The sequence below is a fragment of the Leptodactylus fuscus genome, chromosome 1, assembly GCF_031893055.1.
Source record: "Leptodactylus fuscus isolate aLepFus1 chromosome 1, aLepFus1.hap2, whole genome shotgun sequence".
NCBI classification, from domain to species: domain Eukaryota; kingdom Metazoa; phylum Chordata; class Amphibia; order Anura; family Leptodactylidae; genus Leptodactylus; species Leptodactylus fuscus.
The window spans coordinates 208,628,171-208,699,952 of NC_134265.1; the positions used below are offsets into that span (position 1 = coordinate 208,628,171).

General features: G+C 43.2%; 1 protein-coding gene across 1 annotated transcript; it reads left to right on the forward strand.

Moving 5' to 3' along the window:
* The first annotated feature begins 5,767 nt into the window (after window positions 1–5,767).
* On the forward strand, window positions 5,768–31,016 carry PLPPR3 (phospholipid phosphatase related 3). Its single transcript, XM_075283146.1, has 9 exons — window positions 5,768–6,045; window positions 15,664–15,790; window positions 21,366–21,551; window positions 21,641–21,770; window positions 24,396–24,591; window positions 26,468–26,525; window positions 27,096–27,269; window positions 29,063–29,242; window positions 29,765–31,016. Exons 2-9 carry the CDS (start codon window positions 15,710–15,712, stop codon window positions 30,872–30,874), a joined length of 2,115 nt encoding a protein of 704 aa, XP_075139247.1. The 5' UTR covers window positions 5,768–6,045; window positions 15,664–15,709; the 3' UTR covers window positions 30,875–31,016.
* The last annotated feature ends 40,766 nt before the right edge of the window (window positions 31,017–71,782 follow it).

A 71,782-nucleotide genomic window follows, 5' to 3' on the forward strand; every position in this document is an offset into this window, starting at 1 on the left:
CGTTCCCCCTGTGCACAGAAAGCACTTGAAGAGGGGCCACATGGTGGCTCAGTGGTTAGCACTGCAGCGCTGGAGTCCTGGTGTTCAAATCCCGCCATGGGCAAAAAACCATCTGCAAGGAGTTTGTATGTTCTCCCCGTGTTTGCATGGATTTCCATCCCATATTCCAAAAAAAGACATACTTACTGATAGGGAAAAATGTACATTGTGAGCTCTATGTGGGGCTCACAATCTACATTTAAAAAAAAAAAAAAAAAAGCACTTGAAGTGTCCACTGTGCTCACCGAAGATGCTCCAGTGGAGCCTCTGTCTTTTTGTGGCCTCTTAGGGGTAGGTCACATGGAGTAAACTGGCGTATATTTTGGTGTGTAATTTTACACATGTAAAATAAGACTCCCATTGACTTCAATTAAAAAAACACATCAAAATACACATCAAAATACACATCAAAATACACGTGTAAAATGTCATTGAAGTCTGGGAGTCTTTTAAAATTACACGCCGAAATACACGCCAGTTTACTCCTTACTCCTTACTTGAGTGTCCGTTTGGCCACAGGAAAATGGCCGAATTGACATCCACGGTCGGCTATACCAGCTGATGATGCGGCGGAGAGGCGTCGGCAGAAGAAGACAGAGGCGTTGCTGGAGCGACTTCAGTGAACACAGGGGGATCAGAAAAAGAAAGGTAGGAGAAAAATAGCCTTTGTAAAGGCTATTCTGACATGGTGTTTGTAGAAAAGGGGATTCTAATGATAGAATCCCTTTAACATGACCCTGTATGCTTCGCACCAACATCTCTCTGGCCTATGGGTCAGCTGCCACCTACACCAAGACTTCTCCTAGAGGCAGCATCCTGGTGGTCTCCTGCATTAAAGACCAAATCCCTGTATAGTGGTTAGAGGTTGAAAACAAGGAGACCACTTAGACATCTCCCTCAGGAATAGCCCAAAGTCAAACTGGTTAGGTGGAACATTGGGTCTATGATATGCTGTCTGTTATAACAGGACTCTCTTGTCAAGGAGTTTCTGGAAGTCCTGATCTCCCACATTCATAAACCCTGCCAGTGAATCGGGGTAGCGTAAGCCAAAAGAAACTTCTATGGTGTTTGAACAACCTTCTTTTACTCCACTGTCTCCCATTCATGGAAGAAAGGTTGAAACCATCCTCTGTAAGTAAATACCCATGGAGGAGCCCTCTCCTCACAGAGGTTTGATCAAGGTTACCCTTTCTTTTAGGTTCAAAGACCAGCCCTTCCCCAGTCCACCTTCTGATCGGTGATCTAAAGCTTACTGGCCTAATTTTGACCAAATTTAATGCCAAAGAATGTTGCACATAATTGGGGCCTAGGAAGGGTGTCCAAGAGATCAAAACCGGGATCTCCTCCTCCCAACCAGAGAATCTCACACCTATTCCCGTTGATCCTGGATTTAGATGATCCACCTCTGGCATTACCGACTCTGCCTCCCCTTGCCAGGACACAAAGACAGTGACTTCATTGGTAGAAGCCACCAAAGTCAGAGCTGCCACTGACATCATCTGGTCCATCCTGACCCCTGCCAACTGCCCACCTTTAACCATCCTAAAGAAAAAGCAACTGCAAACACCCTGGCAAACACTAAAAAACAACCTTGGGAAACACTAGACCCAACTTTCAGCTACAGTAGAGGAGTATAAAGTGAGTGGGGCCGCCACTGGAGAACATTATACCATTTGTGAGCTACTTGAAAGCATTATACAGTGTAGAGGGCGCATGCGCTAGATTCTCAGTCTTAATCTATGCGGCTGCTGAAGAATTAGCTGGGTCTCATAACCCTCTTTCGCCGGCCATGTCTGGACACTGATTCCCTGCCACTACAGAGAGCGCTAGCAGTAACTATTACTACAGCTGTATCTATAGTAAGAGACAAGGAGACACGGGCAGAACATTGATATAAGTATAATAAAAAAGGCCAACACCTTTAACCACATAGTCCCCAGGGTACATTGACATGATTTTGTGTTAAGGGGTTAAATAAAGCGGCATATGCAGGTGACAGGTCTGCTTTAAATATATATATTGAAGTATTTTACATGACCTAAAGACTCCAGAAAATACCAAGACTGTTTCTCATATTGCGTTTGCATCTGCAATTACAACACCTCTGGGAGGTAAGGAGCGGTCAGGAAGGCAGGTACACAAGAAGCGGCAAACACGACATCTTGTTGCTAGGTAACTGAGTCAGAAGCTTACACTTGAATATTTTCCCAGGGATCTATAGGGTTTGTTTTTTGTAATCACATGTATGCCACCTTCTTAACCTCTGCTTGGTTCTCATTTTCAGCTACATTGTAAGTGATGGAAATGCTCTATTCTCCTCTGGACTACAGCAAAATCTTTCTCCATTTTCTTTTGTTCTTCTGGAGTTCTGGGAATTCACCATGGCAACCGGTGTAGCAGCTGAACACATGTATGCGGAGCCTATAGTCTGTATAGGGCAGCACACTGCGATCTAGTGCTATGTAACCATAATGCATGTTCTTCTACTGAACACATGTATGCGGAGCCTATAGTCTGTATAGGGCAGCACACTGCGATCTAGTGCTATGTAACCATAATGCATGTTCTTCTACTGAACACATGTATGCGGAGCCTATAGTCTGTATAGGGCAGCACACTGCGATCTAGTGCTATGTAACCATAATGCATGTTCTTCTGCTGAACACATGTATGCGGAGCCTATAGTCTGTATAGGGCAGCACACTGCGATCTAGTGCTATGTAACCATAATGCATGTTCTTCTGCTGAACACATGTATGCGGAGCCTATAGTCTGTATAGGGCAGCACACTGCGATCTAGTGCTATGTAACCATAATGCATGTTCTTCTGCTGAACACATGTATGCGGAGCCTATAGTCTGTATAGGGCAGCACACTGCGATCTAGTGCTATGTAACCATAATGCATGTTCTTCTGCTGAACACATGTATGCGGAGCCTATAGTCTGTATAGGGCAGCACACTGCGATCTAGTGCTATGTAACCATAATGCATGTTCTTCTACTGAACACATGTATGCGGAGCCTATAGTCTGTATAGGGCAGCACACTGCGATCTAGTGCCATGTAACCATAATGCATGTTCTTCTACTGAACACATGTATGCGGAGCCTATAGTCTGTATAGGGCAGCACACTGCGATCTAGTGCTATGTAACCATAATGCATGTTCTTCTACTGAACACATGTATGCGGAGCCTATAGTCTGTATAGGGCAGCACACTGCGATCTAGTGCTATGTAACCATAATGCATGTTCTTCTGCTGAACACATGTATGCGGAGCCTATAGTCTGTATAGGGCAGCACACTGCGATCTAGTGCTATGTAACCATAATGCATGTTCTTCTGCTGAACACATGTATGCGGAGCCTATAGTCTGTATAGGGCAGCACACTGCGATCTAGTGCTATGTAACCATAATGCATGTTCTTCTGCTGAACACATGTATGCAGAGCCTATAGTCTGTATAGGGCAGCACACTGCGATCTAGTGCTATGTAACCATAATGCATGTTCTTCTGCTGAACACATGTATGCGGAGCCTATAGTCTGTATAGGGCAGCACACTGCGATCTAGTGCTATGTAACCATAATGCATGTTCTTCTGCTGAACACATGTATGCGGAGCCTATAGTCTGTATAGGGCAGCACACTGCGATCTAGTGCTATGTAACCATAATGCATGTTCTTCTACTGAACACATGTATGCGGAGCCTATAGTCTGTATAGGGCAGCACACTGCGATCTAGTGCCATGTAACCATAATGCATGTTCTTCTACTGAACACATGTATGCGGAGCCTATAGTCTGTATAGGGCAGCACACTGCGATCTAGTGCTATGTAACCATAATGCATGTTCTTCTACTGAACACATGTATGCGGAGCCTATAGTCTGTATAGGGCAGCACACTGCGATCTAGTGCTATGTAACCATAATGCATGTTCTTCTACTGAACACATGTATGCGGAGCCTATAGTCTGTATAGGGCAGCACACTGCGATCTAGTGCTATGTAACCATAATGCATGTTCTTCTGCTGAACACATGTATGCGGAGCCTATAGTCTGTATAGGGCAGCACACTGCGATCTAGTGCTATGTAACCATAATGCATGTTCTTCTGCTGAACACATGTATGCGGAGCCTATAGTCTGTATAGGGCAGCACACTGCGATCTAGTGCTATGTAACCATAATGCATGTTCTTCTGCTGAACACATGTATGCGGAGCCTATAGTCTGTATAGGGCAGCACACTGCGATCTAGTGCTATGTAACCATAATGCATGTTCTTCTGCTGAACACATGTATGCGGAGCCTATAGTCTGTATAGGGCAGCACACTGCGATCTAGTGCTATGTAACCATAATGCATGTTCTTCTACTGAACACATGTATGCGGAGCCTATAGTCTGTATAGGGCAGCACACTGCGATCTAGTGCCATGTAACCATAATGCATGTTCTTCTACTGAACACATGTATGCGGAGCCTATAGTCTGTATAGGGCAGCACACTGCGATCTAGTGCTATGTAACCATAATGCATGTTCTTCTACTGAACACATGTATGCGGAGCCTATAGTCTGTATAGGGCAGCACACTGCGATCTAGTGCTATGTAACCATAATGCATGTTCTTCTACTGAACACATGTATGCGGAGCCTATAGTCTGTATAGGGCAGCACACTGCGATCTAGTGCTATGTAACCATAATGCATGTTCTTCTGCTGAACACATGTATGCGGAGCCTATAGTCTGTATAGGGCAGCACACTGCGATCTAGTGCTATGTAACCATAATGCATGTTCTTCTACTGAACACATGTATGCGGAGCCTATAGTCTGTATAGGGCAGCACACTGCGATCTAGTGCTATGTAACCATAATGCATGTTCTTCTGCTGAACACATGTATGAGGAGCCTATAGTCTGTATAGGGCAGCACACTGCGATCTAGTGCTATGTAACCATAATGCATGTTCTTCTGCTGAACACATGTATGCGGAGCCTATAGTCTGTATAGGGCAGCACACTGCGATCTAGTGCTATGTAACCATAATGCATGTTCTTCTGCTGAACACATGTATGCGGAGCCTATAGTCTGTATAGGGCAGCACACTGCGATCTAGTGCTATGTAACCATAATGCATGTTCTTCTACTGAACACATGTATGCGGAGCCTATAGTCTGTATAGGGCAGCACACTGCGATCTAGTGCCATGTAACCATAATGCATGTTCTTCTACTAGAACAAACAGGAGACATATATCCATTTGTAGCAATAGTTCTTTATTCTTTTTTATATACTTATACAATGAGAGGCAACATATTTCCAGGCACAGAATTCTGCTCCATCATTATGAGTATGGTAGAGTCTCTTTACATCTATCTTTATATGCAGTAAACACAACCTGATTCCTAGACTGTGATCAATCTCTGTCTTCCTCCTGTGCACTGATACATCCTGAATAAGATTCTTTATTTTACTACAATATAGCCAGCCAGGTTATTAGATGCCCGCCATACATTCATGTGCCCAGACAGGCATTCTGGACTATACAGGCTGCTCACCACACTCTTCGTCATTCTGAGCCTTTGTGTGAACAGCAGACTCTGCCTCTTCTCATCTGTCTCCTCCTCTGTCTTCTCCTTTCTTCCTGCTCCCATCCTCCCCTCTTCACCCTCTGTACCATTCTCCCTCCTTGCCCCTTGCTGGTGCCTGGGAATCTGCTACACTAGAGTCAGTAGACAATTGATAGCAAATCTCTCCCACCTCCAGGTGATCCATATATACAGGTGACCCAGGAGAAGCCATGTCCTGGACAAGCATTTGATGTTGCTCCAGAGGCACACACAGAGATTGGGAGACCCTCCCCTCATTCATAGCATCCTCTTACTACACTACCTTCATCCTGCACACCCCTGCTCTCTGCCCCTTTGTTCCTGCACCCGTTCTTCTGACAGACATGCTTTGATGCTTCCCTCTTTGTCCTGCATCCTTCTCTTTTGACAGGTAAATGCATTTTTGGGTAGACATAAAGATCAGTATATAATCGAGCTTTATGGACAAGGCAGGACAGGACTGCTGTTATACACATGTATTGCCTATGAGACATGTATGTAATGTATAGTGAGGGGGGATATATGACTAGAAAACAATAGCATTATGGCAGTCAGGCAGCATGTTGTATATATGTGTATATACCTGATACTGTATGTGTATGTTGGCTCCATTCTAACATCTTTGTACGTGTTCGCATTGTGATAATAGTCATATAGCCAGATGAGGCTGCCACCATGTAATAACGGTTAGAGTAATAACCTTATAACTGTGTATGACATTGAATTACTACCTTATATCATTTTCCAGGTATATACATTCCAGTCTGTCTGTGTTACAGAGCTCTGCATAGTAAGGCTGTAGGATGGCTGTGGCAGGTCCGTTTTATGATGACTGTAGCAGTGTTGGTTACATGTTAACTAATACGTGATATTTACCCATCCATCCCTATGGAAGTAGGGAAAATCACTATGTGCCCGCATCAGCGGACTAGATATTGGTGGTCGTCCAGCAAAGCCACGCCAGTATGCATCCCTGCTATTAGGTGGCATCAGTCGCAATTAATGGGCAACTCAATTAGTCAACTTCATGATTCATTCTTCAGGAATTGATCCACAAATCTGTAACCACTTCTAAATATTGGCACATTGATTCACTTCGTCTGAACGTTGCTATATCCAATCTCAAATTTAGGAAACTGATTCCACATAGATAATAGCTAAGCAAAATGGGGCAGATTTATTAAAATGGTCTGAAAGCAAAACAGTTTTAGTTGTCCCTAGCAACCTATAATGGTGCCTCCATTTTGTATTCTGTGCCTAAAAATGAAAGCTGCATTGTGATTGGTTGCTAGGGGAAATTGAGAGAGTTTTGCTTTTAGACTTCCCCATTTGGGTGTAAAATTTTTAGAATGCAAAAACAGTTATAGATGGAGACGTAAGCGCTAAATGCATTGTGACATTGGTGTACTCTGAGAACTAGTATTTGGCTGCTTCTGAGATAGTAAGACATTTGTCCAGAGAGAGTAAACGGTATAACATAAGTACTTATACTGAGAAGTATAGCGTGAAGCCCCTGGACCCAATGCAAATTACGTATCTATAATTCTGGTGTTTTCTTATGTGGTAGAGCAGATTTGGGCCCCCCGAGGTGCCAGGATCCATTGCTACCTCTGCACCCCTTGTAAGTGCCTGCTTAATCCCCTGTCACTAGAATATGCCACCACCAAGATGGCTCTATCAGTCTATATTTATTGGCAACACTGTTGACATCCCAGTAAACCATGTGACCACTTCAGCCAGTCATTGGCTTCAGTGATTTCATGCTGTAGAATGGCGAGGACAGCGATTGTCTGCAGCTGTCATGTGTGTAGATAAGGGTGTAACCCTGCAGATAAGTTACACAAAGACTGGCATGGACTACCGGATGGATAATACTGGTGCACCAGAGAATTTACCAAGTAAGTTTTGGTTGTTTTCTAATTGACCCATAAATAATACTTTTGTAATTGACAGTGTCATTGAATTGATATGCACACACGGTTCTTTATAAAATCTCCAGCATGTTGTGTTATGTTGCTTTTATTGTAAAGAGGACCTGCTAGTTCTGATCTGTCTGCTTTAGTAAATTCTAAGCAATTCTAGAACAACTTTTCTTAAAATTCTGAAAAGTTTGCTAAAAATAGATATGTCAGCGGTGACAGGTCTTCTTTAATAAATGTAGTTTTTCTAATGTGGTCTATCAGGAGGTTCTTATCATGTTTTTCTTTCTATGGAGTTCTTTTACCCTATTCCGTTAGCATTAGAGATGAGCGAACACTGTTTGGATCAGCCGATCCGAACAGCATGCTCCCATAGAAATGAATGGAAGCACCTGGCTTGCAGACTTTGCCGGCGGCTGGCCGCTTAACCCCCCGCGTGCCGGCCGCTTCCATTCATTTCTATGGGAGCGTGCTGTGAGCGTGCTGTTCGGAACGGCTGTTCCGAACAGCGTTCGCTCATCTCTGGTTAGCATCAGTTAGCATATGGCTACTATTAATAAAAAAAAGTCATGTTATGGCAGTAGAAGCTGCACTTGTACACTGAGACCCTGTTCACATCTGCGTTTGGTATTCCGTTTGAGGAGTCTGCTTGGGGAACCCCCCGAACAGAATACTGAACGTGTTAAAAAGCAATGAGCAATGAAAGCACATGGACCCCCATAGACTATAATGGGGGTCCGTGTGCTTACCTTGCTTCCTCGCGGTGTCCACACGAGTCATGCAGACAGGAAAGTAGATCATGAAGTACTTTTCTCCCCTCATGATTCATGTGGACACCGCATGGAAAGCACACAGACCCCATTATAGTCTATGGGGCCCATGTGCTTTCATTTAGAGGGTCCCCAACCAGACTTCCTGAACAGAATACCGAACGCAGATGTGAACTGGGCCTAAGTTCTTGATCAATTCTTTATATCCTGGTGATAAAGGAAGTAGGTAGATCTGGGAGCGAGAAATGTTATTCACATATTTTTTGGTGGATGAAGCTTGGTGGTCTCCTGAGTTTTCATGAAAAGCACAAAAGGGCACATACACACAGGTAAGCAGCTAAAGCACAGTCAGTAAAGCTGCTTACTGAAATTGAATAATATCTCATTTGTAACTGCACAAGTAGCCAAAAGTAGTTACAGTAGAGTAAAGTACTTAAGTAGACTATTCTCACTTTAGGTTCACACGAGTGCTCGGAACTCTGTCATTTGGGTCTGTATGGGGACCTTAAAAATGGAGACCCTTTATGTTTATAAAGCAGCTACCCTTTAATGGGGTCTGCCAGCTTTCGCCAGTTTTATACTGAAACCGAAAGAGAGAAAAGTCCTCCTTGCAGGATTTTTCTCTTCCGATTTTTCGCGGAACTTCCTATGGAGATTGCAATGCAGATGTGAATCCATCCTTATATTGTAAACTGTGATATTTGCAGAATGTTCAGTCCTTTGCACAGATAAACAGTTTGTAGGCGTGTGTGCAGGTTGTGAGGAAAATCAACCCCTCCCCTCTCCATTCACTGTGTGAAGAGAGAAAGGAACTGCTCCCTCCTCTCACTGTGATTCCGTCTTGCTTCTGCAATGTAACTATGGACATACTTTCCTGGTAACAAAGGAGTAAATTGCAAATTAGCTAGCTGGGAGACACCTAGTAGCAGGAACATTAGAGAGGTTTTTCAGGCTGAAGGCAGGCACATTTATAATTAAAGTGCATTACATTTTGGACTAGAATTACATGCTCTATGAAATGAGACTAAGAAGTCTGAAACGTTTGTGATCATTTGAGTAATCGGTCTCTGTTAAGGTTTCCTTAAAGAGGAACTGTCACCATACACAGAATGGAAAATTCCAAACCTCATTTGATTCATACTGCACCCCTTAACAATTTGGAGTATATGTATTTAAATCTGTTCCCCCGTTCAAAAAATAGAACCCCTGGAATCATATATTACTGTATATATAAACTATCTCCAAAGGTGTAATCAAAAAGTTCCTGGCTACTTGGAGAATCCGAAATTGTTTATATGTAAACTTTTTAACAGGGACCTCCTACATATTAGAGATGAGTTTACCAGTACCCCCTTCCCCATAGTTACTTCCTTTCTCTAGTATACCTGTATATACTTGTACACTATAGCAAAAAAATGAGACCACACCTGCAATCAAAATGGCCAGAAACGCTCACTATAGGAGCTAGTATTGGTAGTACAGCTTCCAAGTAATTGTGGAACATAGTGGAATTATTAAATTCAGTTAATCCTCTGTAAGATTATTCTCATATAATGTTTTGTAATTTACAATTGTTACAGAATTTTGGGAGAATGGGGGGAGCCATTCAATGACTACTTATTGTGCTTTAATAGAGATGAGCGAGTACTGTTCGGATCAGCCGATCCGAACAGCACGCACCATAGAAATGAATGGATGCACCAGGTACTTCCACTTTGACGGCGGCCGGCCGCTTAACCCTCCGCGTGCCAGCTACGTCCATTCATTTCTATGCGAGTGTGCTGTTCGGATCGGCTGATCCAAACAGTACTCGCTCATCTCTATGCTTTAACACTCTCAATGTTAGAATTTTCTCTGCAAGCTATTGCACATCTCAAGGTGTATGGATATTCATGAGGCATCAAATAACATCCACAATCTGAGCCAAGTTGTAATAGCGACCTTGATTCTTTATTAACCTAAGGCTGTATTCAGACAACCAATTTACTCTATATATGTTTTGTGGTGCTTCTGAAAAGAAGGTTTATTTAAAAAAAAACAAAACAAAAAAAAAACTGTTGCAGATGCCAGTATTGTCACTTAGTATGGAGTCCGATGACACCTCAGACTGCATACTGACGTGCTATTATGTCCAGGAAAACTGAGCCAAATAAGACATGCACTAAAAAATTTTCACAAGAGTTTGCAGGGGAAAAAAAGCCTTTAAGCGTGCATTCACACTACTGATGCGCTGACTGATTCTGAATGTTAAAACACGTTCAGAATCAGCGCATATAAAGCAGTTCCCATTCATTTCAATGGGAGCCGGCATACGAGCGCTCCCCATTGAAATGAATGGGCTGCTTTTTTCACTACGAGCACTCCCATTGAAGTGAATGGGATGTGCTCGCGTGTACGGCTCGGCATGAGCAGAGCTAGCCGTACACGCGAGCACATCCCATTCACTTCAATGGGAGCGCTCGTAGTGAAAAAAGCATCCCATTCATTTCAATGGGGAGCGTCGTATGCCGGCTCCCATAGAAATGAATGGGAACTGTTTTATACGCCGCTGATTCTGAACGTGTTTTAATGTTCAGAATCAGGCAGCATATCAGTAGTGTGAACTTACCCTAAGTGTGTATTTCCTCACTTCAGTGGGTCCATATGCACTTGAGTGTTGTGAGTCACACTTTGGTTGTTTCAATGGCCTGGAATATTATTTATTTTAAAAATAAGCAATGCATTACCCACAAAATAAGGGTCAGAAGGGTTGGTGTGTCTTCTTAGGGCTCGTTCACACGGGCACAGAGGGGGTGGATTATGGCGCAGAATCCACGTCATAATCCGCCCCCTCACAATGGTGGTCTATGTAGACCGCTAGTGTTCGTTTTTTCCACTAACGTTTTTTTGCCGCTAGCGGAAAAAAGAAGCGATGTGACTTTTCTTCTCAGGAAGTCAATACAAGTGAATAGGAGGTGGAAACTGCATCGCGTTTATTTTGCCAAAAAGCGACACAGCTTTTTAAGGTCCATTCACTGTCCAGGAGGGAAAAACTGCCTGGCCCTCAGTGTCCAAAAACCGCTTCCTAATTCCTGAAGCGTTTTTTTTCCGGACCAAATTACGCCACACGGTATTCATGTGTGAACTAACCCTAAGGGAGACTGTATTTTCAAGTCACCTTGTGGTGTGAAGAAAACTGTACATGTGTAAAATCTATACGTAAATAGAAAGTAATACTGCCATTTTGTGACATATAATATCAGCTGGTTTAACTGATGGCTTTGACTTTGTTATCCTTAATAGAGATGAGCGAGTACTGTTCGGATCAGCCGATCCGAACAGCATGCACCATAGAAATGAATGGAAGCACCTGGTACTTCCGCTTTGACGGCGGCCGGCCGCTTAACCCCCCGCGTGCCGGCTACGTCCATTCATTTCTATGCGAGCGTGCTGTTTGGATCGGCTGATCTGAACAGTACTCGCTCATCTCTAATCCTTAACTCACTTTGTAACCAGTTTGGCAGTATGTCAAAAACCAAAAGAAACCACACAAAAAATAATAAAGCAATGTAAATTTATTAATATCCTAATAAAAACATATAAGGATACATAAAAACAAAAATACATGACTAACATACATATGAAGGGGAGACTAGGAAGTCTATATACCAGAAATACCATGCTAGTTATATGTCAGTATTGTTGGTGTCTTATGCTCTTACATATACAGTACATATACTCTTTTATGATCTTTTTGCCAGTTCCATTTAACATATTCTGCCTACACTGTCTTAGTATTTCTGGTATCTACACTTCCTAGTCATGTATTTTAGTTTTTATGTATCCTTATATGTTATAAATAGGATATTAATAAATTTACATTGCTTTTTTGTGTGGTTTCTTTTGGTTTATGTCATATTTCACAAACATGTGCCTCTTTGTATGTATTACAGCATGCATCAGGTCATTGTCCATTTGACCAAGCTTTAACAATTTTGTGAAGTGCACCAGTCCCCCTGCAGAAAAACAACCCCAAAATATGATGCTGCCTCCCTCATGTTTCACAGTTGAGATGGTGTTCTCAGGCTGGCAAGCTTCTTCCAAAGGTAATGATGGTCATTATGGACAAACAATTCAATTTTAGTTTTGTCAGACCACAGGACATGTCGCCAAAAATTAAGGTCCTTGTTCCTTTGTGCATTTGTTTGGCTTTTTCATGTTTCTTTTGGAGTAATGGCTTCTTCCTGTCAGAGTGGCCTTTCAGCACATGTCGATACAGTACTCGTTTCACCTTGGATAATGACAGACTCTTACCAGCTTCAGCATCTTCACAAGGTCTTTTGTTTTTGGGTTGATATGTACATTTCGTACTAAAGCACGTTCATCTCTGGGACACAGAACCCATCGCCTTTCTGAGTGGTTCGATGGCTGCACATTCCCATCTTGTTTCTATTTGTATATAATTGTTTGTACAGATGAACGAGGCACCTTCAGGTATCTGGAAATTGCACCCAAAGATGAACCAGACTTGTATGAGTCCACAGTTCTCTTTCTGATATCTTGGCTGATTTCTTTAGACTTTCCCATGACATTACACAAAGAAGCAGTGTGTTTCAGGTGTGCCTTATAATACATCCACAGTTGTGTCTCTAATTATCTCAGTTGTTGCCAATAAACCTATCAGAAGCTTCCAAAGACAAGACATCATCATATGGGCTGTCCCAAATTGTTTAAAGGCGTAGTAATCGTAGTGTATGTAAACTTCTAACTTTGTAGAAAGTAATAAAAATGCCTTAAAAATACCCTCGCTGTCATTATTTTGGTATTTGGCAACTATAAATAATTTTGGTACTGCTAATTGACCTAAAAAGGGAAAGGTTTATTCTGATCTCATATCAGATAGTGAGAAAAACATGTATATATGTTTTTTTTTTTATGTAGTGTATGTAAAATTGTGGCTTCAACTGTATATAAATAGAAATGAATGACATATAGACCACTTCATAGTTCTTGGTGTAAAAAAGCGCCAGCGAAAGTGGGAGAGACATCCCCCAGACTTCCCTGGCGCTTTTTTATACCAAGAACTATGCTGCAGAGGTATTCGATCGAATATACTCTCTCATCTCTACTACCATACAGTAAACTACAAACAATGATAAAAAGCAGCCCCACTTAAGTAACTTGATACAGCCCAGTATACACTTCATCAATTGTAAGAAAGAAATGAAGTATAAATACAAATATATATATATATATTTATATCCAGGATCAGTATAAATAGCAGAAATTAATACAAAACCTTCAGTATGAAAATGCTACTAAATGCCATACCAGGAAACAGCAATAGATGAGCAGAAAGCCCACCAAGTCCATTTATGGCTAAGGCCTCACATAGCGAGCCACAGCTAAAAGGTGCTCAGGAAAAAACTATGGTGGCAACGCATCTTGATTTTTCCCACAGAGCTTCTCACAGACAGTCTGCAGAGTTTTCCTCTGTGAACTTTCTGTCCCTGTTATACCTATGTGGAAAACACCAGCATTTCTGTAGATATAACTGACATGTTGCGATTTGCAAAAACATTTCCACCGTGAATTATTTTCTGCAATGTGTAGAAGGGATTAGTCAGAATCGCATCTACTTCGCACTTACCTCTGTATGCTGTGGCCAAATAGTGCTGTTTAAACTACGTGGGGCCCCCGCCTAAAAAATATTATTATATCTCTACATCGCTAATTAGTAATAGGTGGTGAATAGTTGGCAATGGTTAGCTCACAGTAGAAATATTCATAAAGTTCCATGCATGGTAGATATGGAAGATAACCCAGGGCAGTTGAATCATCCATAGCAGCTTTACTTGACACCAGAGCCCTCAAGTAGTGTTGGATCAGCCAATCCACATCAATATCAGTGGAAGCAGTAGAATTGTAACGCTAGGTTTACATTAGTGTTCAGGTCTGCATGGTACCTGAAAGACAGAGAGCCTGTCCACTTAATATTTGGTAACTCTAAGACACCTGCAGACCCCATAGACTATAATGGAGAGAAAAGTCCACCTTGCATGTATTGGTTGCATGTATTTGACCTGTATTTGCAGTCTTTTTCTAGACTTTTGGTCACTTTGGCTTTCTGTATATTATGGTCATTTGGGCTTTTCTAAGGTACTTGTGTGCAATTTTATAGTGATTGTCAAAACAACACAACATTAACAGCAATGGATTATAGTGGGGGCAGACTGCTCCTTATTGTACTCACCCACAGTCTTTGTGACAAATTCAAAATGTGTTTTAGCCGTAAACCGATTATTAGCAGCACAAAAACTGATAGGATATCATGTATGAAGACTTATACAGTCATAGAACAGACTGCCCAGCAGGACCCTGCAGATATTTCAACTTTTCATGAACACTCAGGTAACCTTTAAGGCAAAAAAATAATCTTTCAAAAAAGGCCTGTTAATAGGTTAATAAATGCACCCAAATATCTTTAGCAGTCTTTTGAGTGATTTTCTGTGTTTCTCTGTGAGCTCCTGGTGTATTCTGCATTTGTTTACTTGGGTATCTTCCTGTTCTGTTTTCCTTCAACTACCATGATGCCTTGGGCCACTCAGAGCACTATCTCCCTCTCTCACTCCCTCCCCCTCCCTTTCTCAATCACCCCCCCCCCTCCCCGTTTCTCTAGCTAGGGCACCCACTACTAGCCCTTCCTAACTAACTCAACCCTCCCCACCCTATCATACTTGCCTGTCTTCTGGACAGGACCTTCTGGGCACAGGACGTCACTTTATCTGGGTGACCGGTACGCCTGCACAATAGAGCTGGAGTGCCCAGATGAAATGAAGATCCAGACCAGAAGACAGGTAAGTATGATTGGGTGGGGGTTAGTATTGGAACGGAACATCATCAGAAAATTGGAAAATGTGCTTTGGATGGTAATTATAGGTAATAGATTTTTAGTAGATAGGTTTTTGGTATAGTAAGTAACATAGAAGGTAGGCTGGGAAAGGGGGGAAATGTTTAGCTTAGATTAAAAAATTATAAAGATCATTTTATCCCGGACAACCCCTTTAATGACTGCTATCACACTGGGTGTGTGCTACAGCATTGGACTGCAGAACATCTGAAAAACTTAAACAGTCTCTCTTGTGACCACATCTGTCGCAGCATTTTTCAACAGTGCATATAACACAATATAATGCAATATAATAACTCTGTATGGGAGTAAAGGGTGCTTGAAGTTCACCCTGCTTACACTAACGCTAAGCAGGAAGTAACTATACACAGTTCAGTACAGTGCATTGTCACATTGTATGAAATAATCTTATATGTATTTTATGCCCACAGGCGTCCTAAGGGCCCTTCCAACTTACCAGTCACCCCACTGGGTGCCATGATATCGCCTAAGGAGAAAAGCAAAGTTCGCCCTCCCAAGGACAGTATGACTCTATTGCCTTGCTTCTATTTTGTGGAGGTGAGAAATGTATTTTTTTTATTGTGTTTATTGAAGTTTTATGATTACATATTAAAACCAACCATAATCAAAATTCCTCCCAGGAACAGTGTTCTAAAACATACATAGTGAGCATATTCAGACCAACAAACCATAAAGAACAGGAGTGTCAAACTTATTTTCGTCGAGAGTCAAATTAGCCTTATGGGTTTTTTTCAATGGGCCATTAGTAATTCTCCAACTTTATAGATGTAGCTATGCCCATTAGGTGAACTTACATTTATAGCTAGTTGAAGACAGCTGTGCGCACCGTGATTTGCAGGTGTCAGCCATATGTAATGGCTGACAAAGTCCTCTAACACCCCCAGTCGGAGATGAGTTCCAATCACGGCTGATAACCCTGAAATGCCTTGGTTAAACATGACAGTGACACCTCAGGGGTTTTGTTATATATTGGGCCCCAATTGCCTCTTCCCTTTGTGGCGATTTCTGACCCGCTTATCAGTTTTTGTAGTGTGTGTCTCTGCTGTCACACTGTGGGCACAACATATCAGGCACTGAAATGGTGTATCTCTGGAAAAATTGCAATTTTAACTTTTTACTGCACATTTATTTCTGGAAATTAAAATAATGCAATACTCAAGGGTTAAAAATACTTGCTATGAGCCTTGATGCATTCCATGAAGGGAGTAGTTTCTAAAATAGGAGGTGTGTTTTTATGTCTAAGACCCTCTGCAATTGTTTTGCCAGTGCAGTGTAAATTACCAAATTAAAGGGGTATTCCCACGTCACATACTCACCAGTCTTCACTGCTGTAAAATCTTCTTTCTTCCTGGTTTCTTGCATCATTTGGTGGGCGGGGTTTCACATGCAACCTGCCGTTTAGCTCCGCCCACCTCATAGCGTGATCCTATGGGGCGGCTGAAGGGCCTGTGATGTCATCAAAGGTCCTCAAACAACACTATATGCACAATATTGGACTATGAAATAGGCAGGAGCAACTCCATTCTGTCTTACATTCAGAGACTGCCTGTCTCTGCCATAATGAACACAATTGAATTAGCTAGCCTGATAAATGGGAGAACAGAAGACGAGTTCAGAAATGAAAGCAGCTCCCTCTTCTATCTGATAGCAGGAAGCTAGGTCACGTGGTGTAGACACAGGAATAGCTAGAAACACAGGCTCACTCCCGTGCACTTAGCCTCTCCTCCCTCCCCTCTGAGATCAGGCAGATACATCACTTGACTTTTGAGCAGATAAGTCAAGGGCTGTGTCAACAATTAATTGAATAAAGTAAGATAGTGGACAAACAAAGCAGTTTTGCTGAAGCAGTGTATTTAGGAAAAGTCTTACATCCACATTAACAAGCAGTATAAGATAGGATCCTTGTGATGGGACAACCCCAGCTTCAAATGCGCATGGTGCTTCTTAATTTTTTGAGCCTTGCCATATTTGTAGTGCCACATTTGTGGGGTTTCCAAAATCAGTAGACAGAGCATAATTACTGGAAAGCTGACATTTTACAGTGCCGTGATATGGGCAGGACCTATTGGGCACTGATATGTGTTCTGTCCCCACATGAAGGCAATTGAAGGTATAACTAATAGTGGCTGTGTGACTTTCCTATCTTCGTATCCAAGCAGTGGAGCAGACCGGACCGACAGGAGCTCAGGATAGGTGGATTCAAACGTAGACACGATGATATGATGAACTAGCGTGGGTTTATTTGACCCAAGAACAACGAAAAGCAATCACACAATACTGTAATAGCCTTGGTGGTAGTGGTATTGAATGCAGTCCTGTTGGTGTTTTTCCTGAGGCTAACTGCTGGTCAAAAACTGATGTCTTCACAAGCCCAAGTATAAGAAATTCCTGTCACACAGCTATGAAGAGCTAAAATGGCTGCAGGGAGTGACATGGACCAGGGCTTTGCCTAAAACCACGCCCAGAGAGAAAAACTCTGTTAACAAGAACAAGGGCGTGTAGCATGCAAATTCTGGCCAACAGATGGCAGCAACAACAATGAATAGAAGTAACATGAGAAGGAATTAGCAATACAGGACATTTAACTAATAAATATGATTTTGCACCATCTGCTGAGTATTTCTTTTTGGAAAGCATCTTTGGGGTCACAATGATCACTATACCCTTTGAGGGATGCAGTTTCCAAATTGAAGTAACTTCTTGGTACTCTCCACTGCATTATCCCCTTAGGGGCAAATGTGCCATTACACCTGAAAATGATTCTGTCTTCCAAAAGCCTAATGGCACTCCCTACCTTCTGTGACCTGCCCTGTGCCAATACAGCAGTTTTCCTCCACATGTGGGGTATTTTTGTAGTCAGGAGAAATTGTGCAACAAATAGTGGGATACATTGTCTACTTTTAAACCCTTGCAAAAATTTAAAATATGCAGCTAAAGCAACATTTTATTACAAAAAAAGTTTCATTTTCATTGCTCAATTTTAATAAAGCTACAAAATAGCTGTTGACTCAAAATGCTCAGTATAGCCCTTGATAATTTCCTTGAGGGATGTAGTTTACAATATGAGGTCATGTTTTGGGGTTTCCGTTATACTGGTACTTTAGTTGCTTTGCAAATGAGACATGGCACCCAAAAATTATTCCAGCAAAATTTGCCCTCTAAAAGCAAAATAGTTCTCTTTTCGTTCCAAGATCACATATATTTGGGTATTGCCATATTTAGAAGAAATTATGTAACAAACTGTGGGGGATTTCTCTTCTTTAACCTTTTGTGAAAGTGAGAAATTTGGGTCTACTACGACAATTTATTGGAAAAAATTAATTTATAATTTTCCAATTCCATTGGTAGTAAATTTGTTGAAACAGCTGTGAGTTCAAAATGCCGACTGTACTCCTTTAGGGTACCCCCTAGTTTCCAAAATGAGGAAATTTATTGGGTCTGTCCACTGCGCTGGTACCTCAGGGACTCTGCTAATGTGACTGAAACCAATTCCAGTAGAATCTGCCTTCTGAAAAGCTCAGTGGTTCTCCTTCCCTGCTGCCAATACAGACATTTATATCCACATGTGGGTCGTTTCTATAGTTGGGAGAAATTGTTTAACAAATTGTGGGATGCATTTCTTCTTTAATCCCTTGTAAAAACAAAACATTTTGGGTTTAAGCTACATTTTATATATAAGAATGTAATTTTCCATTTTAATTAATTTTTTTTTTAATGTAGATTGAGAGCCCCACATAGAGCTCACAATGTACATTTTTCCCTATCAGTATGTCTTTGGAAAATGGGATGGAAATCCATGCAAACACGGGGAGAACATACAAACTCCTTGCAGATGTTGCAGGATTTGAACACCAGGACTCCAGCGCTGCAAGGCTGCAGTGCTAACCACTGAGCCACCGTGTGGCCCCTTAATTTTCCATTTTTATGGCCCAATTCTGTGAAAGACCTGTAAGGTCAAAGTACTCACTATAGCCCTTGATAAATTCCTTGAGGGGTCTAAATTTATAAAATGGGGTCTCATCTGGGACTTCTACTGTTTTGGCACCTCAGGGGCTCTGCAAATGGGACATGGTAAATGAAAACTATTCCACCAAAATCTGTCCTTCAAAGCCAAATAGCGCTCATTTCGTTTTAAGCCCTGCCATGTGCCTCTACATCAGTGTACAAGTATTGTGGTGTTCAGGAGAAAAATGTTGGTTGGCTATTCTTCTTTAACCCTTTGTGAAGATGAAAAATTTGGGGCTAAAGTGACAATAGATTGGAAAAAAGGTCATTTTAAAATTTCACGTCCCTATGGTAATAAATTCAGTAAAAAACCTGTAAGGTCAAAATACTCACTATACCCCTTGATACATATCTTGAGGCGTCTAGTTTCCAAAACGGGGTCACTTTCTAGAGGTTTTTAATATTGTTGTTTAACTTGTAAACCTTATAATGTCCGTAAAAAAATAAAGGGTAATAAAAGTTTGATGCCGACATAAAGTAGAGACATGGTACATTAGATTTATGATCTCTTTTTGGTGCTATGACTATCTGCATGAAAAGTACATAATTTCAAACATTTTTAAATGCATATTTTTCAAAATTTCCACCAAATTTCCTATTTTCTCATAATTAAACACAAAACATATCAACCAACATTTACCACTAAGACAAAGTACAATGTGTCACGAAAAAACTAAGTCAAAATCACTTTGAGTTAAAGTGTTCCAAAGTTATTACTGCAGGAAGTAACACATGTCAGATTTAAAAAATCGAGCTCTGTCAGGAAGTTAAAAACTGGCTTCAGGAAGAGGGGGTTAAAAAAGGCAGCATATCAATGTTTTTTCTATGTATTTAATAGGGGAAAAATGCTAACAAAGAGACAGCAAAAGCTCAATAAAAATGTTATGGAAAGAAAAGCAGCACAACTTCGCCGCAGTCTTTTTTAGTTGTGATTTGCTATATAGGGCTTCAGCATAAGAAAGGATTTTAAAAAAAAATTTTTTTTTTTTGGAATACTTGCATTATAGTGGTACTCTCAACTATATTTGTTTGGTTTTAAGCATAGCCTTTAGTACCATGCTTTGCTTTATGTTTAAAAACATTTATGTAAGGGAATTCCTAGTTATGCAATTCCCCAGTAGTTGCTGCTGAAACCAGGAAGAAAAAAAATGACAGAGAGAGTGAGTTCTAAACTTGGTCCCCTGTCCCTGCCTATTTGCCTCAGCTACTCTAGGCAGTAGCAGGGCAACTGGGTGACAGTCCCTTCTCTGGATAAGTTTTACACAGAATAGGACAAGACAAAACAACACAGAAGCAGAATCAGCAAGCCGAGGTCAAACCAGAGAGACAAACAGTACCAAATCGAAATCCAAAAGAGTAGTAACAAGGGAAGCTGAAGGTCAGAAGTCAGTTAATACAAAACAATAGCAAGAGAAACGCTTAGCAAGGACAGTTTCAATAGCCCACAAACCTATCGAGAAAAAGGTTTGAAAAGACCCCAGAGTATAATAATTGTTCATGGGTGATCCACGATGGGGCACAATACCGTGTGCAGGGGCCACTATGGGGTACAATATTTTGTGCAGGAGCCACTGTGCCATAGTGGCTCCTACACACAGTATTATTCCCCATAGTAGGTCCTACACACAGTACTATGCTCCATAGTGCCGCTGCACAAAGTACTATGCCCAATAGTGGCCCCTGCACACAGTATTATTCCCCATAGTGGCCCCTGCACACAGTATGATGCCCTATAGTAGCCCCTGTAGACAGGATACTGTGTGCAGATGCCACTATGGAGCATAATACTGTGTGCAGGGGCCACTATGGGGCATAATGCTGTGTGCAGGAATGCGGGGTGGGAGGGCATGTCAAAAGTTTGTCATGGGGCCCCACCATTCCTAGTTACACCACTGAACTTAAGGAATCATGGGAGTTGTGGGAAAGGCACAGAACAGGAAGATGCAGATGTCAACTATTGCAGAGAAGGCTAGGTGCTCCCAGAGAACCTAACAGACCTTTTTTGGAAATTCATCTTTTTCCAGGAAAGCCCCTTTAAGTAGAAGACCATAACACTGCACAAAACAACTGTACTCAACTATTCTTATTGACTTTTTCGTTCATTTAGCTTCCAATTGTGGCCTCGTCCATAGTTTCTTTGTATTTTCTGGAGCTGACAGACATATTCCGGCCAGCTCAGGGTGGATTCCAGTGTCATGACCGGTCGCTTTCAATGCCCTATGTTGAAACCAATGAAGAGCTCATTCCTCTTCTCATGTTGCTAAGTCTTGCGTTTGCTGCACCTGCTGCCTCTGTAAGTAAATCCATTAGTAAATATATGCAAAAGACATAACTTGTTATAAAACCATTGGTAACATTCAGTGCTTGTATATTTTATATCAGATTATGGTTGGAGAGGGGGTCCTGTATTGTATACAGTCCAAATTGAAGGGCCATGGAAGCTCTGAAGGAAGCATAAATGCAGGTGGTTGCAACTTCAACTCCTTCCTACGTAGGACAGTTCGCTTTGTGGGTAAGCAGATAAACAGAACACTTTCCATATATTTGTAGTTACGAAAATTACAGCAGCGCTCTGTAAACAGCACAAAGACATATATAGAGTAAAAATATATATTTAGATAGGAGCACTTATACCTACAATGTGAATACATGTCTGGTAGGATCTAAAACCCTGCTTCTGTTCACATTTTTCCTCTGCAAACTTTCCACCTATATTATACCTATATGGAACACACCAGCGTTTCCCTAGGTATAACAGAGATGCTGCAACTTTCAAATAGTGTTTTGGAAATCCCAGCTTTTCCACTACAGATTTTTATTTGCAGTGTGTGAATGGGATCGGCCAAAATGCTGCATCATGGGGCCCCGGCCTATGTCTACCTTAATTATAACAGAGCATGTGTTTTGATCCTACTAGTCCTGTATTCACATTGTAGACTCATTCTGGGCCTAACATCTACATGTCTGTTAATTGTGGGGTCCCATCTGAATAAGGTCGCCTTGTCGGGGCAGATGGGATTCTATAGTTTGATCAAACATGTATACAAAAAAACCTCAGATTTATATATATATACAGTATATGTATATATATATATATATATATATATATATATATATATATACAGAGAGGGACAGATATTATTGTAGTAATATATTTTTATTCAGATTTATGTATGTCTTGGTTCTATTTACAGAGCGCTGTTGTAGTCTTTGCATTTGTGTTATCACTATGTCTTTTGCACCTGTTCACATTAGCAGGTACTGTCTGAATTTTTTACACACACCATATTAACATATTAACCCTTTCACACACCACTCAGAGAGCATGTTTGCTTTCTTAATTTCCTATGGGAGTCTTGTTTTTTCAGGAAAGGAGTGAGATGATGAACTTTTTCTCATCCAGCCACTCCACTGCTCCAGTGCTTGGTGATGTGTCTGAATTGCACATTAAAACTGCTGTACCACACAAATATCAATAAAGTTTAGATTTTACTCTGTCTCTATCCCATCTGTACGTAATATTTAGCATAAAATATGATGATCGCTTCTGTAGAAGTACTTGCTACGAAAATAATGATAACAATTATCACCGTAGAGAAATACCTAATATGCAAATTGACTGATGTTCAGCCAAATATGGACAATCATGCCAAATATTGGGATTTTCAAAAATATCCTGCATGGCCCAAAAAAGTCATCTACATGTCTGATAGTTGAATATTTGGAGGCCGGAATGGTCAAATCAGCTGTTTCGACCACCAAAAATCTAATGTTTATGGTTGCTTGAACTGCAGGAGATTTAGATGTTATATCCATAGTTCGAGTGCAAAAAAGCAAACAATATCAGTAGTGTGACTGACATTTCATGTTATCTCATTCACACAGACATTGCAGTGTCTTTTTTCCAAAATATATTGTAGCTGGTTAATTTTAGCTGCAGAATTGCAAGTGTTATATATTTAGCCTTATTCTCATATCTCATGTATGAAGAGTCTGACGGAAGTCTCAAAACAGCCTTGGGTTACAGTTTATATGGGGAATGGAAACATTTATACCAATATAATCCTCAATTTAATTTGCAAGCAAAAAATGATGGGTCCTGTAAACATGGTCTACATGAGGGTCTTATTTCCTGGACTGCCATCGCCACGTGCATGGAATCACTACGTCGTAGAGAGATATGATACAGTGAGCTCCCAGACAGCCAGATTGTTCCTGTACTAGACGGACTGTCAGTCTAGCACAGTAATAATATGGACTTCCGGGAGCTCATCTGTGAAACTCAGTCTGTGTGTGAGACGGATTTAGGCCGGGACCCCTCGTGCATAACTGCTGTGGTTTCACCACGGCATTTTACAGTCCCTGCAAAGTGCATGGGATTTTAGGGAATACCATCCACACATTGCGGAAAAATAGACGTAGCGGACACTCTGCGATTTCCAAAACTGTTGCAGTCAGTTATATCTACAGAAACACCAGTGGTTTTCGTATAGTTATACTGGAAGCAGAAAGTCTGAGGAGGAAAATTCGGCAAACTTTCTGTGAAAAGCACTGCGGGAAAGATTTTGATATGTTGCTGCTTTCCAGTGACATACTGTTCCATACCATAATCACTGTGGCGCAGTATATGAAACTCAGTCATGTGAACCTAGCCTTAGAGTTTTTTGGAAAAAACATTATGTTTGAATAGGGGGTCTGTTTGAGTACTCAAGTGAGCAAATTAGATTTTTTAAAACTTTTGTTTATACTGTCGTAGCATAGTATCAATGTGCAGCATATAGTATAACACATATGTGGATGGTGGGAACATATAGTATGACTGCTGTTTCAGCACTTTTATTAACAGAAAATATAAGAGTGGAAAATTGGAAAATATATGTGAAAATTCTTCTGGACCAGAGGTACAAAATGTCGAAAAACACCTGGTAGCGAAAAGGTTAAAGCCACTTAATGTTTATATATGGATGTTGCATGGTTGTCTGCTTTATTGTATGCATCTGTGTGCAATATGTGAAACACCAGAACTCAATAAATAGAGGGGTTTTCACATCGTTTTGGTCATATAGTTTATATTGTATAATCAGTACAACTCTTAATATTCTGATCATATTTTAATGAGATTTGTGATCCTACATAGGTGTCCATGTATTTGGATTGTGTGCCACTGCACTGGTCACTGATGTCATTCAGCTTGCAACAGGATACCATGCTCCTTTCTTCCTCACTGTCTGTAAACCTAACTATACCCGTCTTGGAACTTCCTGTGCTACAAATCCTTATATTACCCAAGACATCTGCACGGGTAATGACCAACACGCCATTTTGTCTGCCAGGTAAGTAATGTGAAAATGTGCAAAACAAGCAGATTTTTCTATATTAAATCAATATCTGTATTGCTATTACTATCCAAAATAATATTTATCATATTGCATCCACAAGAAAATATTATTAACATGATACGTAAGGGTGGATAAAGACACAAGTCCAGCCTAGAAACCTACCTAAGTTTATCCAGAGGAACACAATTGCACTAATTCTCTGGATCAAAATTTTCTAGCTTTAATAACCTTTCAAGAAAGGCATCCAGCTTTATGTGTGCTATATCTCCCCACCACACTGCCCTCTGCCAACAACACACTGAACAGTAAGCATTTAATGTATAAAAGACACTGCAGACAAAGTTTACAGCTGAGATCAAAACTGATGAAGGGGCGTTCACATTACTGCCGCTGTCCACCAAGGGTTTCCGTCTGAAACCCCAGGCAAACTGGACAGGGGACGGCTTGCTGGTGGTCAGCTTTAATACCCATTCATTTGAATGAATTTTTAAAGGTAACCACCGGTGTCCATATGTGGCCTCTCTGCCTGGAAACCGTTTTCTTTGCATGGACACAAAGTCATACATACAGGAGGTGACTGACATCAAGCCGTCCCCTGTCCATTTTCTCCGGGGTTTAGGACGGACCCCCCTGGGTGGACAGCGGCAATAGTGTGAATACCCCCTAAGGCTGCAGTATCCAAAAAGATTTCTTTTTATTTGTTTTGAATTTGATATCTTTTTATTTACTTACACCCTAGTATAGTTTGTCTTTACCAGTTACATATTATATATTATATTAGACTATATGGGTATGTATAGTACTATTCAGATTTATCAGCAATGTTGAATAGAAGAGCTGCACTACAATGTATCCAGATTCAGCAAATAAATGTTATTGTTTGTTTACAGAAAAGAAAGTTCTACCATTTTTCATTATACTTCCTATATCAATTTCTCATGGTTTTCTAAATCAGTGGTTTTCAACCTGCGGTATGTGTACCCCAGGGGGCAGTGGCATAACTAGGAATGGCGGGGCTCCGTGGTAAACATTTGACATGGGGCCCCCCCCGACCCACCGACCCCTCTCCCCCACACATCACATTCCTGCGCACACTATAATACCCCATATTGGCCCCTGCACACAGTATTATATCCCCTAGTGGCCCCTGCACACAGTATTATGCCCCATATTGGCCCCTGCACACAGTATTATGCCCCACTGTAGACACCCATGAACAATTATTATACTCTGAGGTCTGAAAAGGGGTGTCAGCCATCTTCAATGCGTCCTGGGTCATGTGACCTCAGGGACGTCACACAACTAGGCCCGAATCCTGTCTAGAGCCCGGAGAGGTAACACAGTTTTTTATGTTCTCTTACCTACCTGGGCCTCCAATCATTATACTTAGGGGTCTGAAAAGACCCCTGAGTATAATAATAGTGTTTGTGGGGGCTGCAGCGTCACTTACCGATCCTGGCAGGGCCCGTTGCCATCTGGAGAACTCCAGCCGGTAACGGCCTATTAAAAAAAAAAAATGCAGCGGTAGCGGCTGTCGCTGGGCCTCTAATGTCCCGGGACCTGTGACAGCTGCTACCGCTGCTACCCCGATAGTTACGCCCCTGCCAGGGGGTATGCAAACCGGCAGGAATTGGAGTTATCCTGAGTTTTACCCCAGGCTCTTGGCCACATGGTAACAAACAGGTTTAAGTGGCCATAGGAAATAATGGGTCAGTGTGCTAGCCCTTACAAAATCTGGCTAGCACACATTCTTGTATAGTGCCTTGCATATTTTTACTTGATCTCCAGAAAAAAACCCTGTTGCTACTTATAATCGTGTGTTTGTGTTAAATTTTAATATGCTTAAATAAAAATATTCATATGTTTTCAGGAAGACATTTCCTTCACAACACGCCACTCTTTCAGCATTTGCAGCTGTCTACGTGTCTGTGAGTATTGGTCAATACATTTTTATGGTATCTAGCGATAGCTAAAACAGAGGTGCATATTTATTATTAATCTACGCCAGTTTGCTGGTGTAAAAAGGTTGTAAACCTCGGGTCTGCAACTTTTTAGACTTTAGTTGCAATATGAATTGTTGCAACTGGTGTTCCTGCACTGCCCGCATTACTTTCTCAGATAGGATGTGTGAGGAAGACATGCTGGGGAGGGGGCCATTAATCCCGCCATATTGAAAATCCTTCACAACAGAAAACTGGAGTGAATTATGCAGCAAATCTACCCAAGCTATGAGCTAGCATAGATTTCACAGCGTGATAGAAGGTGTATGTCTCCTCATCAATAAGGCACATCCTCTATCGGCACAGGGGATATAAAATCTGGTGTTGAATAAGCCAATATACATAAATCTCCGCCAAAGCATTATAAAGTGATACAAATGGGTGTTAGCTTGTATTTCAAATGGTCCAAAACTCATGTAGTACAATTTTACTGTACATGCTGGGAATAATTGTATCCTACATTATGAGATAAAATTCTGTATCATTGTTCTTTTATAGATGTACTTTAACTCCATCATATCTGACAGTACAAAGCTTCTGAAACCACTTTTAGTTTTTTCCTTCTCCATTGCTGCTGGAGTATGTGGATTAACCCAAATCACTCAATATCGTAGTCATCCAGTGGATGTATATGCAGGCTTTCTAATCGGAGCAGGAATTGCTGCCTATTTGGTGAGTATTGAATACCTATTATTTTTGTACACTATTGTATTGGCATTGTCATAAAGCCATGTACGGTTTGAGGGAATGTGGCGGATGTTACATTGTCATTACAATACATGTACATATAATGACACAAGTTGAAAAAGACATCAGAGATTGTGCCAGGCTCCCCAGAGAGAATGTAGGGTCATTTTATTACGACACAAACTACATGTCACCTACATAAAGTTGCCATAAGGGACAGGTAAATTTATTTTCTAAAATGACTAAACCTATATGTGTGCCCAGCAGTTATTACGTACTTGAATAAATAACAGCAAAACAAATTATCATTTGTTAATAAAATAATAAAAGAATCAAAAATTTATCAATATTAAAACCAATATAAAATGTGTAAAAATGGAAAAAGATTGTGGCTAGAAACAACAAAGAGGCCAATGCATTACAATCTAAGCATCAAATACAAAATCATTCATATGCCATCCAAACATCAATAAATGAATACATACAAGTCATATAACAGAACAGTAATGATAAATACTATACACCTATAATAAGGCAGTTATACAATGATAAAGTACCCAAACTGACCAGTGTAAAGCAACCACGGCCTCCAATCTTCAGTCCCAAATTTAGTAGCACATTGTGATATTTAAAAAAAAATAAATTAAATTAAATATGTGGAAAGAGACAGGCATATATTTCCTTCTTTTTCGGTTTATTTTTTTCGGGGATTTTCTCAGATTATAGACATGGTTAAAATATTAGAGTTCCCATCAAAAGCTCACCGTGGGTTTCCCTGTGCACCGTCTCCTCACAACTGTCAGCCATATTCCATCAGTACAATTTAGCAACATCTACATTTCACTTTCCTTCTCTATCCAGGCCACAATGAAGACATGTTCACAACATGTGTGTACACACAAGCTTCCTATCATTCCGAACCCGTTGGTGCCCCCCATAATCATGCTTGTTTTGTATCACATTTTCCCTCACAAAATCCCTTCATAACTATATGTTACTGACCAACAGCTATTTTTTTGCCATTAAAGACTCAATTTTCTGGAAGTTTGTAGATTATAAATCTATGCTCAAATATATGAAGGCAGTGGTTAGCACTGCAGACTTGCAGCGCTGGAGTCCTGGTGTTCAAATCCTGCCAAGGGCAAAAAACCATCTGCAAGGAGTTTGTATGTTCTCCCCGTGTTTGCATGGATTTCCATCCCATATTCCAAAGATATACTGATAGGGAAAAATGTACATTGTGAGCTCTATGTGGGGCTCACAGTCTACATTTATATATATATATATATATATATATATATATATATATATATATATATATATATATATATATATGCGAACAACTGAGGCCTGGGGCCACATATAGTGGAATTGCCAGTGACTAACCCACTCTGATGATATACAGGTCACATAAAATTACAAGGGCAATCCTGGCCAGTAAATCCCGTCTGTACATCGACTGGATTTCCAGACATTTCCACCTGCTTTGTGCACTGTGCGTGCAAACTCTTTATTGACAAGAGAAGAAAGCATATTTAATTGATCTTATATGCCAGCACTTGAAATTTTACACAATTTTCTAATTTCACATTCAAAGGACCCTTTGGATCATGCATGTTGGTTTTCTGGAAGTTAATGTTTACTAGGGGAGAAGACGCTATACAGTTAATCTATGTTCATCTTCAGCAGCTATAAAATTAGGACAATAAATATGAATTTAAATGAAGTTAAATATTTTTTTTTTACTTCTTATAATATAGATGTAATGTATGTTGCAGGCTTACCATGCTGTGGGTAATTTTCGGGCATCTTCAGAGGATACGTCTTCAAAGACTGCCAGGAAGGATCCTCTACGTGCTTTAACTCACCGAGGACATGAGTCTGTGTACCATCAGACTAAATCTTCAAGCACTGATGAACTCACTGCTCATCCTCGTACCCAGGCCACTCAGCGTCAGGTTTATACATATATTTCACTATTTACACAGAAAAATAAGTATGCGGTACATATTTTCTAATGAATTGATCACAATGTAACTTCAAGTTTTCGTTGAATTTCTTCTTGAAAGGATTAATTTTCCGGAGACCTTTTTGGCGTAGCCACATGTTGCCAGAATTTTTGATAGATAAAGGTCACACCTCTGCGATTTTCTCCAGCCTTAAATGAAGTCCATTGCCTTTATTCATTAAATGAGGTGGCTAGCATAGGCTGAATGGAGAGCTGGACGCTATGCTTGCCCAGTTGTTTCCAGAATTCTTATGGACCTGAACAATGAATTCAACTACATATACAGCTGCCATTAAACATCTCATCTCTATTTATAATCCATCAGATATTGATGGCATAATCTGTGGATTTTCCATAAATATCTCCGATGGGAAAAATCTTTCGACCGCATACACGTAGAAGTTCATAATGATTTGATCTGGACAGATACTGACTGTATGTATTAATCTTTTATTTTTCTTGTCTTTGAAAGGTTCAGCGTGAGAAAAATTCTCTGGGTAGCCTTAAGCGTGCCAGTGTTGATGTTGATTTACTAGCCCCCAGAAGTCCAATGGGAAAAGAAAATATGGTAACATTTAGTAACACTCTACCTCGAGTTAGCACTCCATCTATGGAGGACACTTCTCGTCGCCACATGACTATACATGTGCCTGCTGAGGGTTCACGTCCACCACGAGCCCCAGGACCTGAATGGAAGCCAAAGCCTTTGGAAGGACGAAGCCTTACACTTGGAGAAGAAGTGGCATTAGCACAGGCTCATCGGCGGGCAGCATCTGAAACATCTGGTATTGTTCTAGATGATCCGGATTCCGACCGAGCACCACCATCACTTTATCCCACAGTGCAAGCTAGGACAGCAGGGCCACGTGTTCTTATACAACCAAGACCAGCAGCTCCCCCACTTCTTCACATACCTGAAGAAAACCAAACTGGTTCACCTAAGGGCAGTTCTGCAATTAGAGCCAAGTGGATGATGATGGCAGAGAAAGGAGGGGCACCTCGAGCTTCTACAGCTGCTCCAAGGCTTATGCAGGTGATCGCAATGTCAAAGCAACAACAACAACAAGGAGCATCATTAGTCTCTAGCACACCAAAACATTCGGAAACCTCTTCATCTTCTACAACAAGTAGCTCTGATTCATCACAATATCGCTCACCGTCAGAGAGGGATAGTTCGAGTATTGTAACAATTGATGCTCATGCACCTCACCATCCAGTAGTTCACCTCTCTTCAGGCAATGGTCCATGGGAATGGAAAGCTGCACAGAAACCTAGTGACACCCAAGAAACAGGTCCCTATGATATGAGTAAGGACTATCGTGGCTACAGAACACCAAAGGGTGCAGGTGTATCTCCAGGTTCATCAATTAGTGACCTAGAACCTGATTCAGAACCACGGTGTGGACCAACTGTCAATGTTGCTGGAGGTGTCCCAACTCCTCTGGTGGCTGAGACTATTGGCATTTCTTCAAACCGGGAAGCTAGTTTGAGGAGAAAACCACAAGTAGCAGAAAGGGATGGAAATGAAGAAGCAGAAGAACCTTTTTATAAGAAGCTTCAGAATCAGAGGTTCAAGGAATAAATAACTCACAAGGGTGTTGAGGAGCAAAGTTGTAAATATATCGGCATGATTGACACAGAGGTGACAGCAAAGAAAACTGCAGCATATCACTGCCCAATAAGCATGAACATACTTCAATACAGAAGTCTTAAAAATCAAACATTTTTTTAATCAGATGTGACTTCATATGAAATATCCTGTAGCAGTGACAGATTTCGGATTTGTACAGAACATTGGACTTATCGGATTCAACCATGATTTTTTTTGTATTTAATAGTATACTAAAACAATGTGTAAAATATTGTAGAAGCATTCACAGGAACACTCTCTTATTGTTTTCATACAATGACAACACTATCTCTAGCACCTCGGGAAACAGTTATTTCCTTTGTAGGCACTGCTCAGGAAGTAAGAACGGGGTGGAAAATTTCATGCTCTGTTTGTCCTTCAAAATGTACTTTCATTTGTGAGTGCTGGGCATTTCACTCCAAAACAGCAGTCAACAAAGGAAATATTTTGGAAGAAAGTTTCCGCATAGAGAGAGCATAGACTAATATTAAAGAATGGTGTGGCAAATAGCTTTATACGTCAGTGTGAGGAAACTGTGCTATAAGAAGTAGCATTAAGTAAAAGTCCAAGTACAGTAAGATACCATTAATACGACACCCAAATTCATGAATTCTGGATTATCCTATCTTTTGCTGTAAAGGTTGACTTGTGTCGCAGTAAATACAACATAGATTTGTCAGATATCCCTGAACATATCAGAAAAGATCATCTAGAAGAATTGTCTATTTAATTCCTGTATAGCATCCTATACACACAATTGTAATAACATTGACAGCCCAAGTCTTTCTCTAGTTTGGAGGTATACAGAATGATATTTTAGAGATTTACATCTTCCTCCATTGCCTAAAATACCATAACTAGAAGAGTTTCTCCTAATGCAAACAGTTGTAGGGAAATCAGATGTTAGAAAAGAATATGGGAAATAAGCTAGATGGAAAAAAGGAAAACTGCCCCTACCACCCCCTATTAGAAGGTATAAGTGCTGCCTATAAGTGCTTATTAACACAGCAGAGTTTCATATCTGTGTGCTAGCCTTAAGTAATAGAACATGCTATTTCTCCGGTTGTTTCCATAGGTCATTCAATAGGTCACTCAACTTCGTGAAAACTGATTACCCTTAAGTGTGCACTCGGCTGTAAAGATTTTGGTGGTTCATTGAGGGAGTTTTCGGTCTTCTTCAGTCATCTTTGGTGACGTCAGCATGAGCTTCTGTAAAAAGTGTCATGATGTTGGCACACCCCACATGACTGCAGAGGCCCAAACACAGGATTCATTGGTCCCCTTGGTCTGCTAAAGTCACCCAAGCGGACCAAAGATGTCTGCAAAGGAGCACCAGATGTGGCGATAGAGCCCAGGAGAGGTGAGGGAAGGATTCTTATATATCTCTGCAAAGATGGTCTCCACAAACAGACATTCTGTAATACCCCTTCTAGAATTGGTTGGAAACTATGTACAGCTCTGTACAGAAGTTTATCACAAAACAGTTTGTCAATTGCTCATAATGTATAGGTCATAGCCACTGACAATATCCTTTTTGTGCAGATTCCCTCCTTCAGCTGCAGATCACTATAGCAATTCTGATAGTAATAGAATTCTGCTAGGTATAGATTATATTCACTGAAGGGTGCATTTACCCAAAAATAGGAATAGATAATAAAATTTAACCTTTATTGATATCCTCTATAAAAACACACAACATTTTTCAAAGGTTTAAAAACATATATAATGTCAGACCATATTAACCTGTAGCTTATGGTTAATAGATTCAAATACTCAATGAGTAGGGTATAGATAGTTTTTTTGTAGGGGCTGAGATTCAGGGTATACTCATGAAATCCCTATAATAAATGCCCTATCTCCCTCACTCAAAGGTAATGATATACCGCAGCATAAATACAAAAGGAGAACGCCTCCCAGCTGATAATTATGGCCTGCTGCCTCCCTCCCCTCCCTGAGGATACTGGCCTACTGCCACACCAACAGGGGTAAAGGATAGAGACAGACAGGTCCTGGGACGTTTAACTCCTATTCACACCTACTGCGGCATAAATAACTCCTATTTCAACCCTACGCGTTTCATCTCATTAAAGAGACTCTAGGCAGCCTATAGAGCGGTCCTGCCGACGGTCAGACCACATACCGTTACACATAATATCTGTTGGGCAGTATTTACTGCTGGTGATAGAATTTTCCTAAATACAAAATTAACCCCTGTAGAGTCTCTTTAATGAGATGAAACGCGTAGGGTTGAAATAGGAGTTATTTATGCCGCAGTAGGTGTGAATAGGAGTTAAACGTCCCAGGACCTGTCTGTCTCTATCCTTTACCCCTGTTGGTGTGGCAGTAGGCCAGTATCCTCAGGGAGGGGAGGGAGGCAGCAGGCCATAATTATCAGCTGGGAGGCGTTCTCCTTTTGTATTTATGCTGCGGTATATCATTACCTTTGAGTGAGGGAGATAGGGCATTTATTATAGGGATTTCATGAGTATACCCTGAATCTCAGCCCCTACAAAAAAAACTATCTACACCCTACTCATTGAGTATTTGAATCTATTAACCATAAGCTACAGGTTAATATGGTCTGACATTATATATGTTTTTAAACCTTTGAAAAATTTCGTGTGTTTTTATAGAGGATATCAATAAAGGTTAAATTTTATTATCTATTCCTATTTTTGGGTAAATGCACCCTTCAGTGAATATAGTTTGAAAAAAATAGGAGACTTTATCTAGAAGTCAGTGAATCATTTTTTGTAGGTATAGATTAACTTTGGCTTTATTCCACCAAATTTATAGTTTACACTTAGTACAAAAAGCCATAAACAACACTTCTTTATAGCACAATTTTCTAACAGTAGACTAAATCTAGCAGGGATTTTAGATGTTTAAGGTATCTCTCCCCACAATACATAAAATGTACATACCAAAACAGCTACATGGATTATAAACGCTGCAGTTGTCCGCCCCGGGGTGTCCGTGGTAAACCTCAGGGAAACCAGACAGCAGACAGCTTGTGAGCAGTCGGCTTTAAAACCCATTCATTTGAATGGGTTTTCAAAGATGACTGCCCGTGAGCGTTTTCAGCCTCTCCGCCTGGTGTCCGTTTTTTTTTTCGTGGACACAAAGTCCTCCATGTAGGACTCCATGTAGGACATTCAAATGAATAGATTTTAAAGCCGACCGCTTGCAAGGCGTCTGCTGTCCGGTTTCCCCGGGGTTTACCACGGACTCCCCGGGATGGACAGCAGCGGCAGTGTGAACGCCGCTTTAGAGCCACCAAAAAGACATCATAGATAACTTTTATACATCATTTTATTGTAGCAGTTTTTATTAAATAAATAATTATCAATAAAGAAAAGTGGTTGTCCCATTGAGGACACTTTTCCACAAAGGAAAGGAGATAAGTGTCAGATCACTGGGGGTGCAACCTCTGGATCACTCAGTAATCACCAGAACGGGGAACCGAAAGTCCGACATGCGTCCTGCTTGTGAATGGAGTGTCAGTGCTCCTTTGACTTCCATGGGGCTGCTAGCACTTCAATCTCTTGCAGTGCTGGCAGCTTCCTTAGCAATTAAAGGGGCTCTATCAGCAAAATCATGCTGATAGAGGCTATTCAGGCACCGTAAATGTTATATTAAACTACCCCCCCCCCCCCCCGCTTTAAAATAAAACCCTAAAAAAGAATGTGATCAACTTACCCATCGTGCACGGTGGGTGGGCATTCAGAGTCCGCCATCTTCTTCATCCACGCCTCCTCTTCCTGCGATGTCCTCGGGTCCCATCCTCCTCCAGCGCTCGCGAACTGACATTGCTAAAAAAAAATGGCCTGCGCCCAGGCCATTTTTTTTTAGCAATGTCAGTTCACGAGCGCCGGAGGAGGACGGGACCCGAGGACATCGGAGGAAGAGGAGGCGTGGATGAAGAAGACGGCGGACCCTGAATGCCCGCCCACCGTGCACGATGCGTAAGTAGATCACATTCTTTTTTAGGGTATTATTTTAAAACTGGGGGTGTAGTTTAATATAACTTTAGCGGTGCCTGAATAGCCTTTTTAAAGGCTATTCACGCATATGTGGGGCTCTATTAGCATCATTTTGCTGATAGAGCCCCTTTAATGGAGTACTGGTCGTGCCTCAAATCAAAAGGAGGAAGCATGGTGAACCTTCGGTCCCCTGTTCTCCTGATCTTCACTTCAAACCAAACAGAATTCTGTACATTATATAGGGGCTATTCTTGATATTGACTGCAAATGTGACGTCATTGGCCTGGACAACCTGCAACCTCTTCAGAAAGCTGATTGATGAAGATCGCCAGATGTTGATGACCGATCATCATTGTCATAGTCCCAGAAAACCCCTTTAGGTAAATATGTTCTATAATGATTTTGTCCTCAAACACCTTTTTATACTAAATATGTGTAATGTTATGGCTTATGTAATTTTATTTTATTTTTTTTAAACCAGCCAACTCCCCCAGTTAGTGGATAGTCACATATATACTGCCCCTCAAGGAGTAAGTAAATCGCCCATAAAGAAAATAAGAATCCGGGGAGCCTTGGGCTTAAATGACTACAGTCAGTAACAATTATTGTAACATACAATGAAGTTTTTAACATGCAATTGTGTTTTTGTTTAAAATAAAAATTTTCTTAATATGCCATCAGATATTTGGGTGTATACTGTCATCTAGTGCTACACTAAGCAGTTGGCTTATTGGCTATAAATTCAGTGATTGTTCTTCTTCTATTAATAAAAATGCAGAAAATGTGATAATAATTCAGGACAGAAGTAACATTATGGCATTTTGTTAGGACCTATAGAATAATCTATTTCCTTACAGTAAATGCAATGAAAGTTACCAAGGAGTTCCATGGTCATAAAAATTCAGTTGAAAGAGAAGGTCGAATACAATCATGCAGGTACTGAAACTCAGCTGCTGCGGAACATTTTTGGTGGGGAGGAGGACTGCCTTTGTAACACAACTCATCTTTGTACTGTGATATCACTGTTTGCTTTACCCCTGTACTGTAACATCGTGTTTATTAGATTTTTTTTCTGTGGTATCACTGTATGCATTTACTACACAGCTGAGGGCTGGGACCAGCCGATGGAGTTGGAAGAATCTCTGACTGCTGCCGATTACTCTTTCCCCCGTTGTTGAAGTACATTGCACTGGGGATCTGAGGCCTGGTTCACATCTGTGTTCAGTAATTTGAACAGACTACCGAACGCATTGGAAAGCAGTGAGCACTGAAAGCACACGGACCCCATAGTCTATATTGAGGTCCGTGTGTTTTCCACATGGTCTCCGCACAAGTCATGCGAACAGCAAAGTAGATTGTGAAGTACTTTTCTGTATGTTCCGTGCGGACACCATGCGGAAAGCACTCGGACTCCACTCTAGTCTATGGGGTCTGTGTGCTTTCATAATCTCACCGCTTGCCAATGCATTTGGTAGTCTGTTAGGGACGTCCCCATGCGGACCCACCAAACGGATTACTGAACGCATATGTGAACCAGGCCTAAGATGCCAGGTTGAAGTCCCCCTGTGGGACATGTAAAAACGTAAAGAAAAAAAAAATCTAAAAGTTTAAAATAAACAATAGAGATGAGGGAACACTATGCAAAACAACCATTTCGAATAGCACGCTCCCATACAAATGAATGGAAGCAGCTGGCACGCAGACTTCGCTTACCCCCTCTCCCCCGCGTGCCGGCTATGTTCATTCATTTCTATGGGAGTGTACTATTCGAAACGGCTGTTTCCAATAGTGTTCGCTCATCTTTAATAAATAAATTTAAAAAAAGTTAACCCCACCCCCCCACCTTTAAATTTAAAGAATACACATAACGTAGACAAAGAAAAGAGATATCTCTGTCAGCATAATAACTAAAAAGTTCTAGACATCAGGACATGGTGACCCCAGGAAAATCGCTCATTTTCAAAAAGTGATGTATTATTTGTAAATTGGTAAAACATAATAAAAGCAATATAAATATGGTATCATCATAATTGAAATGATCCGCTGGACAAAGCTGCCATGTCATTTTTAGTGCAAAGGGAACGTTCCAAAAACAAAATGCAAAAAATTATGATAGAATTGTGGATTAATAAAAGCTGAACAAAACATTATTTGTGTCAAAAGTACAACTTAGTCATACAAAGAATAAGCCCTCATCTAGCAGTTGAAAGTTATGAATTTTGGAAGGCAGGGAAGAAAAATATGAAAAAAAAAAGTCACCGAGCATCAACGTACAAACTACCCTGCGTCCCTAAGCAATTCAAGGGATCCTATCATTAAAACACAATGCTCTCGCCTATTTCACTGGGGGACACAGCACCTTGGGTATAGACCTGGTCACTAGGAGGCAGACACTAGGAAACTAAGACAGTTGGCTCCGCCCACACGGGCTATACCCTCTCACTGGTAGCACACTCAGGCAGTTCTTTTCCTAGTGTCGTAGAAGGCAGTCACGACCTGTGTCAGGTCTTTCTGTCTTACATCGTTTTTTCTTTTCATTTTCGGGGGCAGGGGGTTGTCAGTGTATATGATACACTAGTCATACCCCATGTGGGCGCAAGCGCTCTGTTTCAGAGTGCCCCGCAGTCACCTAGTCCCCTGTTGCTGCATCGGCGGTTGTAGTTCCGGCGACCCCACTCTAGGGTGCGAGGTATCACCGAGGGGGCGAGTCTGTGGCGCCTGAAGATGCTGGACAGGTAAGTATTAAAAGGCTGGAGGTAAGTGTTCTTTTTCCCCTGCCCCCCCTTCCTTTTTCCTTTCCCTGAACAGTGTGTGTCTAAGTGGACTGAATCTCCTGCGGTTGATTTGGCTATTGCCAGGCGATCTAAGGCTACCATCCTGCCTCTAGCTAATGCTGCCTCTCTGAGTGATCCTGCTGATAGGAGACTGGATTCTTTGGCTAAGTCGGCCTTTGCTGCGGCTGGTTCTGCTTTGCGGCCCTCCTTTGCTGCGTCCTGGGTTAGCTAGGCTTGTATCGCCTGGGGTAAACAGCTGAAGGCTGGTCTTGCTGATGAATCAGCTCTGCAGGACGATCAGCTCCTGGTGGAGCAGATAATTAATGCTTCTAAATACTTGTGTGATGCCTCCCTGGAAGCGACTTGCCGCTTGGCGAAGGCTGCTGGTAATATTGTAGCTATGCGTCGCACAGTTTGGATCCGCTCCTGGAACGCTTAACCTGCTTCCAAGAAGGTTGTGGTTGCATTACCTTTTTAGGATTGGTGGTTATTGGTTCCATGTATAATTTATAATTTGGGACTCTCTCCTACTGCTGTGGTACAAAACTGCCTGAGTGTGCTACCAGTGAGAGGTTATAGCCTGTGTGGGTGGAGCCATCTGTCTTCGTTTCCTAGTGACCAGGTCAATACCCAACGTGCTGTGTCCCCCAGTGAAACAACGAGAAAAGGATTTCAAAGGTGAGTACACAAAAATCCCTTTTTTTCTGGTTGACACGTAGGAATAGCCTTAAGAAAGGCTATTCTTCTCCTACCTTTAGATGTCTTCTCCGCGCCGCCGTTCGGTATATAATCCGGTTTTCGACGGTATGCAAACAAGTACTCTCGCAGCACTGGGGGCGGGCCCCAGCGCTCAAACAGCACTGGGGGCATCCTGAATGCTGCAAGAGAACTCTCCAGCGCCACCTCCATCTTCTTCAGGAATGGCCTCTTCATGCGTCTTCTTCTGGTGCAGGTGGTCAAACTTGTAGGCCTCGGGCAGAGCCGACTGCGCATGCCCGCGGCCACAAGAAATATGGCCGCTTACACAATAAATCTATCATTAATACCAATGACAGACTGACAGGTCAGATTTGGCATATTACTCCCCAGAATATACCCCCAGATTATTGGGAGAAACGCAGGTGGATTTATAACTATTCAATAATCCCCGGGGCGTCTCCTGTCTGGCTTTTTGTTGATTTTAGCCCTTAGAGGCAATGGTTTATGGTTTTATATGGCTAAAAGTTATGTTTTATGCTAATTTGTTAAGGTTAGTCTAATTTGTAGCAGTTCAGTACCCAATAGATTGGCTTACACAGTAAGTAAGCGGCCATTCTCTTGTGGCCTGTGGGCATGCGCGGTTGGCTCTGCCTGAGGCCCGAGGCCTACAAGTTTGACTGCTTGCGCAGCTGGCCCGCCCCTAATGCCCTAGAGAACTCATTTTCATACCGCCAAAAACCGAGATTATATACCGAAAGGCGGCGCAGAGAAGACATCTAAAGGTAGGAGAAGAATAGCCTTTCTTAAGGCTATTCGTACATGTCAACCAGAAAAAATTGTTGTTTAATGATAGGATCCCTTTAAAGTAGACCAAAATTTCTTAAGGTGGTCAGGGTAGAATGGAGCCCCATTAAAAGTTTTACTACAGGGCCTCATGGTTACTTGTTATGCCCCTGAATAGGAATATTTACTACTTAGATATTTGAATTAACAAAGATACCCTGATCTCTATGTATCAATATGCTGGTCATGGTAGCTCCACTTCTGCCTTGTGTTCAACCCAGGTCAGAGTTTCTTTAGCGTTGCATGTGAAGAGTCTTTGAAGGCCTAGCTAATTCAGCGCCCCCCCCCCCCCCTTCCTCCTACAATCTGATTGATCGGGTTCTTTAAACCACACAGTGAATGGCGCAAAACTTATGGCTTAAAAAGACAATGATAGAATTGCTCACTTTTTCTGAGAACCCATATGGCTAGCATAACAAAATATTTTAGCCCAAACTAAATGCGTCACATTGCAGCAGAGATGTGCAGTACAATAAATCTGGTCCTATGTGTGAACGTCGGCTTAGTAAATTGCAGAATTGTATATTATTAATCTTCATTTGCATAAAAGCAGACACAATTGGCTGAGGTATTGAGGGTATAAACTGGTAGTTCATGAAATCTGTAATATGTATGTATTAGCAATGCTGTGTACAAACGCTTCAATTCCTTCTACATGTAGATAAAGAGGCACAGAAAATGGCAGTAACCCAGATAGCGAGCGCTGTGTGAGAAATACCATCCCTAATAGCATTTTCTATTCTTAACAAATGAGCCTCATGAAGACTACTCATTAAAATGATTAATGCTTTGCACTCCATTGCTTTTATTATTTTCTCCATGTCTCCTTGGTAACATCCAGAATTGTCTTCTTTTATCTTCTATTGCCTCATTGTTATGGGCAAGGACATAGAGACAATGTGCGTAAAAGAGACATATATTTATATAGGATGTGACAGATGCATTCATGTGTGGACTGGTCAGATATAGGAAAAACACTTAGCTGCGTTCCATTGATAACTAGTCAATATAATTTTTTTTAATTCCTAAAATTCAACAGTAGAAGGCTCCATGTTTGCAATTCCCAGTCTTCCAACATAGGGACAATATTCACACAGGAGAACCTGTTAGTTGTTTTTCACTTCATGTGTACATTTTTAGAGTTAGGCCCAGAAGGGGGTTTCCTCATAGCCCAGAGATTGCCCTTCTAACAGTGGGGAGAGATCGGTGCCGAATTAACGGCACAGGTATCTCCAGCCCCAGGGCACATAATGGGAAAGCAGACAGTGTGCTGAACACAGCGCCCTGTTGGCATTCTGGCGGTATATAAAACTGCATATGCCCAAGGACATGAAAGGTCCTCTAAGTTTTGTCTTAAGCAAGTGAATGGCATGCTCAATCATGTCGAGATTTGGAAATTGACTTAGCCATTACAGAATAATCCACTTTTCCTTAAACAACTACTGGGTTGCTTTAGCAGTATGTTTTTGGTCATTGTCCATCTGTATTGTGATGGGTCGTCCAATCAATCTTGCCGGATTTGGCTCAATCTGAGCAGAAGTATATCCCTGTACACTTCAGAATTCATCCCGCTGCTTCTGTCTTCGGTCACATCATCAATTAAACTAGTGACCCAGTGCCACTGGAAGCCATGCATGCCTCCGCCATGTTTTATAGAGCATGTGGTGTGCTTTGGATCTTGAGCCGTTCTAGCCTTCTTCATACTTCCTTCTTCCCATCACTCTGGTACAGGTTCATCTTAGTTTGATCTGTTCCTATAATTCTGTTTTCCAGGATTGGGCTGACTTCTTTAGATGATTTTTGGCAAAGTGTAATCCATCCTTTCTATTTTTGAGACTGATTAATGGTTTGCACCTGAAGATTGTTCCTCACTTGGGTGAATGTTATGAAGGAGTTTTTCTTCATCATAAAAAGTCGTCTTCTGTGAATGTCCAGGCTTTTTTGAGTTCCCAACCTCACCTGTATACTCTTTTTACCAGAATATGCCTTCTTTTTTCAGCCTAGTGATGTCAAAACCTGTGTCACTGTTCAAATTTTTCTGGAACTGTATCTCATTTACAAATCCCAACATTCTAAACATTAATTTGGGCTGAACTGTATGCCAAATGTCCTGAGAAATGATATGTACATCATCCATAGATACTGCATACTAACTCCATAATTGTTATGACTTTCAGAGTCTTAGGAAAGCTGGATAAGGGTGCATTCACACTGAGTAAACGCTAGCTTATTTTGTAGAGTAAAATTACACTTGTAAATTTTGCTATCCCATTGACTTCAATTACATTTTACAGGCGTATTTTTACAGGCGTATTTTTTACAGGCGTATTTTTACACTTGTAAAAAAATATCATTAAAGTCAATGGGATAGCAAAATTTACAAGTGTAATTTTACTCTACAAAATAAGCTAGCGTTTACTCAGTGTGAATGCACCCTAACATGCCATTTTAAGCAGAAAGACTTCTCAAGTAAAATCTACCAAAATAAACTTCACACGGAGTAATGTGCCGCGTTATTTTGTGGCCGTGATTTTGCGGCCGCAAAATAACACGGCGTATACGAGACTAACTCCCATTGAAATCAATGGGAGCGTATACGGCGCTCAAAATCTCACACAGCGTATACGTGCCAGGTCACGCGGCACGTTCCTCCGTGTGAATGCACCCTTACTGTGTAATGCTGAGTTCACACAGAGTTTTTTGGTTCGGATTTTGACGCGGAATCCGCATCAGAACCCACCTCCAAAAAACGCCTCCCACAGCTAGCTGCGACTGGATGCTGTTGCAGTGCAGTGCAATCGCAGCATTCTGCTCTGGATTAGGCCCAAATGAATGAGCCTAGTTGGTAGGGAGTCTTGTGCCACGGAATCTGCGGCAAGATAGGGCAACTCGCTTCTTTTTTCCGCGAGCGGGAATAAACCGCTTGCAGAAAAAAAGAAGTGAACAGCTCCCATTGAAGTCAATGTGAGGCGTTTTTTGGAACCGGATTCCGAGGCGGATTCCGCATCAAAATCCAGACCAAAAAAACTCTGTGTGAACGCAGCATAGATGTGTCATGCTATGTCAGATTTGGTCAGTGTCCAGGAAAGAGAGATAATATTCAAAGTGCTATTATAATTGGGGATTACTTACTAAATACATCCAGAGGAAAAAATTGGGCAAGAAGGGGAGAAACAGCCCACTCACAGAACCTCTTGCATGGATGGAAGTCCCAATAAAGCTCAGTTCACACCGCTGTATTGGAATACTGACTGCACAGACCACAGGAACCTTTAGCTTGGAGCAAGTTAAACATGTAGAACAAAAGAGGATGTCCAGCAATCTTCAGATCCAATAAAACTTAGCTTTTAATTATAAACACATAACACAATAAAAAGGGGATAACATGCAAAAAAGCACCCCCTTGATCTAATTAAGATGTTTGGCTGACATGTTTCGGAGATAGCCAACAGGCTATGAATAAGGAGATGCACTAAGTGGACTATACAGGCTATGAATAAGGAGACGCACTATCTTCGAAACATGTCAGCCAGACGCTTTAATTAGATCTAGGGGGTGCTTTTTTGCACGTTATCCCATTTTTATTGTGTTATGTGTTTATAATTAAAAGCTAAGTTTTATTGGATGTGAAGATTGCTGGGCATCCTCTTTTTTCTACATACTTAGTAAATATACCTAAATAACTCGCCTCCTTGTTTGTAATTACCGTATTCCTTAACTTGACTTATATGCCTTTAAGGATCCTAGGGAAGCTGGATAATTTATGAAGTAATGCTGTAATAGGAATTGCTGGGTACTAGATATACCTAAAGTTTTTCCACCTCCTTGCTCTGTAATCATTCCATAACTTGACAGATATGCCTTTCAGGGACCCATGAAAGCTGGGCAACATACCAGTTAGTGCTATAATATGGACTGTCCTGTCAAATCAAAATCTACCTGTATAAACTCTTTTCTTACCTTTAGTCTTACCTTTCAGGAATCTGAGAAAACTAGATGATTTACACAAAGTACATAAAGACAAACAAACTTGTAATCCTCCCCCTTCTTATTGCAATTTATGCCTTTGGGCTGCACTCAGGGTTGGACTGGCCCACAGGGGAAATGGGGAATTCACTGGTGGGCGCTGAGCCCTCACTGTTAGTACTCATTTTGTCAATGCAGATGCATTGGTCAGGGGCCCCGATCGGGGACCTGACCAATGCCTTAGCATTAACAAAATGAGGACTAATAGTGTCAGGTGCCATATCGGTAACCTGGGGGGCCCCAGGCCTCAGGCAACAGTGTAATGATTAAAGATGGCCGGCTGCCGGCAATTGCCCGGGTCCTCAGCACAAGGGGCCCTCTGCCAGTGCATACTTTCCCTATCGGGAGGACACCATTGATGCTGAAGCATCGGCTAATGGCTGCTTGTCTTTTAACCCTTCCAGGCACTTACCAGCCTCAGCTATCGCAGCCATCTCATAAAGACTTGTCCGTGCTGCCCGAACTCCCCCCCCCCCCCTCCTTCTCTTCCTCACAAACTAGTGAGTCATCCCTTAGATCTTAGCATGTGGGGAAGACAGGGAGCAGTCTGCTGTGATGCTTCACTTCTGGAAAATGTGAGCATATTCTTTGGGTAAAATATGTATATTTAATATGTATACATACCTCCCAACTTTTGAAAAATGGAAGGAGAGACAAAATGTGCGCGCCGTGGCAAATTTAGCTCCACCCACTTTTACATTTACTCCGCCCGTTCTCATTAATTTACCATCTGCCCCCACACTGTATTATCCTCCTACAGTCACCCATACATTATATATCCCCACATTATAATGTTCCCTTCCAACTGCCCCAAGTCCCTCTCTTGGTGCCCCAGTTTAAACTGGCAGAAACTAGAGGGGCACATGAAACAGTGGGGGTAGTTCGAGAGGGACAACAAATTAATGGCAGCTGGAGCGGGACATGAAACTGGAGGCAACTAGAGGCAAACAAATCCCCCTCCACCTACTCCCATGGTTTAATGTCCTCCTCCAGTGACCCCCATCGTTTAATGTCCCCCTCCAGTTGTCCCCATTATAATGTCCCTCTTAATCCCCCCAGTTTAATTATCAGCTTCATTTGTCCCCAGCTTAATATGCCCCCTTGTCTTCCCCCAGTTTACTGTCCCCCTTCCTCTGCCCCCAGTTTCATGTCCCTCCTCCATCTCTTTCTCCAGTATAATATCCTCCCTCCATCTTTGCCCTCAGTATAATGTCCTCTCTCCATCTGTGTCCCCAGTATAATGCCCCCCCTCCATCTCTGCGCCCAGTATAAGGTTCCCCTTCCATCTCTGCCCCTAGGTTACTGTTCATAACATAAAACCACTTATACTCACCTTAGCTCTGGGCGTGATGTAATGACGTCATCAGATCGCACCCGGAGCGGAGCTCAGCGTTAAAGCAGGAGCTGTCTGCCGATAGCTCCTGCATTCTTCAATACTGTATTCAGTACGCAGATGAGTTGAAACTGGGACATACATTCCACCGACCGGGACTGCGGGATATGACCTTGAATATGGGAATGTCCTGCAAAATCTGGGACGGCTGGGATGTATGTGTATCTGTGTGTACATTTGTTTACTGTATGTGTCTTGTATACTGTGTGAGTACTGTATGGTTGTATACAGGTATATATGAGTATATACAGTATGCTATAATAATGTGTATGTGTATGTATATATGTGAGTATATATAGTATTTATACATTCATATAAGTATATATATGATGAAACTAGGGATTTGATCAAATCCCAGAAGATGTTAAAATAACAACTCTGTTGGGTCATTTTCCTAAAGAAAGCTGCCATAGACCACCATTGTGAGGGGGCGGATTATGACTTGAATTACGCGCCATAATCCGCCCCCTCTGTTAAACTGCTTGGATAACAGCTTGCAGTCGTAACTATATAATATGATGCATTTTTTTCTTAGTTTTTATATCCCATTAATAAAAACAAAGGCTTTTGATTTGGCCATTTATCAAGTAATGTTGTTCACCAGACATAGACTGTACGTACAACTGTAATTTGGAAAAATAGGGCACAGAAATAAGTTTTATCTCATTCATTCATTCATTCATTCATTCATTCAAAATTGCAGAATGTTACATTGCAAGTCAAAATACATTGGTCAGGAAAAATGTTTATGGCCAGCTTTAAGGGGTTGTTCCAATATAATAAAAACATAGCTGATTTCTTCAAGGAGCAGTGCCATAACTGTACACGGATGGGGTACTTTGAACTTTGAATTCGGTTAAGCTTCAATACCACTCACAAGAGCGGTCTGAGGAGAAACCAGAGTATCATAGTGTTTTGTGGGCAACGAGTCCCAAAGTCTCTGGCTGAGCCTGAAACTTTTAGAAAATTCAGGTTGAGTTCGGTTTGATCCAAATTTGCTTGCTCATTCCTATGTTAAGCTAATCTAACACTGTGTGGGGGCAAAAAAAAATGGGTAGTAAACTGTGTGGTGACCTTAAAGAAAAGGGCACTGTTATATGTGGGGGCCTAAAAAGGCCCACCATACTGTGTGGAGGCCAAAAATAAGGAAGCAGTATGTGTTGGGGACTAAAAGTGGACAATATACTGTATTGGAGCAGTAAAGGGAGCATATCATGAATTAGTTCTCATACAAGATATATCCAACTCGCTGTATACTAATTCTGTCAGGTATCCCTACATGTTACTCACCACTGTTGGGGGAACACCAACCTACCATATTCTGACACCCATAACTTTTTTTTATATTTACATGTACAGAGATGCATGGGGCATCTTTTTTTGGGGGTGTACTTTTTACCATTTTGAGGAATGTTTATCGCCTTGATCACTTCAAATTCTTATCAAAGTTGAAACAGCAAAAAAAACGCAGTTTGGCACTATAGTTTTTTTTTCGTGCTACAGCGTTCATCCTACATATTTATCAAGGTTCATAAGCCCACTATCCACTTCACAGTGACCTCTGTATAGTGGGTCCCTACTCCACTGGGTACGGCGCTACACAAGGACCACCACCACAATGCAGCGCCTGCAGGAGCGGCAGACACCATGCAGCACTGCACCATGTGAACAGATCTCAAAATATTCACCTTACCATTTTGCTTCAGTTCGAGGACTGCAAGTTTAGAGGTGAGTCTCTTTTGCAATTTTTTTTTTTTAATTAGTTGGAGACTGCAGAAGGGACCCACCTACAAGCTTTCAGTCCTCTGACTGAATCAATATGATAAGGTGAATTTTTGGAGATCACATGGTGTGGTTCTGCCCCTGTAGTGCTGTGCTTGTGGGGTCCTGTGGCCCAGAACCTGGGGGTTTGTTCTGGTGGCAAGGGTGCTGGTGGACCATTGGGTCGCTGCTCCTGTGGGTGCTGCATTGCGGTGGTGGTGGTCGCTGTGTGGCGCCGCACTGAGCAGAGTAGAGAACCACTATATGGAGGTTGCCGTGAAGTGGATAGTGGGTTTATGGACTTTGATCAATATGTATGCTAAGAACCTCATTGCTAAGAACCTCATGTTCATTTTTGTAGATTTTGCTGAAAAGCAATGTATAAGATTGGATGTGCAGTAAATGTCTTTTTTTTCTCCCACTTGTGAAGTTAATTTTTCTTCACTATAGAAGAGATCTCTCTTCACTACAGAGATTTTCCCAGGTATGATGGAGAAAAGGGCAGTACAAATCAGCGTACAAATCAAATACAGCATCCCAGAAGGGCCTAAGGGCAGCATTCTCCCACCAAATATGGTATATCGTACCTCTCTCAGAAACACAGTGCCAAAACTGGTTGGACACACTAGGATAGAACCTATGGAGATCAGGACAACGGTACCAGTGAGTCAATATTTTGTAATTATTTTCTTGTGTACTGCAAGGCAACGGAAGCTTATGTGTGAACAGGAAGGACCTATCCCTTTCGGCTGGAGAGAGACGCATGCAGAGATCGGGCTCCCAGGAATCAGTATAGGAATGAAATCTAGGTACAGCATCCTTAAGAAGGATGCCATAGACAGCACATGTGGGGTGGTGTCAGTGTGACCTACGGCAGACTCCAAGTCTGTCTGGAAGGAGGATATTAGAGGAGGCAGAGAGAATTTAAGGAGGAAGGCAATGACCAAAACATGTGGAGGTTGGGGTGAGAAGCACGTAGCTGCGCCAGAGAGTGCCTAACGGAGTTGGAGCAATAATGGGCCAGGACCCAGGGCCAGAGAGGGTGGTGAACAGAAAGCAGTTCGGCCTCTATGGAGACCCACTGCTTGACCACTCCATGATAGCGCCAATCAAAGAGGCGCAACAGCACAGCGGTGATACAATCTAGTGTCTAGTTCTGCCCATGCTGCTGATGTTTTTATGTCCAAAACCATAGTCTGCTCTGTGCTTCTCTCCACACGAACTTTACAACAGAGTTTGGATACAGGCAAAAAAAAAAGTGTATGGAAGTGGAATGTGGAGCGCCGGGAACACATACAAAAGTGGGGATGACATCCATTTTAGAGCGTGAATTTGGGAAAACCAGGTGAGAGTGAGAGTGCCATATTTCCGCAGGTCCGATGAGAGCAACTCAAGCAGCGGAAGATAGTTAAGGTGGTTCATCCATGTGGGACAGAGTGATATTGAGAGCTTCACTCTTGGACAAGTTCACTTTAAAATGACTTAAATTGCGGAAGTGACTGAACTCATTCAAAATAGACAGAAAAGAGAAGCATGGATGGGAAACATATAGAAGGAGGTCATCAGGAGATTAATGCGTGGGTGTAGTCGACAAGCGAGGGATCAACCGCAGAGAGATTGTTAGTAAATGTGGTAAAGGAGGTCTACAATGATGTAGCAAAGAAGTTGCATAATAATGAACACAAAAGTCAAAACATAACTCATGACACAGTATAATATATAGGTCACAGGGAAATGATAAAACTAGGGATTTGATCAAATCCTGGAAGATGTTAAAATTACAACTCTGTGTGGGATAGCATACTGTGGGGGTTAGTAAAGGGGGCATTAGACTACGTGTGAGCCATATAAAGGGATTTTTTTTGATCTGTGAATGGGGGTGGTGGTAAAGAAGGGGCATGGCCTGCCGAGTCTCCCTGTGACTCCTTCACTAACAGTGATCACATTACAACCTTGAGTGTGCTGTGACCGCGACTTTATTCGCAAAAATGTTGAGCAATGTTGCTTTTGTACTTTTTATAGTTTGTCTACATTTATTGTGATCTATAGTCTCTCACTCTGCCAAATCAGTATCCCTACGCTATGCTGAGGAGGCCCAATAGGCCGAAACAGCGCTGTCCATAGCTGGGAAGCTGTTCCTTTTGGAATAGAAATACTAATTTGGCAATTAAATCCGCATCAATAGACTTTTTAACTGAGTCATGCATGATGTTAAGGATGCTGCCCTCTAGAGGGCGGCTTACAGAGTACACTGTTCTCCTATTACATCCTGGAGAATAGATTTGCATATTTTTTACTCTACATTTATTGTGTGAGGCTTGTAAAATGTAAACTCAGATTTATTTTTATAGGGTGATGACTTTCCATAATTCTCCTAAGGCAGTAGATTGAATAGGGTCACCCTTAAAAGCAGCACCTTTGCACCAGTGTCTATTTGTAACTACTACACTAAATACACACTAATTATTTTTCCACACTGTTAATCATACAAAATTTTTTTTTTTTTTTTAAAAATCCACTTCTAGAGCTGTGATTTTCAGTATTCCCTGCCTAGAGTTACATGCAAACTGATTTATTTACAAGCAGATTGTAGTTCACACATAAAAATCATTTAGAAAATACTGAACAAGAATGGTATTAAGAAATTTGCAGATGTGGACACTTGGTGGCACTGGTTAGTTACAAGGATAGAAAGATATAGAGAGACTGCAGAAAAAGATGGCGATGTCCATTTAGCTTTCCTGTTTTTTTCTGTAGTTCCATATTTATTTATTTTTTAATTAAATTTTAAATTTTGAATGAAGTTTATGGAATCTTTCTGGGGAGATATGAGTAAAGAAACTATGTTGCCATATGTGAAATTTTTTAAAAAAAGTATATATTTTGTTGTAGTTTTCTATAGAACTGAGCATACTGAGAAGTATGCTGCGTTCTATAGTGAACTACAACAAAATGGCGCTCGGACATGCGCAGTACCGCTCTGAACAGAGCTTAAATGAACCAGAGCTTAAATTGGCTTTAAACATGGTATAAGTCACTGTCAGGGATCCTAGCAAACTATTCTAAGGCAAAGACAGCAGAAGTTAGGGTATGTCAAAATGAAATTGACAAGTACGTCTATGGAAAAAAGCAGTGGATACAACCTCATAACCTTACACGGCACTGACTTTTATGCAATCTAACACTGAAAACAATCCCTTTTATTGGGATAAACACATGACGGTTATATTGCAAAAATATGGTTTCTATATTAAAATTTTGATTACTTTAATGTAAGTGCTTTACTGTGGCAACAACAGTATGGTATAGTGGAATGTAATGGACCGTGCTAGAGAACATGTCTGGCTTCGTGATGGCAATGGTGGTAGCAGTGGCAGGCAGTAAAGTTTGGGAAATATGATGGACCAGGCCTAAAAAATGTCTGGCTGAGTGGAGGCAACATGAGTGGTAGTAAAGCATGGAGTAATGTGATGGACTGGGCTGCAAGAGATGATGTCTGACTGTTCAGAAGTAGCAGGCACCATCATCAGTACAGTAAATGGAACACAATACAGGGAGATGGTAGCAGCTCTATTCAGAGGCATCAGCCAGAGGTGTTCGAAAATCCTCACGGATCCATGTCTCATTCATTTTGACAAAAATCATTTTTTCCACACTCATAGTTAACAGTTTGGTCCTTATAAGTGTTACAACGCCACCAGCAGAACTGAACACCTTCTTGGCCATTACATTTCATGTTGGACAAGATAAAACTGCCATGGAAAAGTGGGTGAGCTCCTTCCACTGCTCTATTGGCCTAGAATTCTATGAGATCAAAGTTAGCTGCTGGAATAGAGATGCACTCTAGGTACGGGTGTAATTGGCAAAGACTTGCTCCCCCCCAACACCCCCTTTCCTGGCCCTCACACTGTATAATGCCCTATTTACCCACTATAATGTCTCAAAGTGACCTTCAGACTGTATAATATACCATCGTAGCCCCTCCATACAGTGTAATGTCACATAATGGATCTTCCACACAGTATAATGTTCCATAGCAGACTGAATACAGTATAATGTCCCACAGTGGCCTCCTTTACACAGTATTATGTCCCATTGTGGCCCCAACGGTGTTCATTGCAAATATTGCAAAGGTTTTGGGGTACACTACGTACAAACTATTATTATACTCTCAGGTCTTTTTAGACCCTAGGGTATAATGATTGGAGGCCCAGGGGAGGTGATCAACATTAAAAACAAAACAACCGCCCCCCCCCCCCCAAAAGAAAAAAAAAAGAAAAAAAACCCCTAAAAACAGTGGTACTCACCTCTCCTGGGCGCCGCTGCGACTCACTGCAGTTTTCAGTCATCTTCAATGACATACACATGGGTTACGCTGGCGTTATTTTGAGTCACAATTCTAGCCTGATCAGCATGGCATCTGTGACATCACTACAGAGGTACGAAGACAGCATGGAGTCAAACCGAAGAGGTGGGTAGCACGTGGTTTTTTTTTGGTTTTTTTAATGTTCGTTCAACCCCCCTGGGCCTCTAATCATTATACTTGGGAGCTTGAAGAGACCATGGAGTATAATAATAGCAGTATTTCTTGGGGTCTGCCCAATAAATACTCTTGCCAGGGGCCTGTGCCCTTACTTATCAATCCGCGCCCCTGCTCACAGTTGCCTTTGTTTCCCCTTCTTCCCTCCAGTGGGCCCCAGCGACGTGATATGAGTTACTGGATTACTCTAGCAGGTAATGGCCTATATTTTATTTATTTATTTATTTATTTATTTATTTATTTATTTATTTTAAAAAAGCAGCAGAGGCTCCCTAGTCTCCATGTTCCAGATACTGTACTGGCTACTTACTGCTGCTACTTTTACTCTGTGACTTACTTGCAGCTGTGACACTGACAGAGGAGGTAGAGTACTGAGTACTGATAGAAGGAGGTGGATTAGGAATGGGCAGAGACTATCTGGGCACGTGCGCAACTTTCACTTGCAGTGACCTCCCTCAAAGCTGCAACAAGTTGAGTATACAGCCTATTCTGATAATATTCCAATTTTGCTTCCCTATGAGTGGCAGGATTTCCCCATTTTGGTTTTAAAGCAAATAATCAAATGATGCTAATAAAGCAAATGATGCTAATAATATGCTTATCGCTGTATATGACTGCCATGGTCTCCTTCATTATCTTGAAAGAAATAAAGGTTAGCCTCCCATCTTTTTTCCTGCTCCTTCAGTCTCAGGGCACGTTCACATCTGCGCCAGGCTCCGTTCATGCTGGTTTCCGTTTCCTGCACAAAAGTAAGCAGGAGACGGAAACCTGCAGGACTCTTTCAAACCCATTCATTTGAATGGGTTTGAAAGATGTCCGGCCATGAGCGCCATTGAGCGTTTTATGCTCTCCGCTACGAAACCGTTTTTTTTAAATCGGACACAGTCGGACATGCAGTACTCTGTGTCCGATTTAAACAAAAAACGGTTTCGCGGCGGAGAGCATAAAACTCTCACCGGTGCTCACGGCCGGACCCGGTCTGACAGCTTTCCATCTTCTGCATGCAGAAGACGGAAAGCTGAGAACGGACTTCGGGCGCTAGTGTGAACCTAGTGTAAGAATCCTAGTTCCTCCACCATAATGACTCGGACCAAGATTTTCATCCTTCTACAGTTCCCCTTGTATCAAACCAAGGCAAGGACATTGCCCAAGAGGTGGAGCCGAAAACTATTCTCCTTCCATCCCTTCTTGCAAGAGTGTGTGTTTCCGGGAAAATTTGTAATAAAAGGATGACATTGCTGATGCTGCAGTTGTCCCTGATGACAAATCTGATGGCTTCTTCACACTTCCCTCATGAGCCAATGGCGGATCTCGAAATAACACATTGTCCCTTTACAGTTAAGGTGATGCAAAGGCAGTCTAGTTTGAATCACTGCAAGTACAGCAGAGTGTTTTTAGAGACATAAGTACAACTGAAATGCACTTTCCCTGTCGTCCTACAGCGGCACAATATGGGGTATTTCTGACCCTGTGTGCTGGTAGGACAGGCCGATTTTTAATTAGCCAATTAATTAATCATGGCTTGCCCTATAAGAGGGCCCAAGAACCTCCCCCCTGCATGTTTTTTTCTGTCCTGTGTGACTGGACAGGTGGTGAGGAGGCCTGTGGCCTCCTGTAGGGGTAGGAAGAAGGTGTCTGTTAACCCTTCTTCTCCCCCTTTGTTCGCTTTCCCTTTTCTTTCCTCCTGAGAGAAAGATTTAGGTCTTACCTGCTCTGCAGGGTGTCTGATGGCTCAGCTGTGCACAGCTCATTCACTGCCCAGTAAGGTAAGCTGAGTCCTAGCTCCAGCTTTACTCTGTGTCTAGTGCAAACTAAAAGCACTGATGCTTTTGCTATGGGCACTCTGTTATGCGATGGCCTGTATGTGCCTGTCTGTGTTACATTCACAGGCATGGAAATGGTGTGGGAGCTCCCAGCGTTCCCTTTATGCTTAGTGCATAGTCTGAGCACTTATGTTTATTGCAATGGCCTGTATGTGCCTGTCTGTGTGACATTCACAGGCATGGAAATGGTGTGGCAGCTTACAGCGTTCCCTTTATGCTTAGGGCTAGTTCACACGTGGGCAAAGGGATGGATTTTGACAGCGGATTTCGCTTCAAAATCCGCCCCTTTACAATGGTGGTCTATGTAGACTGCCGGGCTTTTTTTTCCGCTAGCGGCGGCTGCTCGCCGCGTCTCTCTCGGTGTCAAAACCTGCGCGGGCAGTTCACGTGTGAACTAGCCCTTAGTGCATAGTCTGAGCACTTATGTTTATTGAGATGGCCTGTATATGTCTGTGTTACAGTCAAGCATGGAATTGGGCATGTCTATTGCAGTGGCCTGTGCGATTGCTATGGCTTGTGCGCACCTAGCTGGCCGGGTTTCGCCCGCTGCCATAAAACACAGCTAATGGGAACAGCAGCCTATGAGATGGCAGTGAGTTTTCCAGCAACTCCCACAGCTCTGGTGAGGTAAGCTGAAGGTGCACCAAGACTACTTTTGTGAGTGAACAAGGCCCTTAAAAAAAAATAAAAAAAAAAAGTTTTCTTGGGGGGGGTTTTGTCTGTAAGGTAGCAGACTTTTATGTTGAGTGCACTGGGTCTAGAGTTCTATACTGTTTGTACTCTACCCGAACGTTGATCCTGCCTGCTGCCATCTGCCTGTGGGCTGCCTGACTAACGCCTACTGTGTCGGCGGCTTGACTACCTGGCTCATCGCACTGCTGCCTACTTGGGCAGCTATCTGCAGCATCTGCCTGACTCGGCTACTGGCCTCCTAGTCAGGGCTACCTGCCTTGAGTACCTGCTACCTCCGCTCCTGTAGGAGCATCATGAGCAGAAGCATATTGTGGTGCAGATTATAGATCCTCCTCAAAGAGGTGGTTTGGTGAGTACAGATCCGGAATAAAGTGAAAGCATTTCCTCACTTCTAGTAGACATCCGTACTTCCTTGTCTCAGCTCGCAAAGAAGCCATGCCCAGGAAGGCTTTCCCTGTCGCTGCCCCTTTATGAGGCTCCAGGAAGACGACGACTCATTCCAGCAGACCTATCTCCTATTAGGACCAGAGGACCAGACCAGGCTGCTGAAGTCCATCCGGTCTACAGTGGACTAGAATGATGACGGGGAAGCCTCCACGTCTACCTGTGGGGGTAAATTACCTTCCATGCAGACGCATCTCTGGCCAGCATCATGCTTCAGCAATGGAAACAACCTGAGAAGGGACATTCCTATGAGAGTCAGGTCCCTGTTCCCCAGGACCCATCACATTGGGACAAGTGGGGGCCTCCCCCGAAGATAGACCTTAGAAGATGGCTCAAATTTTCAGGACCTCCGGGATCGCAAAGCGGACTCCAACCTAAAGAAGGTGTATTCCACCAGGTCAGCTCAGGCCTCAGTAGCCATAGCCTCAACTGCTGTGTCCGATTATCTGCGACCCGTTTTTCTCAACTTGAACGGAAGCCTCCACAGAGCAGTGGACTACATCTCGTCCAGACAACAGCTAAGGCTCACCTCCAGTTCTATGGCTGCCTGCATGAGGCCTCTATAGTTAAAACTTGGAGAGCTGATCTCGCCTCAAAATTTGCGCTCTGCTCCCTTCCCTTTGAGAGCCTGGGAAGGTATTCGGCTGAGGGCTGGATGACCTCATGGAAGGTCTAGTTGAGGGCAAAGGGAAGTCCTTGTCGCAAGCCTTCAGAGGAAGGAGATCTTCCCCTGCTAGGGGTCGAGGGTCAACATCTGGCCTTAGTCGCCAGCAAGAATGGCGGTCTAGATACCGTCCTAGAGGCGCAGGTAGTGGTAATCTGGGGTTGACCCCAAAAAGAAGCTTGAATTGTTATGGGGCACCACTCTCTGTGTCCATCATGCATGTTGGAGGACGTCTTTTCCATTTTTTCTGTGGTGTGGAAAACCCACATAAAAGATCTTTGGGTTCTACTGGTGGTAGAATGCGGTTATTCTATAGAGTTCGATCATCTACCTTCCGACCGGCTGGTTGGAGTCAGTAGACACTGTAACATTTTATCTACAGCAGGGAGAAGTAATGATCACTCTAGATCTCAAGGACGCGTATCTCTAGTTCCCTATTTTTAGTCCTTACAGGAAGCATCACCAGAATCACCATTTATATGGCCCACCACAGACAGCATTATCAAGTCACCGCACTGCCGGTTGGCATTTTCTCAGCCCCATTCGTATTCATCAAGGTGGTCGCTCCGGTCGCCACTGCCCTCAGACTACAAGGCCTATTCATCGTTCCCTACTTGAACAATGGGCTCATAAAAGCTCAGTCTACTGCAATCCTCCAACACCTCCAGATAGCTATCAACCTCCTACAGAAGTTAGGTTGGATAGTCAATTGGGAGAAATCAGAGATCGTGCCAGCTACCCAGAAGAAGTTCCTGGGGCTTATTGTGGATCCAGAGTTGATGCAGATCTTCCTTCCAGCCAAGGAGGTTGAGTATAGAGGCTACCGCCCGCTTGCTATTTCGGACCCAGCGAGTTACCATCCGCACCGCCATGAGAGTCCTCGGCCTGATGTCATCCTCGGCCAGGGCAGTCCCTTGGGCTTTATGGCATTTGCGTCCCCTTTCAGACTGAAGTGTTGAGAACCTGGAATGGCTCTCCACAGGAATTGCACAAGAAGATCTGCTTTTCTCCCAGTACCCGTCTTTCTCTCAGATGGTGATAAACCCAAAAGACGGAAGGTCCTCGGTCCCGACAGTGTGGATCCTGTTGACAATAGATGCATCCCATTTGGGATGGGGAGCCCATCTGGAAGACAAGACTGTGCAAGGTTGTTGGAGGAGACCGGAGTTGGGAACGTCCAATCAAAGAGCCCACAGCAGTCTATCTGGCTATTCTTCACTTTGCAAAGCTGTGAAGGTTTGTTCAGACAACATGACCACTGTAGCCTATATGAACAAACAAGATGGCGCCAGATCTCCAGCCCTGCTGAGTGAGGCGAAGCTTATATTTTACCTGGGCAGGAAAGAATTTGACCCAGTTATCCGCTGTTCACATCAAGGGCTCCCTGAACATAGTAGCGGATCAGTTGAGTCGGGGTATCACTGTATCTGGTGAATGGTCACTCAGTTCAGACGTATTTCAACTGATCGTCCAGAGATGGGGTCTCCCGGAGGTCGATCTTATGGCAACCCGACTCAACGTCAAGGTGGGGACCTTCTGTGCTCTGTACCAGAAGGACAATCCCTTGGCAGTGGATGCCCTGTCCATCCCATGGAGGTTCAGGCTGATATACATCTCCCTCCAATTCCAATCATACCATGGGTATTGATAAAATAAGACAGGACCAAGCCTTGGGAATTGCCATAATCCCGTTCTGGCCAAAAAGGGCTTGGTTTGCCCAGCTCATACAGATGAGTCACTCTGTCCGCCTATCTGGGGAGGCGTTTGTCTCAAGATCCTTTAGTAAGCACCTTTATGAAAGGGGCAACTAGGCTGAGACCTGTGGTTGCCACACTTGTCCTCTAGTGGGACCTTAATACGTTCCTTTCGGCACTACTCACAAAGCCTTTTTGAGCCGCTGGAAGAGGTCGAACTAAAGTTCCTGACCTACAAAACAGCAATTCTTCTGGCTATAGCGTTAGCCAAAAGGGTCAGTGAGCTACAAGCTCTGTCTTCGGAGAAGCCATATACCTCCTCCTTCCGGATCAGGTTCTGCTTAGGTTCCTTCTGGGCTTCAGACCAATTCCTTCCACCATAAATATAAACCAGGTGATAACCTTACCAGCTTTTTCCATCTCCTTCCTCTGCTGACGATGAAAAGTTCCATACACTGGACCTCATGAGATGCCTGAGGATCTACCTCCAGCGTACGCGTTCCTTCAGAAAGTCAGGAAAACCTCATCAACCTCCTGGGGAGATACAAAGGGCTTAAGGCTTCCAAAGCCTCAATTTCACGCTGGGTCAGGGAGACAATTAAGTTCTCTTATTCAAGGGCGCATTCCACGAGGTTGGTTTCCACCTCCTGGGCAGAGACAAAGCCTTGTCTCTAAGTCAAATTTGCTGCTGCATATTGGTCCTCAGAGGCAACCCTTGTGTCCCGCTACTGCCTGGACACTCGGGCTTCAGAAGCTACTGCTTTTGGTCACGGTTTAAGTGCAGTTGGTGGTGAGAACCCACCCTAGGGGATTACTTGCTAACTCCCCATATTGTGCCGCTGTAGGACGACAGGGAACAAGGGATTATGAAGATAATCTTGTTTCCCTTAGTCCTAGCAGCGGCGCAAGACTTCCCGCCCGGAAGAATTTTGTCATTGTCATAAGTATACTATGTTACTTTTGTATATACACGCAGGGGGGAGGTTCTGGGCCCTCTTACAGGGCAAGCCATGATTAATTAATTGGCTAATTAAAAATACGCCTGTCCTACTTGCACACAGGGGCAGAAATACCCCATATTGTGCCGCTGCTAGGACTACGGGAAACAAGATTATCTTCATAATCCCTCGTTTCTGGCCATGAGTATCACTTCTTTAGGCATTGTACTCTACATGTTAAAGCAAGCACAGCGCCATATATGGACAATGTGTTATTCTATCCAACTGCAGCAGAGCAACAGGATTGGTGTCATTGCCTCTGGAAACACTGCCCATCCAATGGGATAACTTGCTGCAGGATACAGCAGAGCAGTTTGTATGCTGTACAGCTTCTCAGATCCGGCTCAGTAGCTATAAAACCACATGGCAGTGCTTCACCTTACACCCATGAAAGTGTAACTTCTGATTTTCTGACAAAGTTTGTGCCATCAGTTTTGTAATATACTGAAGTCCTGCATTTTCCCTCTTTCCATTGCTTCTGAATTGAGAGATGTTCCGGCCTCTCTCAATGTTAGGGTTGGTTCACATCTGCTTTTGTATTCCGTCTGGGGAGAGTCCACATGGAGACCTCCCCCCCACCCCCCACCCCCAAAAAAAAAAAAAAAAAAAAAAAAGGGAATACAAATGTAATTGCAAGACTATAATGGGGTCCGTGTTCTTGCCGCACGCTGCCTGCATGAATCATGCAGACAGAAATCTGCCGGTAAGCACACAGACCACATTATAGTCTGTGGGGTCCGTGTGCTTTGCACTTGCATTTGTATTCCATTCGGGGGGATCCCCATGTGGACTCCCCGGGACGGAATCCAAATTCTGATGTGAATGTGGGCTTACTGTGTGCAGGGGTACAGACAGTGTAAGATTTAGAGAAAATGAGGGTAGGAGAGGGTCACTCCAAACAGAGATAAACACACACACACACACACATATATATATATATATATATATATTAGCAGGAGGACCCGGCTTCGCACGGGTATATTTAAATTTTTGTTTGTGTAGCGGCCCCATAAGAATTGTCCAAGTTGTGCGTATCTAATCCTCTGGCATTTGGTACTGTGTGCAGATGTGCGTATCTAATCCTCTGGCATGTGGTACTGTGTGAAGACGCGCGTATCTAATCCTCTGGCGTGTAATACTGTCTGCTGACTTGTGTATCTAATCCTCTAGCGTGTAGTACTTTGTGAAGACGCACGTATCTAATCCGGTGGCATGTGCAACTGTGTGCATTGGCATGTATCCAATCCTCTGGTGTGTGGTATTGTGTGCAGTGGCGTGTATCTAATCCTGCGGCTTGCGGAACTGTGTGCAGACATGCGTATCTAATCCTATGGCATGTTGTATTGTGTGAAGATGCGTGTATCTAATCCTCTGGCATGTGATACTGTGTTCTTTGAGCATACGCACGTATCTAATACTGTGGCAAGTGGAACAGTGTGTAGATGTGCGTATCTAATCCTGCGGCATGTGGAACTGTGTGCATTGGCGTGTATCCAATCCTCTGGCATATGGTATTGTGTGCAGTGGCGTGTATCTAATCCTGCGGCTTGCGGAACTGTGTGCAGACATGCGTATCTAATCTTATGGCATGTTGTATTGTGTGAAGATGCGTGTATCTAATCCTCTGGCATGTGATACTGTGTTCTTTGAGCATACGCACGTATCTAATCCTGCGGCATGTGGAACTGTGTAGAGACGTGCGTATCTAATCCTCTGGCTTGTGGTATTGTGTTAAGACATGCGTATCTAATCCTCCAGCTTGTGGTACTATGTTAAGACACACGTATCTAATCCTCTGGCATGTAATATTGTGTGCTGACCTGTGTATCTAATCCTCTGGCGTGTGGAACTGTGTGCTGAAGTGCGTATCTAATACTTTGGTATATGGAACTGTGTGCAGACGCGTGTATCTAATCCTCTGGCGTGTGATATTATGTACTGACCTGTGTATCTAATCCTCCAGCGTGTGGTACTTTGTGCAGACGCGCGTATCTAATCCTCCGGCTTGTGGTACTGTGTGCAGATGCACGTATCTAATAATCTGGCGTGTGATACTGTATGCGGACCTGTGTATCTAATCCGGCGTGTGGTACTGTGTGCAGACGTGCGTATCTAATCCTTTGGGTTGTATAATTGTGTACAGACATGCATATCTAATCCTCTGGCATGTGATACTGTGCGCTGACCTGTGTATCTAATCCTTCAGCGTGCGGTACTTTGAGCAGACGTGCGTATCTAATCCTCTGGCATATGGAACTGTGTGCAGATGCCTCTGTTGTGAGTATCTCAGTTTGTATATCAGTGTTGGATCGTACATGTGGAGTGACCGTGTGTATTGCAGTTGGAATATGAGTGAAAGACTTGCAGGTTTGTTTTGGCTAATGGGGGGTCAGGGTGTTGGGAAAGCTGTATCTCCGCAACCGTACGTCCGAGCGAGTTGGAGTCTCGTCTTAAACCTTGCCGAATACCTGAAGTATCTCTGTACCAAATTTGGTGATTGGTTCAGTCGTCTGGTTACGCATAGAGAACAGACAGACAGATAGAAACTCATTTTTATTACTCACACACACTGCTCAAAAAAATACAGGGAGCACTCAAATAACACATCCTAGATCTGAATGAATGAAATATTCTCATTGAATATATACGAAAAGAGAAAAACGGGGGCACTCACCAAGGCACTTTTTCATAAAAGAATTTCTTTATTCCATATTCTTTAAAAACATAGGGAGAGAACGACGTTACACCAAGGCGAAGAAAAAAAGGCAACAGCCGTTTCGCGCAAACAGCGCTTTTTCAAGCCATGTAGATGTTCATGATGATGCACACAACACCCTGCTGGAGGTCATTTTGCAGGGCTCTGGCAGTGCTCCTCCTTGCACAAAGGCAGAGGTAGCAGTCCTGCTGCTGGGTTGCTGTCCTTCTACAGCCCCCTCCACGTCTCCTGGTAGCGCCTCCAGCCTCTGGACACTACGCTGACAGACACAGCAAACCTTCTTGCCACAGCTCGCATTGATGTGCCATCCTGGATGAGCTGCACTACCTGAGCCACTTATGTGGGTTGTAGAATCTGTCTCATGCTACCATGCGTGTATAAAAGCACAACCAACATTCAAAAGTGACCAAAACATCAGCCAGAAAGCATTGGTACTGAGATGTGGTCTGTGGTCCCCACCTGCAGAACCCTCCTTTGAATGTGTCTCCATAATTGCCAATAATTTCCATCTGTTGTCTATTCTCCATTTGCACAACAGCATGTGAAATTGATTGTCAGTGTTGCTTGGAGTTACATTGTGTTGTTTATGTGTTCCCTTTATTTATTTATTTTTTTAGCAGTATGTATAATACACAAACTTGCTTTTCTTGGTGAAAACAATCTCTTTCATATGACTTTAAAGAGGACCTTTCATCATTTTTCACACAGGCAGTTCTATATACTGCCGGAAAGCTGACAGTGCGCTGAGTTCAAAATGTCGCGCATATCGCAAGCTGACTTTTTCCCATAGGAATGCACTGACTAGCGTTGATTGGCCGAATGCCATACAGAAGTACAACATTCGGCCAATCAACGCTGGTCAATGCATTCCTATGCCGAGATGAAGCAGAACTGAACCTGCTACACACTCAGCTCTACCGATGTAGCAATCCGATGCAGCAGCGCTGAGTGTGTAGCAGGTCCAGCTCTGGTACATTGGACACTGCTACATCGCCAGCACTTAGGATTGAGCAGATCTTGACATTTCAGGATCGTTTTTAAAATCCAATTTCCGATCATTCGGAGATAGGATTTTAAAGGGATTCTACCATTAAACTACCTTTTTTTTCTAATGAACACGTCGGAATAGCCTTAAGAAAGGCTATTCGTCTCCTACCGTTAGACGTGGTCTCCGCCGTTCCGTTCCTTAGAAATACCGGTTTTAACCGGTATGCAAATGAGCTCTCCGCAGCAATGAGGGCGGGCCCCAGCGCTGAAAGGCCGATGAGCGCATCCCCATTGCTGCCCGAGAGCTCTTTCCTGCGCCGCCTCCTTCTTCTGCAGCAACTCCGCCTTTTCTGGCTTCTCTTGCTCTTGCAGTTCTATACAGGAGCATAGGGAGGCCACCCCAAAATGGCCGCCGGCCAGCTCCTGTATTGAACTGCAAGAGCGGCTACCCCAAAATGGCCGCGCAAGAAAGAGCTCCCGGGCAGCAATGGAGATGCGCTCATCGGCCTTTCAGCGCTGGGGCCCGCGCTCATTGCTGCGGAGAGCTCATTTGCATACCGGTTAAAACCGGTATTTCTACGGAACGGCGCGGCGGAGACCACGTCTAAAGGTAGGAGACGAATAGCCTTTCTTAAGGCTATTCCGACGTGGTAATTAGAAAAAAAAAAAAAAAAGGTAGTTTAATGGTAATCCCTTTAACCCCTTCCCGCCGATGGCATTTTTTGATTTTCGTTTTTGACTCCCCTCCTTCTAAACCCCATAACTTTTTTTTATTTCTCCGCTCCTAGAGCCATATGAGGTCTTAATTTTTGCGGGACAAATTTTTCTTCATGATGCCACTATTAATTAATCTATATAATGTACTGGGAAGCAGGAAAAAAATTCAGAATGGGGTGGATTTGAAGAAAAAATGCATTTCTGCGACTTTCTTACGGGCTTTGGTTTTACGGCATTCACTGTGCAGCCAAAATGACATGTCCCCTATATTCTGTGTTTCGGTACGGTTCCAGGGATACCAAATTTATATGGTTTTATTTACATTTTGACCCCTTAAAAAAAAAATAATCCAAAACTGTGTTAAAAAAATTTTTTTCTAAAAGTCGCCATATTCTGACGGCCATAACTTTTTTTTATACGTAAGTGTACAAGGCTGCATAGGGCGTTTTTTTTGCGGGGCTGTGTGTACTTTTTAGTTCTACCATTTTCGGGAAATGTTATTGCTTTGATCACTTATTAAAATTTTTATCAGAATCAAAACAGTGAAAAAACGGCGGTTTGGCACTTTTGACTATTTTTCCCGCTACGGCGTTTACCGAACAGGAAAAATATTTTTATAGATTTGTAGAGCGGGCGATTTCAGACACTGGGATACCTAACATGTATGTGTTTCACAGTTTTTAACTACTTTTATATGTGTTCTAGGGAAAGGGGGGTGATTTGAACTTTTAATACTTTATATATATATATATATATTTTTTTGCATTTATTAGACCCCCTAGGGGTGGTGAACCCCAGGGGGTCTGATCACTAATGCCATGCATTACAATGCGAATGCATTGCAAAAAAAGCATCCTTTCTTTTGCAGGCTGCATAGACCAGCCTGCAAAAGAGAGGATTTGCAGACAAGCCTGGGAGCCTTTTACAGGCTCCCGGCTGTCATGGCAACGGGACATCAGCCCTGGAGCACGCTCCAGGAGCCGGCGATCCCGGGCAAAATGGCGGCGCCCATGCGCCGCCGGGAAAATGGCGCCTCCGGCGCCTTTGACCGCGGAGGCATTAGAGCTGGTTGTCTACTGCTTAAAGCAGTAGACACCCGGCGGCTATGGCGGCCGCCCGGCTCCCGGGCAGTCGCCATAGTTACAGACCCGACATGTGCCGTACTATTACGGCGCATGTCGGGAAGGAGTTAAAAACGATCCTATTCACTACACAGCATGTAGTCCAAAAATTGTTGGACCCCACGCTGTGTAGTGATTAGCCCCCTCCCCACCATTGTCCACTTACCTACATAGCTGCAGCTCCCAGCTCTTTGTGGTCCGGTCCTCTGTCCACATGTCTTCAGAGCCTCCCGAGACTAGTATTATGGAGAAGGCGGGGCTTAGGAAAGTGTGGGTGGGTACTGGAAGGGGAGACATGAGTGATGCACTCACGTCTCCCTGCCCACACTCTCCAGTACCCGCCTTTTTAAAGGCTATTCAGGCATATGTGGGTCTTATACAGCATAATTTTGCTGATAGAGCCCCTTTAAGTATAGTACTCAGTTTTCCCTACTGAAGGGGAAGAGAGAAAAATAAACTGGTAAATTTGGTACTATTAGTACAATTGGAGCAATGAGGAATATCACTATTATTCTCTGTTACAGAAGTACCTTTTATGCTACCCAACTTTCCCTGGACCCTGAAGAGCAAATCTGACATTTAGGACATTAGTATCAGGGCAATAACGAGGTATTTAGAATACCTATCCATTGAATGTTAACCAACTTTCCAAAGCCCCTGAGAGGTAAAGATGCAAGATTTAGTTGCAATCCTAATTCCCCTTTTATATAGTCCTATATTTGCCATACAGAAGTTCAGGTAAGTCCCTGTGAAGCTGTATTGGATTGTACCCTTTTCAGTAAGAGCTAGTATCCATGTGTACACTACTACTAGCAGCATTACTACAACTGGTACTATTAGTACTAATGCTGGTTTGGTTATTGCATCCAATTCATACTGTCAGTTATTATTCTATTCAATAGAAAATCGCCACACACCCATCATGTGCAGCCTAAGCCCTCACAAACTTCCTAAACTCATACGCACTAGCATTAAATTGGGATTAGGGGATAGAAAATATAGCTACTGACAATACACTGCATTTTTTTTTCATAATCCAAGACAAAAAATAAATAAATGGACACAATGTGAGTCATACAGGGAATTATCTACTCTTAAGTATTCTTTTTTCTCAACTGTAATTTTTATTGAAAGGATTTTCAACAAACAAAAAATAACAAAACAAAAGCCCAAGAGTAAAAAAAAAAAGGGTACTTATAAAACAATGAAATAGAACAGTGCAATAACAAGTCAAAAAATAAATAAGACAAGGGGAACACACAACATCAGAGGATCAGAGGCCATTCAGTACACAGTAAGCGTCCCAGGATGACCAAACTGCTTGAAATGCATCTAGGGTGTGGTTAAGGGAAGCCGTCAAGAACTCCAAGCTACGCACGTCTTTCAGACGGGCCACTAAGTCAGGACCAGTAGGGGGCAGAGTACGCGTCCAGTGCAGGGCAATAAGGGTTTTAGCCGCTATACACAGGTATAAGAACAATTTAGATGTATGTTTACCCAAATGAGAGGGAGGGAGATTGAGCAGGTAAGTAAGAGTCCAACGGAACCCCTCGAATAAAGAGAGCTTCCGTAAGAGACTGAACCTCCCGCCAAAAGGGGCAGATACCTGGACAATCCCTAAAAACATGGCACAGGTTGCCCATCTCCGCCCCACAATGACAGCAAAAAGGTGGAACGCTAGGGTTGAGCGAGTGCAGAAGGGCAGGGGTGAGATACCAATGCATTAACAATTTGTATTGAGTCTCTCTGAAGGTAATGCACATGGAGAATTCGGCCGCAAGGGGACCAGATGACCTGCCACTGGGCAGGGGAAATCTCCCTATTCAACGCCCTAGACCATCGGTCCATATACTTATGGGAGGGAGGGCTACTCGTTTCCGAGGAAGCAAGAAGCCTATAGATACCTGAAATTAAACCAGAAGTGGAAGTACCTGCCTTACAGACCCTTTCAAAGACTGTGGGCCGGGAGACCTTCAGGGAGCTAAACTGAGAAACCATAAAGTGAGCAATCTGCCTATAATGTAACCATTCAGAGATAGGTAAATGCAATACAGACGTGAAATAATCAAAGGGCCAAAGTCAAGGGGTCGATCAGGTCCACAATATGAAAAAGACCCAACTTACTCCACGGGCGTACCATCCCTGCGGTAAGTCCCTCCGGGAGGAGGGGGTTATAGAGGAAAGAAATCATGGAAGAGCGGGGGTCTGCCAAGGAGAAAAGTTTTGAGCAAGTGGCCCAGATAGACTGCGTAAAGTGGATGGGGCCAAGGAGAGGGACCAGTGGAGGAGGGGGAGAGCGGGACCAAAGAAAAGCATTAGGGTGGGCTGGGGCCAGCCACAGTTTCTCGATCTCTACCCATTTTGTAAATGCCCGAGACGCTGCCCAGAACGGGATACACTGTAAATGGGAAGCCCAGTAGTAGTGCACTAGATGCAGGACCGTTAGCCCCCCCCCCCTCCTTACCTGCAAGAATGACCGAGTGGGGGATTCGGTGACGTTTGCCATCCCGTATGAATTGGAAGATCGACTTCTGAAGGGCACGGAGCTCACCCCGGCGAACTGCGACAGGGAGTATTTCAAAGAAATAAAGTAGTTTCGGGGGAAAGGACATCTTAAGCACAGCTATTCGACCCAACAAAGAAATGCGAAGAGGCCGCCACTTATCCAGAAGGAACCGCAATTCAGCAGACCAGGATAATTGACTGCATACAGTGTGGAATAGGATGTGGACAATTGAATGCATAAGTATCGAATACAACAGTCTCCATTGGAAATCAAAATTTGACTTCAGCAGGCACAAATCGGAGTCAGGGATGTTAAAGGGGCAGCACCTCAGTCTTAATCGGGTTAACTTTATAGCCGCACAGATCAGCGTAAGATTTCAGGACCCAAAGCAAGTTAGGGAGGGATATATGCAAGTTGGTCAGGGTCAGCAGGACATCATCCGCGAATAGGCTAATCTTGAAATCCTTGTCCCTAACAGAGACCCCCTGAATGTCAGTATGGGCGAGGATCTGGGCTGCTAGGGGTTCAACGCATAGGGCAAAAATAAGAGGGGAAAGTGGGTAACCCTGATGTGTGCCATTTCGAATGGGGAAAGGGGCGGACATAGAGTTAGGGAGTTTCAGAGGGGCAAGAGTATAACACCTCGATCGAGGTGAGGAAAGCCCCCAAAAAGCCAAAGGATTGGAGGGTGGCCAGCATGAAGGACCGGTCTAGGCAATCAAAGGCCTTTTCTGCGTCAAGGCTTAGGAGCAGGGTAGGGGTGGCAGAATGGTTGACCGCATCAATTAGGTCCACAGTCCTGGTGTTGTCTCCCCCTTGTCGACAAGGAACAAAACCCATCTGGTCCTTATGGATCAAGGACGGAAGCCAAGTATTAAGCCTGTTAGCAAGAATCTTCATAAAGAGCTTCAAGTTCGTGTTCAAAAGAGCTATGTGGGAATGGAGTATAGTAGTCCAGGAATAGGGAAGCAATTTAATCTGGGTGGTGGTGCAGGACACCGTCCGCGCCTCGGATAGCATGAGGGACCAAGGAGGCCTGGTGACCTCGTAAGACCTTGGCCAGAGGGTGTGAGCCTTATTGCCCCTTTCATAATAGCGCTGTTTACTATACAAAAGAAGGCATTGGGTAGCCAGAGAGCGCAGATCTGCCCTAGCCATCACTAGGTGATGTAGAAGCGAGGTTGAGGGATTCTGGGCCAGCCTCTCAGATAGGGAACGAATTTTAGACTTCAGGTCCGCTTCCCTAGATAATCTGTCTTTCTTCAAGCGAGTGGCAAGGGCTAAACAATGACCCCTCATGGCAGCCTTATGGGCCTCCCAGAGGGTGGAGTTTGGAGAAATAGACCTCGCATTCGTAGCAAAGTAATCCTGGAGATGGGTACGGAGCACCGCACAGGAGGACTCAGAATGAAGAAGGGACTCATTCAGCCCCCAATAACACCTCTTGACTTGGGTGGCTACAGAAGAAAGAGCAGTACAGGGGCATGATCAGACCAGGAGATGGGGCCTATATCAGCGTCGGACATAAGTCTAAGGGTTAGAGTATTGCGGAAGAAATAATCAATTCTGGTATGCGTCTTGTGAGGGTGTGAGTAGAAAGTGTAGGCTCATGCGGACGAGTTGTCGACCCTCCACAAATCATACAGAGCTGAGGATCTGATTGCTCTTTGGAATTCTCTAGCTAGGCGCAGCTGCTGAGCATTAGGAGCAGCCCCAGAGAGGGAGAGTCTGTCTGAGCACTCTGAGAAAACCATGTTGCAGTCGCCTCCAAGCAGCAGAGCTGAGCCAGAAAAGGACCAGAGAAGCTTCAGTATCCTCCTCAGGAAATTCAGGGCATACACATTGCAAAGAACAATAGGGCTACCATGAAGGAAACCCTCGAGTATAATGTAGCGGCCACCTGGGTCAAGATGGGATGCGGTAATGGAGATAGGGCATGATCTGGAAAGTAGAATATCTACGCCCTCCTTTTCTACAAGTATCAAAAGCAGAGTATGAGAGGGGGAAATAGTGGCGAGCGGAATTAAAGTTCCCTGAGTGATCGAAATGGGTTATCTGTAGAAAAGCCACATCCACCCGGAGGGAACGCAACTCGCGGAGAACCATGCGCCTCTTAGTGTTGGAACCCAGGCCCTTTACATTCAAAGTAACACACTTAGCTATGAGAAAAATAAAGATACAGAGCTGGCAAATACAAAGAAGAGGAGAAAAAGGCAGGTTTCACCCAGAACACCACCCAAGAAGGAGAGCTTCAGGCTTACCACAACCAACAGCAGCAAGCAGAGGACTCTGAACCTAGGGAGAAGAGAAGAGGGAAGGGAAACTAACAAAAACACTACAAACAAAACAGAAAACAAATAGTGTGTCATGGAAAGGACCAAGTCTCCTATCCTGGGGTTAACTGCAAAAACACAGGCAAACAGGGAAAGAACAACCAAAAGGGTTCAAAACTAGAATCCAAAGCTGGGCAAAACCTCCACAGCAGGGAGGTGGGAAAGACCGTCAGTAGACGGGACAATTACAAACCCAGAAGGGATACAAGCAATCAAGAATACTGAGAGGAAGGCATCGCCGCCTACCCTCCCAGTATGCAAACTGGGACCGAGCTGGAGGACCTATTCAGGGGAAATACAAAAATACAAAACACAGGTAATGAAAAGTGAGGCAACAGGAATCTCTCAGCAGGAGGGCCAATTAAGGTGACAGAAGTAAAAAAAAATAGAGGATAACGAACTAAACAGTCATCGGGGGGGGGGGGGGAGGTGGAGGACCATCTCGCTGGTGAGCGGAGGACCCCTCAGAGGGAGAGAGAGGCCGCTTTCTTCCTTGCACTTGAGACCATACGGGGGGGGGGGGGGGGGGGGCGCGGGACACTGCCATTTGCCAATCAGCCAAATCCAGGGGCGGGGTAATGTCCAGCACGGAGCAAAAGGGGTGTAAATCCGAGTAGGAACGAAGATTTGCAGAACATCCATTGAGCCTGGCGGTCAAAGCAAAAGGGAAGCCCCACCTATACAAGATCTGATCACAGAGAAGATGGAGGAGCGGGCAGCGAGGACGGCGTCTTTGCAGAGTGATCCAGGAAAGATCTTGATACAATTGCAGTTTTGCTCCATTAAAGACAATGTCCTTCATGGACCGGGCCTTAGACAAGATCGTCTCCTTTATAGTGAAATCATGTACACAACATAACATCTCTCGGGGAGGGCCCAGAGCCTTTAGGGTATAAAGCACAGTGGACCCGGTCCAATTTGATCCTATGGGAGGGGGGCTCCTGGAGAAAGGAGTTAAAAATCGACTCCAAGACAGTGTGAAGGTTTTCCTCCTGAGAGGCCTCAGGGAGCCCCTTAATCCTAATGTTATTCCTCCTACCTCTATTGTCCAAATCCTCGACATGGTGCTGGAGGTCAAGAAGCAGATGTTGGAAGAGGGCAGAGTCCTGGAGATGGGAAATGTAGTCATAGGTCTGATCGTGATCATCCTCGAGTGTCTCTACCCAAGAAGCAATGTGGCGGATATCTTGTCGCAGGGCAGAGATCTCAGCACGCATTTCAGTGCGTCAGACCTCAGTGATTTCAGGTATCAGAGAGAGAGTAAGGAATTGCAGCCACTCCGGTGGGGGGAGGGGTGGTGGAGGATCAGTTGTTTCGTAATGAGGGTACTCCCAGGGGGTAGGAGTGCTGCAGGCATCACAGCTTGGCTGCCTTGGGGCAAAGAGTCAGCACAGTCCTGCTGAAAGTCAGAAGGCAGGGAGGGCAGCTGGGGGGTAGGAACGTCCATACCAGCTTCCTGCAGCGTGGAGGTTGAGGCCTGGTTGGCGGGCTCCGGCGGCGGCACCACCACCATTTTGGATGCAGAGGAGGCAGTTTGCAAAATTGCTGGAGACTGCGAGGCAGAAGAGCCTGGATCTGTGACGGCAGCTGGGGTGGTAGCAGAGGCCTGGGAAGGCTCCGGTGGCAGAGGCAGCAGTCCGATGTCCAGGAGGCGCCGAAGCAGAGGCCGCGGCGGGAGGTACCGATGTGACCTGGAAAGATAGCCACCGCCTGATAGAGGAGCGCGTGAACGCGGAACCATGTAGGAGGCGATCCCAGGCTGAGAGGCTGGAGCGCAGGGGCCCGTACAGCAGTGACTGGGAGTAGTTTCCTCCCCATCAGAGGTCTAGTGAGCTCAGTAGAGCTGGAAATTATACAGGCAGGGCAGGAGCAGCAATGGAGTGCGTCCATGAAGTCTTAGGCCATCCACCTACTCTTAAGTATTCTAAGGGAAGAAGGTTTTTGTTTTTTTGTTTTTTACACACACACACACACACAAATTGCACCTTTTTGAAGACTGGGAGGAATAAAAAAAACAAAAACAAGCCACATGTGAGAAGTATGCACAAAAAGGGGGCAGATAGATAACCCCTATTAAGCTAAACACCTTGTGATAACAGTAGTTACACAGGGTATCAGGCAGAGGTCTGACAGTGAGGGACATAACCTGTTTAGTATGGCTGACATTTAGTACCATGGCAGCACGACAAGACTAGTTTACACCCTACACCACATGCAGATTTGAAGGAACCCTGCTTTGGATTTGAGCAAAGTGTTAAAAATTCAGCCTGAGGAAATTAGCAGAGAGCTTGTTTGTTTTAAAGCCAAAAATCTTGTCTGTAGTCCACCTAGATTTTGAGAAGTCACTGGTTAAAGCAGAGCTTTATACATACGCGACTTCATACTTCACATTCATCCATATATTACAGTCCATTCAGACCACAGTATCCAAGGTTTTTTGTTTTTTTTTTTACAGGAGGGGCTAAAATTTATATGAAAGCAGAGGGATAAAAGGGTTAGTAGTTTAAGGCTAAAATGTGAGATCACTAAAGGGATACAGACCTACATAAGGCAATGGAGTTGTGTCAGCAATATTTAATTTCCCCATAAAGTCAAAATCTGCAAAAAAAAAAAAAAAAAAAATGCAGTTGCAAGTTGTGCAAGGCTGGCTACCTCTCACAGCTCTTGTGATATGTCCAGCTTATGGAATGGCTCAGCCAGTTTGGCCACTTGGTACCAGCATTTGGGTGAAGCCAAAATCTGAACACCTGCAAAATACAGCAATGGAAGAGACATCACACCTTGGATCAAAAGGCCACTACCAGGGGGACTAAAATACTGGCATGGCAGGAGACTTGCAAGCAGGATCAGGCATCTAGGGTAGCTCAGGTAGTGTCTCATGTCTGACAGGGATAGGAGACAAGTATTCGTCAACTTTCCACTGGCCTAGGTATATATAGTGGAATATAAAAAACCAAAAGGAACACTAGCTAGCCAGATCAATGCATCTAGAGGACAGAACCTGAAGTGTGGAACGGGTGTGAACACCTAGGGCTAGTTCACATACAATGGTGGTCTATGGAGACCACTTGCGTTCTTTTTTCCCCTGCTATTGGCATGTTGCCGATAGCGGAAAAAAGCGAGCTGCGCATTCTTCAGGCGGATTCCACGGCTCGCTGAGCCGCAGTAGCAACCTCCGGTGTCTGCTCATTCATTTGAGCCGACTCCGAAGGGGAAGGCCGCGACTGTCGTGGCAGGTGGGTTTTGACCAGAAAGTGACAAGGCTCCCTGCGTCACTCAGTGCCAAAATCTGCCTCACGTGTGAACGAGCCCTTAGCAATCTCATGAGTGAGGAGGAAACCTTTCCCTAGACATATCAAAACATACAATTGAGTGGATGTTTCCTTAATTTTTGAACGTACCCCCCCCCCCCCCCCCACAGATCAGCTATTCTAGCAGCTTCTGGGTGCCATACTAATCCTAGTCAATAGAGATGAGCAAATACCATTCAATCGAGTAGGTATGCGATCGAATATTAAAATGTATTCAACATTCAATTTTGATCGATTACCACGCGGTAAAAATTGGTATCCCCCTCCCACGGCGCTTTTTTTGCACCAATAAATGTGCAAGGAAGGTGGGACAGGAAGCAGGAAAACAGGCGGGGGGCGGGGGGATAACAAAAATGTCATTGGCTGGCTAAATCAGGTAACCTCGAATTTATAAGAATAGTGTCAGCCATATTCGTGTCAGATGCGGTTTGGTGAGACAGGGAGAGACATCGTAGTGAGGGCCAGATCGTGATTAGCTTATGCTAGGCAGGAAAACTGAAAACAGCTCTTTTCAGAACTACACTGCAGGAAGAGTGTATACACTCAACCTGCCAAAATTTCACAAAAGCCCTTCTTAGCGCTCAAATTCCTTACAAGTGGTATACATTCTAACTGTCCCATAGGGGTTAGAATAAAGCTGTATATTGTTATCACCTGTACACATCTGAAAATGTGCTAGGGAAATCCAGCTGGGGATGCAGGCCATAGTCGAGCTACTGCGGATCGTATGGCTACTGGAGAGGGGCAGCCAGCAGTGCCCTCATCCACAACATTAAGCAAGGTGCAGGGTACCCCGCTGACGAGGCCCGAGTACCAAGGAACCGATGTTACAGT

What these genes read in the sequence shown, in the direction of transcription:
- PLPPR3 (XM_075283146.1), top strand. Translation starts at nt 15,710, where the DNA reads ATGATATCGCCTAAGGAGAAAAGCAAAGTTCGCCCTCCCAAGGACAGT. An exon ending in CTTGCTTCTATTTTGTGGAG is followed by an intron (nt 15,791 to 21,365) that starts GTGAGAAATGTA and finishes TCGTTCATTTAG; the next exon opens with CTTCCAATTGTGGCCTCGTC. An exon ending in CACGCCATTTTGTCTGCCAG is followed by an intron (nt 24,592 to 26,467) that starts GTAAGTAATGTG and finishes ATATGTTTTCAG; the next exon opens with GAAGACATTTCCTTCACAAC.